The sequence below is a fragment of the Littorina saxatilis genome, linkage group LG13, assembly GCF_037325665.1.
Source record: "Littorina saxatilis isolate snail1 linkage group LG13, US_GU_Lsax_2.0, whole genome shotgun sequence".
In the NCBI taxonomy this organism is placed as follows: Eukaryota; Metazoa; Mollusca; class Gastropoda; order Littorinimorpha; family Littorinidae; genus Littorina; species Littorina saxatilis.
The window spans coordinates 39,714,114-39,786,202 of NC_090257.1; the positions used below are offsets into that span (position 1 = coordinate 39,714,114).

At 43.0% G+C, this 72,089-nt stretch overlaps 2 protein-coding genes across 3 annotated transcripts; both read right to left on the reverse strand.

Moving 5' to 3' along the window:
* Positions 1-22,498: 22,498 nt before the first annotated feature.
* Positions 22,499-55,522, reverse strand: LOC138945713 (uncharacterized). Of its 2 annotated transcripts, none has more exons than XM_070317198.1 (10): positions 55,313-55,522; positions 39,814-39,928; positions 37,467-37,603; positions 34,262-34,406; positions 33,590-33,714; positions 30,841-30,940; positions 29,796-29,893; positions 27,035-27,146; positions 26,530-26,672; positions 22,499-22,712 (listed from the first exon to the last, which is right to left on the reverse strand). In XM_070317198.1, the coding sequence occupies exons 1-10, from the start codon at positions 55,359-55,361 to the stop codon at positions 22,687-22,689; spliced, it is 1,050 nt and encodes a 349-aa protein (XP_070173299.1). In that variant the 5' UTR covers positions 55,362-55,522; the 3' UTR covers positions 22,499-22,686. The 2 variants fall into 2 exon arrangements, with proteins under 2 accessions (XP_070173299.1, XP_070173300.1); XM_070317199.1 differs by lacking the exon at positions 55,313-55,522 and adding an exon at positions 41,070-41,352.
* Positions 55,523-63,987: 8,465 nt separating this feature from the next.
* Positions 63,988-67,734, reverse strand: LOC138945715 (uncharacterized). Its single transcript, XM_070317200.1, has 3 exons — positions 67,582-67,734; positions 65,892-66,006; positions 63,988-64,502 (listed from the first exon to the last, which is right to left on the reverse strand). The coding sequence occupies exons 1-3, from the start codon at positions 67,628-67,630 to the stop codon at positions 64,364-64,366; spliced, it is 303 nt and encodes a 100-aa protein (XP_070173301.1). The 5' UTR covers positions 67,631-67,734; the 3' UTR covers positions 63,988-64,363.
* Between the last annotated feature and the right edge of the window lie 4,355 nt (positions 67,735-72,089).

The window sequence follows — 72,089 nt, forward strand, 5'->3', positions numbered from 1 at the left end:
GGAGCATCATAAACACCGCCCAATTGGATTGCATGACTTGACCGTCCTGCAGTGATGTCGTTCTCGTCGGCTATTGGTCAGTGGATTTTGAGAGCGCACGTGCCGGACAATTAAGGTGTTCATATGATTGGTTAATACACTGACACGGTTCTCACCCCTTTGAGAGGTCGTGGCCTACATAAAGTTAGTTCGTTTCGCAAATTAGCAAAAGTCCTCAAAAAAGTCGATAGTCACAGAGACTTTGTGTTCATAACAACCCAAAAACCAGAAGAAAAAGACCTGAGAGGCTACCTGGAGCTCTGCCTCACCTCTATGGTGACTGCTAGGCAGAAGCAGAGCCCCGAGGCTCTCATCAACTTATTAACGGCTACCTACTGTTTTGTGACAAAAAATAAAGTGTCCGTCCCTAAACCAGACACCTATCTCATGGCCCTCAGCGCTCTCGCGGGGAGCAGAGATCTGTCGTCTGAGGAAATTCTCACAATTAAAAAATCACTGTAAGTCCCTTGTAATTCTGGACTCCCTAAATGGGGGGCAAAATAAAATTAAGTAGATGTGCAACGCCAAGGCACTGCATACCCCAGCGAAAGACAAACCTCTCTCTTACTCTCTCTCTTTCTCTCTCTCAAACACACACACACACGAACACACACACACACACACACAGACGCACACGCACACACACACCCCAAGTCACACACGTACACACATACACACTCACTCACACGCACTCACTCTCTCACACACACTTCATACACACAAAACACACCCCCATACGCACATATAGACAGACGGACATAAACACCTTTACAAACAAACACACATACACACACACATACACTTACGCACACACACACATACACACACCCACCCACTCAGTCTCTCTCTCTCTTTCTCTCTCTCTTTCTCTCTTATACAAACAGACACACACACACACACACACACACACACACACACACACACACTGTACATACGCACAAACAAATACGCACATAGACAGTCGGACACACACACCTTTACAAACAAACACATATACACACTCATACACACACAAACATACACACAAACTCATGCACACACACACACTCTCTCTCAAACACACACACACCCACACACACACACACACACACACGCACACACACACACACACACACCCCAAGTCACACACACATACACACACTCACTCACTAACACGCACTCACTCACTCTCACAAAAAACTTCATACACACAAAACACACACCCATACGCACATATGGACAGACGGACATACACACCTTTACAAACAAACACACATACACGCACACACATACACTTATATCCACACACACATTTACACACACACGAGTACAGACTCATGCACGCGTGCGCACACACACACACACACACACACACACACACACACACACACACACACACACACACACACACACACACACACAAATACACACACACAGACCACACACTCCACATACGAGTACAGACTCATGCACGCGTGCGCACACACACACACACACACACACACACACACACACACACACAGTGACACACACACAAACAGTAACACTAACACATGTGCACAAAATGAACACAAACACACACACTGCGCGAGAGAGAAAGACTTCAGGGAGGCATGACGTCATGATGCATTAATTGACCGTGACGTATTCTTCTTACGCGAGCTTTATCCATAGACTTGGAAACTACGGAATTTCTACCCGTCCAAAACGGCCTTGGGTGGCGTTTGCTGAAAAAATGGGGGCGACTATTGCACCCACCGTATTTTTGTTAGTATGGTCCCAATTTTTGGTGAACTTCCATCTCCACCTGTAGCACGTAGCCGGGCACAAAGAATCCTTCTTTATCATGTATTATTCGGAATGCACATTTCTCAAGTCGATTACAGTATAGCGTTCACGGGATACCTCCAGCTTCGCTGGGATAAAGCCAGCATAAATATATGATCGTCATTTGTCAACGGTATTAACTTAAACAAAGGGGACACACAGCTCGCAGGGAGGGAAGGGCATTGCCCCACCTCGCGGGCGTGTGCGTGGTTTTTTTTTTTTTTTTTTTTTTCCTGATGGTTTTAAACTCCTGTTTTCGGATTACACAATAAACATAAAAACATGATTATATAAACGAGAGGATAGCTGTTTCCTCTCTCAGTTAATACTGCTAATGTGACGTCGCCTCCCCTGCGACTATTGTAGTGGCGGGGAGGTCGACGGACAACGCAGATAGATCTTTTTATCCTATTTAAAATTAACAAATGCCGCATAGCAACTCATGCGTGCGTCAATGAAATGATGTATCCAAATGTTACTACCCTATAGAAGATCAGTATTACGTTTTGCGCATGTTCTTTATATTTTTCTCACAATGTTGTCACTTTTAAACCTTCTAACAGGTGGTCCTGAGTTTTATCTTTTTCTTAACGAAACTAAAATTGAATTAAAACTCCATGTTTTTAATGGTCCTTCCCCTAGGAAGTCAACGCATATAAAGGAAAAATTATCCCCGAGTATATTTCTCATTGCCCCACCCCCCTCCCTTATTCATGGAGAGCGGGGCCGGGGTCCTATCACGGTCGGGATTGCTTGGTCTTGCCCTTTTCTTTCCCTCCTTTTCTTCTTTTAGCGTATCATCAACTCATGTCCCTAAAAGGAAAATTTCCTGTGAGGACGTAAAGGACCCCCTTTTTTTTTTTTTTTTACAAATTAGCAATTGTCCGGTCAGACATCATATGGTGCGGGTGTTAAATCTGTCAGTTTGCAAGAGAGATAATTCGAGTTTGTGAGACTTGTTGCATACAGTGGTAAATACCTGATTTTGATGACTTTGGTGATCTTTCTCAGACGGGAGGAATAGCAGAAAGGCAAGAAAATTAAAGTGAGTGATTTTGATTCTATTGATTGTGCCTATGATTAGGTTAGATTGAATAGATTAGATTGTGCAAGCAGGATTCCACCATGGAATACATTTAATTTATATGAGGGTTAACGTTGTCTGAACCATCTCAGAAAAACTATCATATTTTCGACCTAAATCTGTGGATCTAAAAACATCATCTCGGTTATAATGTAGTATATAACAGCCTAAAGCATGTCACATTTATAGAACAAACAAAAAAACATAATTTCGCTAGTGTCGTGTACACTACATTGGGGTGTGCACGTTAAAGATCCCACGATTGACAAAAGGGTCTTTCCTGGCAAAATTGTATAGGCATATATAAAAATGTCCACCAAAATACCCGTGTGACTTGGAATAATAGGCCGTGAAAAGTAGGATATGCGCCGAAATGGCTTCGATCTGCTGGCCAATGTGAATGCGTGATGTATTGTGTAAAAAAACAAATCCATCTCACACGGAATAAATAAATCCCTGCGCCTTGAATATATGTGCGCGATATAAATTGCATGCATAAAATAAAAAAATAAAAAGATCAAAAAAAAGATAAATAAATCCCTGCGCTTAGAACTGTACCCACGGAATACGCGCGATATAAGCCTCATATTGATTGATTGATTGATTGATAGTATTTTGCGTGTGATATTTTCCGAGTGTGATAAAACAAGTTAGAATGACAATAAATCGGAAAGACTTAGTTAGGGTTAGGGTGGGTGGCCGATTGGTAACGCACTTGCGCTCGGAAGCGAGAGGTTGCGAGTTCGACCCTGGGTCAGGGCGTTAGCAATTTTCTCCCCCCTTTCCTAACCTAGGTGGTGGGTTCAAGTGCTAGTCTTTCGGATGAGACGAAAAACCGAGGTCCCTTCGTGTACACTACATTGGGGTGTGCACGTTAAAGATCCTACGATTGACAAAAGGGTCTTTCCTGGCAAAATTGTATAGGCATATATAAAAATGTCCCCCAAAATACCCGTGTGACTTGGAATAATAGGCCGTGAAAAGTAGGATATGCGCCGAAATGGCTGCAATCTGCTGGCCGATGTGAATGCGTGATGTATTGTGTAAAAAAATTCCATCTCACACGGCATAAATAAATCCCTGCGCCTTGAATATGTGCGCGATATAAATTGCATAAAATAAAAATAAAATAAAAAATAAATAAATCCCTGCGCTTAGAACTGTACCCACGGAATACGCGCGATATAAGCCTCATATTGATTGATTGATTGAAAGACTTAGTTATCGTACAGTAACAACATGTCATTTAATTACTTGATTTTGGGATAGTTTCGGAGCAGTTTTGAAAAAATTATTGCATGGGTTCAGTCTCGTTTTCACGTCCAAATCGTCAGAAAACTTTCCAAAATGTAAGACAAATTCTGCAGAGCAGCTCAGCTGCTCTTCACACAACTTTTCTGTCGGTGTCTGTGTGTCTGTTTATCTTTCTCTCTATGTCTCTGTTTCTCTGTCTCTCTCTTTCTCTGGCTCTCTCTCTCTCTTTGTCTGTCTGTCTGTTTGTTTCTTTTTTGTCTCTCTTTCTGTCTGTCTGTCTGTCTGTCTGTCTGTCTGTCTGTCTGTAAAGCTGTCATAACTGTTCCTTTTATTTCTATCTCTTTCCTTGTTTTTGATTAGAATTTTGACTGTCTGCGGGATGAAAAAAAGAGCATTTTAGCATTTCTTATTTTGTTAGTGTTAAGATAAAGATCAATTCAATTCAATTTAATTCAATTCAATTCAATACAATTCTCTCTCCCTCATTCTCATTCTCATAAATCAGACTCAGTGTTTGTGTTATACTGCCTTGCTCTGCTGAGTGTGTGTGTCATACCGCTTTGCTCTGCTGAGTGTGTGTGTTTGTGTTAATTACGGTCTGTCTGTATATTCTTTTGTCTGTCCGTCTGTCACTCAAGGGTAAACCGGCACGGTTAGCCTAGTGGTAAGGCGTCCGCCCCGTGATCGGGAGGTCGTGGGTTCGAACCTCGGCCGGTGTCACGATTTCATCTTTCGCCTGTGTACATATTTCCCCCTCGATATTTACTCGAGACTGAAATGTTGTTTCCTGGTAAAATTAAGAAGGGAAATTATTTATGGACGAAAAGCATGTCAGTTTCTTGCATGTGAAGAAAATTGGTTGTGAAATTAAATAGATTTCACTCCCAAAATCGAATTCTTCGAAAACGTGTACCGAGTGGTTACGTCCCTTGAGTAAGAAGGGAAACATTTTAGGATGAATCAAATTTCTAAGTTAAATAAAATAATTGGTTGGACTAATTTGGCCCCATGAATGTAAGGTACACAAGGTCGCTCATCAGTACTATCGAAGGGTGTTTTTTTTGTTCAGTGTAGAGTTTATACTAGATCAACGAGGCCGAAAATCGAAATATCAACACGGCGAAAGATAAAAACGTCACACCGGGTTATACCTAAGACTTTAAAATTGGCAATCTAGTGGCTGATCCACATCCCATTTTGGTGCAATCCCATTTTTGCCGCCGTCCCATTTTTTGCCCCATCCCATTTTTGCGACATTTCACAAGCCAAGCGTCATTTTATAAAATTTATAATTTTGAATGATTAATGAGATGAGGATGATTATAATGATGATGCTATGGATTTCCAATTTGGATTGAGACTACGTGACAGGGCATTTTACTAACATGTCATAACAAAAGCGCGACATCCCATTTTGACACCATATCCCATTTGGCCGCCATGCCGTTTCACCGTATTCCATTTATCCCCCATCCCATTGTCGCGACATTTCACAAGCCAAGCATCATTTTACTACCGTGTCATAACAATAGCGCGTCATCCCATTTTGACACCATCCCATTTGGCCGCCATCACATTTTTTATTTATTCTTCTTGCCAAGCCTCACTATACTACTATACTGCGTTATTCAACTAGGAAGACATTCCGTTTACGCCAAATTCCATTTTTGCCACAATCCAAAATGGCGCGAAATAGAGATGGCGGCAAAATGGGATGACGGCAAAACGGCATGGCGACAAAATGGAATGTGGCGCTAGTGGTTTGACACGGTGGTAAAATGACACATGGCCTATGAAATGTCGCAAAAATGGGATGGGGGCAAAATGGGATAACGGCCAAACGGGATTGCGCCAAAATGGGACGTGGAGCTAATGGTACATGACATGGTGGTAAAATGACACTTGGCCTGTAAAATGTCGCAAAAATGGGATGGGGGCGAAATGGGCTAACGGCGAAACGGGATTGCGCCAAAATGGGATGTGGAGCTAATGGTACATGATATGGTGGTAAAATGACACTTGGCCTGAGAAATGTCGCCAAAATGGGATGGGGGCGAATTGGGATAACGGCGAAACAGGACTAATAGATCCCTTGACTTGGGGTAGTGCGACTCTGTCACTGCTAGCTTTCCACTCGGAGGAAGCGACCGGAATTTCCCAACGATGGGACATCCTAGTAATGAATTTTTTTTTTTTAATTCTTAAAATTAACAGAGTCGCGCTACCCCAAAAGTCTAGGAATTTCGTGTTTGTCCCTTGACTTTGGAGATGACAAGAAAATATCGGGCGCAAAAACGTGATTTGTAAAATTTTTCACAACATATGTCGCCTCGCGCCATGTATGTGATGAAACCATGCATATAGCTCTGCGGGAGCTCTGCACTTTTGGACGTCCCCATTTCACTGCTGTACAGCAAACATCGTCCCCAAATACCTGTTTGTTTCTAAAAAATCACGCTGGAGGTTGCATTTTATGTAATAACCTCCTGAAATGAGTTTTGACACTTTAGAATGGCATGTAAAATGACACATGGCCTATGAAATGTCGCAAAAATGGGATGGGGGCAAAATGGGATAACGGCCAAACGGGATTGCGCCAAAATGGGACGTGGAGCTAATGGTACATGACATGGTGGTAAAATGACACTGGGCCTGTAAAATGTCGCAAAAATGGGATGGGGGCGAAATGGGCTAACGGCGAAACGGGATTGCGCCAAAATGGGATGTGGAGCTAATGGTACATGATATGGTGGTAAAATGACACTTGGCCTGAGAAATGTCGCCAAAATGGGATGGGGGCGAATTGGGATAACGGCGAAACAGGACTAATAGATCCCTTGACTTGGGGTAGTGCGACTTTGTCACTGCTAGCTTTCCACTCGGAGGAAGCGACCGGAATTTCCCAACGATGGGACATCCTAGTAATGAATTTTTTTTTTTTTAATTCTTAAAATTAACAGAGTCGCGCTACCCCAAAAGTCAAGGAATTTCGTGTTTGTCCCTTGACTTTGGAGATGACAAGAAAATATCGGGCGCAAAAACGTGATTTGTAAAATTTTTCACAACATATGTCGCCTCGCGCCATGTATGTGATGAAACCATTCATATAGCTCTGCGGGAGCTCTGCACTTTTGGACGTCCCCATTTCACTGCTGTACAGCAAACATCGTCCCCAAATACCTGTTTGTTTCTAAAAAATCACGCTGGAGGTTGCATTTTATGTAATAACCTCCTGAAATGAGTTTTGACACTTTAGAATGGCATTTAACGCTCATTGAAGTTTTAACAAACTTTCTAACACCTAAAACATTCATAGCACCGGTAACGTAATTGTAGCTCTGCACTTTGTGTACACATACGTCCCCATTTCACTGCTGTACAGCAAACATCGTCCCCAAATGCCTGTTTTTCTAAAAATCACGCTGGAGGTTGCATTTTATGTAATAACCTCCTGAAATGAGTTTTCACACTTTAAAATGGCATTTAACGCTCATTGAAGTTTTAAGAAACTTTCTAACACGTAAAAAAAAAAGAGACCCCAAATGCCTGTGTTTTGAGCAAGATGGCATTTTGATACACAGCCGACCCCAAATGACTGTAAAACCACCTATGTGTGTGTGTGTGTGTGTGTGTGTGTGTGTGTGTGTGTGTGTGTGTGTGTGTGTGTGTGCTGCGACACTGAAACAGTACTTTAAAATCAAAGGGAGTATAATGTGGCATGTAACATGAAACAGACATTTCCATCAATATTTGCCTCATCAGTGTAATGTATTTATGGTTATAAATAGAAAATTAACAGGATCTGACAGTCTTTCTCATTCAAATTTTGTTTTAAATAGTAAATTAATTAATTAATTACAAGATAATAACATACACGTCTATATTAACATGAAACTTATAATACGTACTCTTTTTTGGGGGGCGTCGACATACTTTTTGGTGGGGTTGTCTATGCTTGGCGCTGGTGGACAATATTCACTTTTTTGGCCAAAAACGACAAAGATTTGGCCAAAAAACCCACACATTAGCTAAAACGGGAGATTTGGTCAAACTTCTGCCATAAAAAGATTTGGCCAAAAAAAGATTTGGCCAAAAAAAGATTTGGCCAAACAAAAAAGATTTGGCCAAATCTTCACTTTTTGGCCAAAAAAGTATAGTTTTGGCCAAAAACGCCAGTTTTGGCCAAATACGCCAGTTTTGGCCAAATACGCCAGTTTTGGCCCAAAAAGCAAAGTTTTGGCCCAAAAAGCAAAGTTTTGGCCCAAAAAGCAAAGTTTTGGCCAGAAAAGTGTAGTTTTGACCAAAAACGCCACTTTTGGCCAAAAAAGCAAAGTTTTGGCCAAAAAAGTATAGTTTTGGCCAAAAACGCTAGGTTTGGCCAAAAACGCCAGTTTGGGCCAAAAAAGCAAAGTTTTGGCCAAAAAAAGATTTGGCCAAAAAAGTGAATATTGTCCACCAGTGCCAGCAAATACAAAAGATTTGGCCAAAAAAAGATTTGGCCAAACAAAAAAGATTTGGCCAAAAAAGTGAAGATTTGGCCGAATCTTTTTTGTTTGGCCAAATCTTTTTTTGGCCAAATCTTTTTATGGCAGAAGTTTGACCAAATCTCCCGTTTTAGCTAACAAAAACAGTTTTGGCCAAAACGTTTTCATAGAAAGTTTTGCCCCCAAAAAAGTTATAGCCAAATCTATTTTATGTGTGGGCCAAAAAAGTGAATATTGTCCACCAGCGCCAAGCATAGACAACCCCACCAAAAAGTATGTCGACGCCCCCAAAAAAGAGTACGTATTATAAGTTTCATGTTAATATAGACGTGTATGTTATTATCTTGTAATTAATTAATTAATTTACTATTTAAAACAAAATTTGAATGAGAAAGACTGTCAGATCCTGTTAATTTTCTATTTATAACCATAAATACATTACACTGATGAGGCAAATATTGATGGAAATGTCTGTTTCATGTTACATGCAACATTATACTCCCTTTGATTTTAAAGTACCGTTTCAGTGTCGCAGCACACACACACACACACACACACACACACACAAACGTGTACTTTTAAATTTGTTTAATCTTTTCCTTTGTCTTTACCGTTCATAGGTGCTGATTCGACAAATCACATATGCGAACATTGTGGTAGCACTTACAAACACCAGAGGACGCTGACACACCACATCAAAACCAAGCACATCGAATAAGGGGATGGAAAGAAGTTTGCTTGCAGTCAGTGCACGAAAAGGTACTCCAGAGAAGTTGATCTGAATGCCCACAACAACAAAATCCACTTAGGGCAAAAAACCCACACTTGTAAAATATGTGGGAAAGGCTTTGCCTGCCATGGCGCTGCCTGCAAGTACTGTTTCCATGGTTCCTGCAAAATAGCTCCAAGCCAATTAGAGGACATAAACATGAGTGTGCAGGGTCGGTGGTCAAACACAAACGGTGGGCAAACACGGCAGCTGCGGGGGCGAAACACGGCAGCTTCGGGGGGCAAACACAGAAGTTGTAGGATAATTCTCATTCTCCGAATGCTTTTCGCTGTCTGCAAGGTCCTAGAAGCTTGAAACTCGGCCTCAGTACTGCAGAAAGGTTCATGTTTTTGTGGAACTGATGGCAGTTCTTCACATTAAAGTTTACACCAGTAATTTGTTGCGAATGCTACGAAATTTGCTTCTGTGCAGTTACAGGCGTGATATTTTACAGAATCACGGCTATAATATACAAAATATGCACCCAAAAAGTACATCGGCGTGTAGAAGAAACACTAACAGATCTAACAAGACATATCTTAATGTGCAAAGTTACGAAATGTTTACAGAAGAAGCTGTTTTATTGAGACACAAACCCCACTCAACTTACCGCTCCAGCGTGCGGGGTGCAAACACCCGTGCGGCACGCAACACACCGCTGCGAAGGAGTCTACGGAGTGATGGGGTCGCCTTCACGCGGCGGGAGTGTTATCACCAAGCTACCCCACCCCTTTATTTCTCTTATTTTGTCTTATTTCTGCCTTACCAGTCCTTTCACCTATATTTCCTTCCAAGAAAACTCTCCCTACTATTCCCTGCAGTTTTCCGATTCCTTTCTTGTTGTCTTATTTCTACCTGACTGGATCCGTCACCTTTATTTCACTTACCAAAAGTCTTCTTTTCCACATCCTTATTTCTCTGTGGTCTTCTTAAGACCCAGCGTGTTTGCCGTGCGCTGCGACCTGTACCGGTTTGGGCTGGTGACCTGATGATTGAGGGGTTTACTTAGTTGCGACTTTGTAGCGCCAACACATCATTTTGGCCCAGTTTTTATCTAAGACAGGAGGTTGAAGAAGGCTTACCCGCTTCAATCAATCGGCTGGTCAAGTCTGGGTATATGTCTTGAGCATATTGCATCGGACCTTTGGCTAAAGGAGCAAGCGGCGGTAGGAGGGGGCGGCGGTAGTCGGGACAAACACTATGCCAAGTTGTTAAGTTACCTAACCCGTTTCCGCTTGGAAAGAGTTGACGAACATTATGCCAAGTTGTTACCTAACCCGTTTCCGCTTGGAAAGAGTTAAATCTCCTATTACAGATTGATACCATATGTTTCCTCTTATCGCTGCGTATATCCATCTGTATCCTTGGCGCTCTGGAGTTGGATAACCGCTCCACCTAAGCGTCCCCTTGTTGGGCTCCGTGGTGGGTGGGGATCAGATGCGATGAAGATAAAGGCCTCAAACATGACCTCCCCAGCTTCCTCCCAAAAAACGGGCAAGAAAAGAAAAAATTACAGTGATTCTTCTGAATGCAGAGACTCTGATAGTGAAACGGAGGTCAGGAATGCTGCTGCTGCAGCGGGTGTACAGGGTGTCTGGCCCCGTTACTTAGTTGTCCACTTTGAAAGTGAAAATGGAAAGAAGGTGTCACCCTTTGTTTTAGAAAAGTGGTTTGAGGGTGTTTCCCGACTGATCAAGACCGTGAAAAGACAAAGAGATGGCAGCTACTTGGTAGATTGCTCTACCAAAAAGATGTCTGATTTACTTTTGGCCCGTCACAATACCCAACTGGACCTTGGTTCTGTTTGTTATGAGATCTCTGTGTCAAGACACGCTTCCTGAAACACCTCTCGAGGTGTTGTCCGCTCATCCCAATTCCATGGAATGGGATGCGCGGAATTGAAGGAAGGTTTGGCATCGCAGGGTGTCACGGATGTGAAACGTGTGATGCGAACCGACAAAGATGGCAAGAAAGTGGAGACTAACACTCTCTTCTTAACTTTCTGTACGGCAACTATTCCTACCAGAATTGTTGTTCTGTACGAAAGTATCCCAGTTGCACCATTTGTCCCGTCTCCGTTGCGCTGTTTCAAGTGTCAAAAATTCGGACACAGCAGCAAAAACTGCAAAGGAAAAGATATGTGCAGAGACTGCACAAAAGAAAAACATGAGGGTGGCTGTGATGGGCCCAAGCAATGCCATAATTGCAAGGGTCCACACTCGTCATCATCAAGAGAGTGCCCTCAATGGAAAACTGAGGAAAAGATACAAAAGGTCCGTTCAGAAACAGGCTGTTCCTTTGGTGAGGCAAGACAAAACGTCATGTCCCAAATGGAAAAACCTTCCTTTTTTCAGGTCACGAGCAATTCCTTTACGGCACAGCCTGTTCCTGCGGGCTTTGAGAAGTTTCTGTCTAAGGTCACCGATCTCATGGATCACCTTGTACAGAAGATTGATCGCCTCGAAAATGTTGTAGAGGCTTTGAGCAAATGTCTCGGGCAGACAGCTGTCAATGCCGATGGTGTTGACAAGCTGCCCCCGGTTGTTGAGAAAACAAGCGAGAAGGCGGCTTTGACCGAAGTTTCGAACAGACCGGCGGCTGTGATGAACACAGCCACCACAAGCACGCAGGTGGGCGTGGAAAAGACCACCATTGCCTCATCCAAACTAGACAAGTGGAGGATTACAACAAACTCCACTCGCCGAACACCAAACCGGCATCTGAACTTCGGCGACGGTCGAGTTCGATCGGAAGATTGAACCCTTCCGCCCAGACACCAAGACCAAACTCACAGGGTAGATCTTCAAGATCACCCACAAAGCCCAGGGTCAGACCTGGCACTTCTTCCCGACAAAAGAAGGGAGATAAATCTCTCTCTCTTTTGGCAAACCCATTCTCCCCCTTGTCCGACGGGGGGGGAGGAGTCGGAGGAAGTAAACCGATTCTACCCTGCGTCAGAGGGGAATAGAGAATCGGACATGGAATAATGTTTTAATTGTTTTTAAAAAAACTAGTACTTTTTAATGGCTACAATATTACAATGGAATGTCAGAGGTTTTAATGCCAATCAGGAGGAACTCCATCTCCTCTTGAAGCATAACCCCATTGCAGTCTGTTTACAGGAAACACTTATTGGCCCAAACAAAACTATGTCCTTACCTGGGTATATTTGCTTATTACGGTCTTCGGGCCGAGGTAATGCACTTTGTATCCGTTCTGATTTTCTTTATAATCAGGTCCAATTGGACACGAACCTTGAGGCAATAGCGGCTCGCATTTCTTGTAATAGAACTATAACTGTTTGTTCCTTGTATCTGTCGCCATCTACTACGGTCACAAAAAATGACCTAGAAAACTTAATACATCAATTACCAACCCCGTTCCTTTTGGTAGGGGATTTTAACGGCCATTCCCGACGTTGGGGGAGTGAATCTTCCAACATTCAAGGAAAGATTATCGAAGATGTCATCGATAACTTGGATTTGTGTCTTTTAAATTCCGGAGAGGGTACTTTTTTAACTCAATCTGGAGAAAAATCTCATTTGGACTTAGCTATCTGCCACCCATCTTTATTTCTTGATTTGAAATGGTCTGTCCATTCGGATCTGTGTGGAAGTGACCATTTTCCCTGTTTTGTCAGTTTTGAAGAGGATCAGGGCGAGGAAGCCCTTCCACACTGGAAGTTTTCTAAAGCTAACTGGGATTTATTTCGTCTTTCTACTTCAAGACAAATAACCCCAGAAGTTCTAAATTCTGAAGACCCGGCTTTAACTTTTTCCACCCTTTTGGTGCAATGTGCAAAAGACAGCATACCCAAATCTTCATCTAAACCCAAAGGTCCAAAAACACCTTGGTTTAACGAAGAGTGCCAAGCTGTCAATCAGGAGCGTAAACGAGCTCAATGGCATATGTTCCAATACCCTACGTCAGCCAATAAGATCGCTCACCAAAGACTTCGCGCTCAAAGCCGTTTTATTTACAAAAAGAGTAAAAAAGCCTCTTGGCGCAATTTTTGCTCTAAGCTTAATTTCAAAACTTCAAGCAAGAAGGTATGGCAGATTATACGTAAGATTAAAGGTAAAAATCGTAAAGAGGTTGTCCAATGCCTCAAACAACATGGTCGAGTAATAACCAACAAGAAAAACGTGGCGAATATCTTAGCTTCAACGATAAATCATAACTCTTCTTCGGAACATTATTCTGAAGAGTTTCAAAAAGTTAAAGATAAATCTGAAGCTACACCCGTTTCCTTTGATTCTGCCAATTTGGAAGATTACAATTCTCCTTTCTCGATGTACGAGTTAAAGGATGCCATTCTAAAATCCAATGACTCAGCTACAGGGCAGGATGATATCCATTATCAACTTTTGGGTCATCTCCCTGAAAACGTCCTGACAGTTCTTTTAACTATTTTTAATCATATCTGGTCTACTGGAACTTTCCCTCCTGACTGGCGAAAGGCCATAATTATTCCCATTCCGAAACCCGGAAAGGATCATTCGGATCCAAATAATTATCGGCCGATTGCCTTAACCAGCTGTCTTTGTAAGACGATGGAGAGACTGGTGCATGAGCGGTTACTATGGCACTTGGAAAGGATCGACGCTTTGGACATAGTCCAGTGCGGTTTCCGAAAACATAAAAGTACAACGGATCATTTGATTCGTTTTGAATCGTTTGTTCGTAACGCTCTGGTAAGCGGAGAGCACGTTGTGTCCGTCTTGTTCGATTTGGAAAAGGCGTATGACACAACGTGGAAGCATGGTATTTTATCAGATCTTAAAACCTTAGGGTTTGATGGGAATCTTCCCATTTTTATTTCAAATTTTCTTGCCGAAAGGGAGTTTAAGGTCCGAGTAGGTTCTACTTTCTCCGATTCTTTTGAACAGGAGATGGGAGTTCCTCAAGGGAGTACTTTATCACCGTTACTTTTTAACATTAAAATCAATAACATCGTCAAACACGTCCAGTCTGGCATCGACACATCTCTTTTTGTTGATGATTTTCAAATTTCTGCCAAGGGAAGAACACTAGCTGGGGTTGAACGGCAGCTTCAGCTGTGTATTTCCAAAATTTAAAAATGGGTTCAAGAGAACGGGTTCAAATTTTCCCTGGCTAAAACCGAATGTATTCATTTCCACAGAAAAAAACATCAAGTTCTTCAGCCTGCTCTTTTTATAAACAACCATAAGATTAAAGTTTCCAAACAAGTCACATTTCTTGGTCTGATTTTTGACAGCAACCTTACTTTTTTACCCCACATCAAATATTTAAGAACCAAATGTCAAAAGGGTCTCAACGTTCTCAAAGTTATAAGTCACACGGATTGGGGGGCTGACAGAGCAACATTGCTACGTCTGTATCGGTCTCTTGTCCGTCCACAGCTAGACTACGGTTGTATTGTGTATGGTTCTGCAAAGAGAAATGTCCTCAAGGCCTTAGATCCCATCCACCATCAGGGTCTGAGAGTTTGTTTGGGTGCTTTTCGCACAACACCAGTGGATAGTTTGTATGCCGAGTCGCGAGAACCTCCTCTGGAGATCCGCAGACTTCGGCTTTCCATGAACTACTACCTAAAGCTAAAGGCAAACCCCGAAAACCCTGCTCATGAATGTGTTATTAATCCCATTCCGAAGGACACATTTTTAGCCAAACCTACTGAAATGCCAACTTTCGGCATACGTATGCTTTCTGAATGTGAAAGGGCTGTTATAGATATTGATTCTGTCTGTGACGATCCTTTGACAACAAACACTCCACCCTGGCAGTTGGAAAACCCAACCGTCAATTTTTCCCTAACTTCTTTCAAGAAGAATGAAACCTCGGACTCTGTCTTTGGGCAGCTGTTTCTTGAGCAGTGCTCAAAGTACACAGAGTATGAATTTATTTTTACTGACGGCTCTCTCAAAGATGATTCAGCTGCTGCGGCAGCAGTTTCTAACAAGAAATTACATCAACCACTACAACTCCGGCTCCCTAATGGTTCGTCGGTGTATTCGGCGGAACTTAGGGCCATCATCTTGGCATTAAAATTAATTTATCAATCCAGACATCAGTCTTTTTTGATTGTATCTGATTCGCTTTCAGCTCTTGAAGCGATATCCACCAGAAAGTTTACTCATCCTTTTTTAGTCGACATTCACGACCTTCATTCTAAGCTTATTTCTGAAGGCAAGATTATCAATTTTATGTGGGCGCCCAGTCATATGGGCATAAACGGCAACGAGGTTGCTGACAAAGCAGCAAAGGATGCTCTAGATTTGACGGTTCCTCGTCTCCCTGAGCAGTCTGTTCCTTTTACTGACTTGCGTAGGAAGACACTTTGTTACAGCTTAAAACTCTGGCAAGACCGTTGGTCTGCCTGCACGGAAAACAAATTGTATAAAACTCTTCCTGACCTTTTAAAGCCACTTCCTTTAGTGGCTTCAAGTAGAAAAGAAGAAAGTGTTTTGGCCAGGTTACATACTGGTCACACTTATCTCACTCATGTTCATCTGCTTAAAAGAGAAGAGGCACCATGGTGCTACGCAAGTGATACTGGTTTTACTGTGAGTCATTTTATCACCGAGTGTGCTGATCTGTATGATCAACGAGAAAAGTATTTTGGCACCTCGAGCTTGAAAAGTATTTTTACAGAGGTCAGCTCTTCAGCTCTTTTTGGGTTTTTAAAGGAGTCTGGTCTTTATTTTAAGATTTGAATTTTAAAACAACCTAGTTTATTTGACATATAGGGTTTTGCTTTGACTTTTTTGTTGCCTCCGGGTGACGTTACGGATTTTATGTATTAGAAGTGTTTTAATCTAAAAATGTGCAATGATTAACTTGTGGGGTCATGATTTGGCCTATTATGGTCCGCTGGACCCGAAAAGCAACAGCTAACTAACTAACTTACTGATAACACGTGCGCTGAAATTGTTTGTCCAGATTGGAAAAGGACATGTGTTTATGTGTAGTTAGGGCGACACTGAAAGGTCGAGCAAACAATCGTATAGTTGCCGACATGGAACTATATGCATTGCGTACAGTACAAGCAGCACTTTCTGTTGGAGTGTGTGTGTGTGTGCAGAAGAAGTCTTTGAAGAAGAAGAAGAAGAAAGCCGCATAATTATGGCATCAAGAATTCATGTCAAGTTTCATGAAGATCTGTCCAGTAGTCATTTCTGGAATTCGCTACACACACGCACACGCACACACAAACACACGCATCCACACACACACACACACACACACACACGCACCCACACGCACACATGTCAGGACTAGAAAAAGGGTATGCAACACAAAAAACTCCAGAAGATGGCGTTCACACGAACAAAACAACTAACACCAATTTTCTAGTTCTGCATTATTTATATCTCATTAATTCGGTCATCCATCACATTGATACTCATACATACATATGGCCAAGAATATTATCTCAGGGTTTTTTCCTTGCGCTGCGGCCTTGATTCCAGTTTGCTCGCCAGCGATTCTTGTCAAATATGGGGTGATGGAAAGGAAGGGAAATATGGGGTACAGGGATACAGGTTACCGGTTTCGTAGAGGTATGGGTTCATCTGGTTGGGGGGTTCTCCATCCAGGTTCCTCTTTATCTTGGTTTCATCTCGCCACGGTGCATATCAACCAGTGTCGGTACCATATCGCCACGGTGCATATCAACCAGTGTCTGGGATCTCGCACGGGGAACCCTGATAATTAATATACCATCCATAAGTCACACTTGAATGAACATAGTAAAGAAGTCTATTCCCAATTCCTTCACTCACACAGAGACACGGACATATGACAACAACAACATTGCAAAGCATACATTACACAATACATTTATATAATCTATCCCCACTTTGCAACTGTCATCAATAATATCTCTGTACAGTCTTCTCACCATTCTGACGAAACTACTTCTATTCACACGTTTACAACTCACTGCTTCCACACACACATTATTCATTGGTTGCACGCGCTAACTTCAGTCGCACGAGATTTTCGTCTATAACTCGACTGAACTTGCTACAACTTATGGAAACAATTCTGACCACGTAAATTCCCTCTCTCTCACCGACATTACTCACGCACCACCTAACTTGTGGTTATTGTCTTTTATATCTGCTCTGTCACCGCTCTGCCCAACATTACTCACGCACCACCTAACTTGTGGTTATTGTCTTTTATATCTGCCCTGTCACCGCTCTGCCCGACATTACTCACGCACCACCTAACTTGTGGTTATTGCCTTTTATATCTGCCCTGTCACCGCTCTGCCCGACATTACTCACGCACCACCTAACTTGTGGTTATTGCCTTTTATATCTGCTCTGTCACCGCTCAATACTCAGTTTACATCATTTATGCAACCAACGTATACATACCTTTTCTGTGCTTCTATATATATATGTCACAGTGGAAAGTGGAATCCAGAGGAATCTGAGATTCCCCTAGGGGAAAGTAGAATTCCAGTTTCCCCTAGAGGAAACTGGAATTCTACTTTCCTCTGGATTATTGCCAGATGAAACTGGAATTCCAGTTTCCTCTAGGGGAAACTGGAATTCAATCTCTAGGGGAAAGTAGAATTCTACTTTGCCCTAGTGGAAACTGGAATCAGACTTGAAAATTGCTTCATTTTGTGCCAGATTTTACTGGACTTTAGAACGTAGTCCTGCTGACTGACTCAGTTTTTTTTCATCATTTTACCCAAAACATATGTTTTTGCCTTGTGTATGTAGTGGACTCGACAATGCTGAATTGAAGAGTGTTGTGGACAGATGTCGTTACTATTTTTTGTTGTGATGGAAGAGTTAACCATGCCAATTTAACGTTCATTCATAATTTATTGCACACACACTCACATCTTTAATTACACGATATGGTCTAACAACTTTTCCAGTTCTGTCAGTCTTGAGGGTTCGTTTCTTACTTGTCTGTATTTTGACAGTTTGTTTTGTCAGGGCGAGGATGGCACTTGGTGCCGCAGGGAATTCCTGCATCTTTGCAGCAGCACTTCTTTGTTTTGCAGCTGCCTTTGCAAGAACATACCGTTCTCGCGACGGCCTGATTTTGCCATCTGGTGGATGCGCGTGATGCGTGAATCAAGGTCACCTCTGACAGTCTGGCAGGATCTACTGCATTCAAAGAGGGAAACACCACACTGTTCATGTCAACCAGTTCCTCACCACGCAACCAATTTTTCACAATACCAGCAGGACAGTACACTTTGTACATCTCACAACCACCCACTGTTTTGGACTCGAGCACTTTACAAGTGAGCAGCCTAACATCTGTGTTGGTTCTATCGGCACTGTGGATTTTAACTCCCACTGTGTTGCCCTCTGAAAACGACTTCGTCACATCGTTTCTTTTGGTACCGAGATTCTTGGCGCCTGGCAGCCGTCAGGAAGTTTCTTCTTGCAGCCAACCGCTTGTCTCTGTGAACTGCACTGGCCTCATTTTCAACCACCGCACTGCGTCTCCAAAGAACAAACTGTCCAACCTCTAATGGCTCTTGCATGGGATTTCCCTCTGTGGGCACACATGCAGGGTCAAACACTTGATCAACAGACATCACGGCATGCTCACGTGGATTTACTTTCATACCATTAACAGAGGGAATGTTCGTGTGTTCTGTTCCTGCACCGACAATGTGGTTTTCACTCAAGAGGAGATACTGTCTTCCACGCTTTCTGTTCTCAGTTGAATCATTGTTGACTGAAACAGCATGAACTGCACCGCTGTCATGACTGCCAGACTGTGGAACCGCCCCATTCTGACCCTCCAGCTCCAAACTCACACCACTGTGGCTGCCGCTCTCGGACTGCAAAAACCCATCAGTCTGACTCCCAGACCGTGAAAACCCATCATTCTGACTCCCAGGCTGTGAAAACCCGTCACTCTGACTCCCAGGCTGCGAAAACCCGTCATTCTGACTCCCATGCTGGGAAAACCCGTCACTCTGACTCCCAGACATGGAAAGTTCACCCGCAAGACTCTCCAACTGTGATACCTCACTACTTTGACTCTGGTTACCACTTTCACCATGACTCTCCAAGCCTGTACCTCCCTGACTTTCACACTGTAAAACTGCATCGCTGTAACTTTCATGCCCCCGGACCCCCTAGCAAATTTGGGCGCTTCGCGCCCATCACATTCACTTTCGATTCAAAGTGCACCCCCCCTTACAAAGCAACTGATCCGCCCCTGCACACACACCGTCGGGTTAACCTAGACAAACCTCTTTTTTTTTAGGCCTTATCAAAATCCCTTTATCCAGAAAACATTGAAGGTAGGCTTAGGTGCACTGGATGACAATACATGAAACAGTAGGCCTACTTACCTCCCATTATCGCTCTGGAGAATTCTCGGAGGTCCAAAACTGCAGAACTGGTCGAAGAGATGACTTGCAACCTCAGCAGCCCTCTTAGACTTCAAGGCGTATGCCCAGCTGTACTTGGAGAAGCAATCTCGGGCGTGCAGAATCCACTTGTACTCATTGTCTGGTCGGCTTCTAAAGTCAATTAGGTCGATCTGAACTCGAAGAAGGAACGACAGGTTGATCATCGCCTTGCCTGATGGTAGACTCTTCACTGCTTGCCTTTGGCAGCAACTAGTGCAGGTCTTGAGGAAAATGTCAATTACATCCCATTTGATTCCGGCGTAGTTGCTTTTGACTTCTGCCCAGGTCTTGTCTCGGCCAGAATGGCCAACGTTAGTGTGGCATGTGGAGATTGTTTGGAAAATCTCCTCACGTGCGACAACCGGACAACCCGACTTCTTGCAAAATATTATATTCTGCGAGCCGACCATCCCAAGCTTGTACAGCTTTTTGGCCCAATGTTTGAATTTTGGACCCTCTGGACATGCCTCCTTCTCGTCCAAACTGAGCACCCGCAGAACTTTGTTATATTTGTTTAGGGGCAGGCAAAAAGTCTCTCTATTGTTCATACTCAGTTTTTGTATGTGCGCATCCAATTGCTGGTAGAAGTTTGCTTTTTGTTGCTGGTCACCACTGTCACCGTTAATCTCCATACTGTCCTCTGCTTCTCTCTTGGCTGTCAAACTGAGATCTGTGGCAGCAACTTCCCCTTTTGTGTGAACCAGTGCTCACAATTTGTTCTCACCAAGGAGCACTTTATTGCTCCAGTACAGCTTAATGGAGTTGTATTCACGAATTCGTGATCTCAAGTCGTGGCAATTAGAATACACCTGGAAAACTGGTAAATAATTTGACATTCACTCAATACCTTTTGTTGTAATAAAACAAGTTCTAAGTCCAGTAAAATCTGGCACAAAATTAAGCAATTTTCAAGTCTGACTCCAGTTTCCACTAGGGCAAAGTATTCTCCTCTGGATTCCACTTTCCACTGTGACTGTTCAAGTCTGATTCCAGTTTCCACTAGGGCAAAGTAGAATTCTACTTTCCCCTAGAGATTGAATTCCAGTTTCCCCTAGAGGAAACTGGAATTCCAGTTTCATCTGGCAATAATCCAGAGGAAAGTAGAATTCCAGTTTCCTCTAGGGGAAACTGGAATTCTACTTTCCCCTAGGGGAATCTCAGATTCCTCTGGATTCCACTTTCCACTGTGACATATATACGACTTGTGTCTGTCTGTGTGTCTGTGTGTGTGTCTGTGTATCTGTGTCTTCGCGATGCACGGCCAAAGTTCTCGATGGATCTGCTTCAAATTTGGTGGGCTTATTCAGAGAGACCCCGGACACAACCTCATCGATGAGATATTTCAACACGTGCTCTCAGCGCGCAGCGCTGAACCGATTTTGGTTTTACCTCAGCTATTTTGGTTCCACCTCAGCTACCCGGGCCCCCATACCGACACACCAAAGCCAAAGTTCTCGGTGGATCTTTTTCAAATTTGGACACCGTATTCAGCTACACCCCGGACACAATATCATCGATGAGATATTTCAACACGTGCTCTCAGCGCGCAGCGCTGAACCGAATTTGGTTTTTGAGTTCATTTCACCATTATAAGTAACTCTTCCTTATCTTCTCCATGTTTTCAGCGTTTACCTCCCTTCCTTCGTATGGTGCACTGTAGTGTGAAGGGGGCATCTTCGGATATTCCCGGCGTTCTGTTACTATTTTTAGAAGGTCACCGCAGTGTCCAAAACGTAAATTGGACCCGTAAATTATCCTCACTGTAAAAGTGCAAAGGTCGAATCAATTTATAGCCACGCGAAAAATACACTGTCATCTATCTCTCTATAGATACGGCTTCTCTGTGTTTGTGTGTGTATGTGTGTGTGTGTGTGTGTGTGTGTCTCTATGTGAGCAACACCTGTGCATTGTTCAGTTCTGTTTGTGATGTGGTCTGGCGGCTTTTGTGTAATTTTATGTACTGGCCTTCCTTTGAGAAGCCATAACAGTTCAAAAGGGCTTAGAGATAAGCTCTAACTTGCTCAGTTCTGTTTGAGTGGAGTTTGCCTCCAAAGGTGATTAACACGGTTACATTCGTCGACAAGGATGGGACTCGATATGGTCAGGAATGGCCTTATGGCCACTGAATCATTTTCGTGCTGTTCCCATTCCACGAATCTGGGAGGGACCTAAGCTTGGCGGGTCCATTGTTCGGACCCGGCGAAGCCGGCGTACGGCTCTAAGTACTTCTTCCCGGCGAAGCCGGCTACCCGGCGAAGCGGGTATTCATTCTAGTCACAGATAAAAGGGTGATTCTTCAGCACGGTAAATACACAGGCTAGCTTTCGACCTCGTGTATTGCTTGTCTATATCCAGAGCAAGCCTAGTCCTCTCCTTACGACTACTACCGGCTATTTCACTATAGCCACGTCTGGCTATCTTTTAGCGGCACGACCTTTCTTGTCGTCCGCTCCTCGAAGAATGCTCTCTCAGCTAGCTAGGCTCGCTCACGTCACATGACTTTTCCCGCCAAGCCGTGATTCGCCTGCTATCCATCCGCGCGTGACATGCGACAATATAGTCCGTAACCTATTTACAGATTCTTGACAACACACACACACATACACACACACCCACACACACGTATGCACACTAAGATATAACTATGCCATACACACAGGCAACAGGACACAATGCGCAATACGAACAAATATATTTAGAATCAAAACAAATCACAAATTAATATAAAGGTGAAACGATATTACTACCACAAATACGGTATATAAACTTCCAGTCATAACTTTGCCCACTAATTTGTCATTCGTAATACTTCAGGTAGGCGCCGAGTGTTGCAGGAAGTGGGAGGATGAACACATGAAGGAAATCATGGTCCTGCTGTTATAATATTCTCTGAAAAAAGAAAGGAGAACAAATGTATTGCTCAATCTACACTACCCGTCATAAAAAATGAATTATTTTTTGGCAATATACTTGGTTTTAATATAACTCGCCGCACCACAAAGAGCTACAGCAAAATGTATCTGTGTACATTTTTATGACGGGTAGTGTAGATAGCAGTTAGGAGCAAAGGGAGAAATGTGCAAATTGTACCCGACTTGCTTTGAACCCTACTCTTGTACTGTTTGGCAATGACAATAAGACAAAAGTGGATGAAGGTTTTTCATACATATTATTAATTGCCAAGTTTTTTGTTTATAAATGTAGACTTGCTAAAGTCCAACCAACTCTCAACATGTACCTCAGAGAACTTGCATATGTACACAACATAGACAAACAAGTACATCAGATTACAATGAGTTATGACAAATACATTCATAAGTGGGCTGCGTACACAGAGCTGATACAAGAATAACTGCACACACTTTCCTGCTTTTATATTAAAAAAAACAACATTATTTTCTGCCATTGTATACATAAGGTGTTTTTGTTAATGTCATAATATTCTGAATTGCCTTTCCCATACTGTGAACCTGAATGCATGCATGTAACCTTTTCTGAATAAAAAAAAATTGTGAAGAAAAAAAGATGTGCTCCACCTGGATTGGAAACACGCACACTCATCACACTCATCACACTCATCACACTCGTCACACTCATCACACTCATCACACTCGTCACACTCATCACACTCATCACACTCATCACACTCGTCACACTCATCACACCCATCACACTCATCACACTCGTCACACTCATCACACTCATCACACTCATCACACTCGTCACACTCATCACACTCATCACACCCATCACACTCATCACACTCATCACACTCATCACACTCATCACACCCATCACACTCATCACACTCATCACACTCGTCTCGATTCCAAATATACCGGAATAGATTAAGTACAAAAAACCTACAAAATGCAACAAAACAATTACAAACAGATAGACACACACACAGACAAACAAACAAACAAACAGACAGAATATAAGGGGGTGTAAAACACTCATCAAGGAGGACAAGGAGAACATCAATATTTTTTACCCCCCGCGGGTTAGGGGGAAGAATTTACCCGATGCTCCCCAGCATGTCGTAAGAGGCGACTAACGGATTCTGTTTCTCCTGTTACCCTTGTTAAGTGTTTCTTGTATAGAATATAGTCAATTTTTGTAAAGATTTTAGTCAAGCAGTATGTAAGAAATGTTAAGTCCTTTGTACTGGAAACTTGCATTCTCCCAGTAAGGTAATATATTGTACTACGTTGCAAGCCCCTGGAGCAAATTTTTGATTAGTGCTTTTGTGAACAAGAAACAATTGACAAGTGGCTCTATCCCATCTCCCTCCTTTCCCCGTCGCGATATAACCTTCGTGGTTGAAAACGACGTTAAACACCAAATAAAGAAAAGAAAACATCAATTTTCCTGAAGGCAAGAAAGGCCTTATAATGGAAGGGCGCTGGTTCTGAGCGACGCTTATTTCTCGAGATAGGTGTGACCACATGACGTCATACTTTCGTCATCGGAGATCTTTCGTATTTCAATCAGTGTCATTTCCCAGTTTATTGTTCTGCGGTCGTTTTAACTGACTTGACAAGTTGAGAAAACCAATGACACTTCATTTTTGCGAAGCAACTGAATATGAAAAGAAAAGAAAGCGTGCAGAAGTATGCTTGGATCCTGCAAGACTTTATGACCAACGACTTCTCCCTTGGAAGTAAAACAAGATGTCTGCTTTTCGCCTGCTTTGAAGGTAGGGAGATTTTACAGCGCACACGGTAAATTGCAAGTCCTATTGGACAAGAATTTTGTTCTTCTTCTTTCTTCGAAGTACCATAGATTTGTTCTTGGCCATATTTTTTTTACCTGTGCATCGTTATATTATGGACAAACCACGTTTGAACGCAAATTCGCAGAGTAATTTTGATCATTTGCTCCGGAACTGCAACGTCGATTTGCCAAAACAAAAAATATTCTGGCTCAATATGCGGGAACATGCTGGTAGTGTCATATTTTTTAAATGGGTGTGGAAGAACTGCTCATAATTAACATAGCACTCCGGCTCTGTTCTTTTTTTCGTCACACCCAAAACCGTTATTTGTTTTGGGCGACGCAGCATTATTAGTTAATTCAGTTCGAGGTTGACTTCACGAACACTTTGTTAAGTGTTTTTACAGTAAAGTCATTAATCCAAACAACAAAGTGCCTGTGGTGAGATGAACAAAGTTAAAAAAAGAAAGGATATCTGTACTCACCGATACAAGAACAGCACAAGACAGTACGAATTTTTGCTTATGTAAGCTTCATCTAAATTCATTGCCAAAACTTCGTACAGCGAGCTTTGTAAAGTAGACTTAGCAAAGTCGCTTTCTCCCAATAATATTAAGCTTTACGCTACGGTCTGTATGTTTTACAGTAGTGAAGGTACTGTTGGGTTCAGGAATGTCATATCTACGGTCTGTATGTTTTAAAGTACTGAAGGTACTGTTGGGTTCAGGAATGTCATATCTACGGTCTGCGTGTTTTAAAGTAGTGAAGGTACTGTTGGGTTCAGGAATGGCATATCTACGGTCTGTGTGTTTTAAAGTAGTGAAGGTACTGTTGGGTTCAGGAATGTCATATCTACGGTCTGTGTGTTTTAAAGTAGTGAAGGTACTGTTGGGTTCAGGAATGTCATATCTACGGTCTGTGTGTTTTAAAGTAGTGAAGGTACTGTTGGGTTCAGGAATGTCATATCTATGGTCTGTGTGTTTTAAAGTACTGAAGGTACTGTTGGGTTCAGGAATGTCATATCTATGGTCTGTGTGTTTTAAAGTAGTGAAGGTACTGTTGGGTTCAGGAATGTCATATCTATGGTCTGTGTGTTTTAAAGTACTGAAGGTACTGTTGGGTTCAGGAATGTCATATCTATGGTCTGTGTGTTTTAAAGTACTGAAGGTACTGTTGGGTTCAGGAATGTCATATCTACGGTCTGCGTGTTTTAAAGTACTGAAGGTACTGTTGGGTTCAGGAATGTCATATCTACGGTCTGCGTGTTTTAAAGTACTGAAGGTACTGTTGGGTGCAGGAATGTCATATCTACGGTCTGCGTGTTTTAAAGTACTGAAGGTACTGTTGGGTTCAGGAATGTCATATCTACGGTCTGTGTGTTTTAAAGTAGTGAAGGTACTGTTGGGTTCAGGAATGTCATATCTACGGTCTGTGTGTTTTAAAGTACTGAAGGTACTGTTGGGTTCAGGAATGTCATATCTACGGTCTGCGTGTTTTAAAGTACTGAAGGTACTGTTGGGTTCAGGAATGTCATATCTATGTTGGTGGGCACAAACACACGTGCACATTTACCGTAAACTACCTTGTAAGCGCCCACGTAAGACACGTGTCAAACACAGCGTATTAAGAAACAGTCTGTTCATCCGATTTCTTTCAATCCCAAGTCCACCTCTTAAACCTTAAACGAGTCCCTCAAATCTTCGTCCACTTCTACCATGTACCAATTGGCTATTCAGAAGACTGCAGTGGCAAAGTATGAACTCCATGGTATGAGTACATCGCAGCATCTTGTCATTATTCACTTGAATTTTATCTTTGTATTTTGTGAAGAGGTTTAGATTTAGCTAGAATCTGTTTTTTTGACACCCTTGGATCAAATGTGGGGGGGGGTGTGTGTTAACTAAGTACTTTATACACAGTTTGTGACCCAAAGTAGGCGGTTGGCGATTGCTCGATATAGGGCGTTTACAAGGTAGTTTACGGTAATTACCTGCAGGTGAAGGATTACACATGAGGTGTGCCTGCTGTCGGAGCTGATCAATATTGGGCGGCATGGGGAAGGCGGAGAATCTGGTGTCGTTTTCACACGCGTCCATCAGGTCTTCCAAACAGTTGAAATACTCCTCGGAAAGTCTTGGTTGGAGAAGACACAAAGATGGTTAAGTCATGATGAGGTATTGCCACTTTACATTCTTTGTGTTGTATGCATTGATGTGAGCATACCTTGTTATATTGTGAAAGAAAGTTAAACAGAACGCACGAATACACGCCGGCATGCAGGCAGACAGATGGGCATGCATTCTTGCACACACACGCGCACGCACGCATGCAAGCACGCCGCAAGTGAACACACACACACACACACACGCACACACACACACACACACACACACACTCACACACACACACACACACACACACATGAAAAGAAACATCAGAGACAAGCTAAACAAGGGTAGTGTTCAGAATTAACCAGCGCATTCCTGAAAGCGTACCTGCAGTAAGCGTCCGGGTCACCCGGCGGACCGCCCATGATGTTTGCACTGCATTCCATGATGGCCGCCTGAACATCATCCGGGCATTTCTGGCTGCCGATTGGCTTCTCACCTGCAGACGGTTTCATTAGGTATGCAAACAATTCAATGTCTGTGGTGTGAGCGCTTAAAGGCATAGAAAGCTGATGAATATACACGCTAATTGCTTTACCCAGAGCTGGAGACAGACTAAATTAAGTTCCCTGCAAAATATTGTGGTCTAGGAGCCCTTAAATGTTGAGATATTTGAATTTTTATTTTGATCTAGATGGTCCTATTTATAGATTTGGCAACACATGTAACGTTGATGCAAGGGAGCTAACACCGCGGCTTTGTTGACATCCTCACTTTTTCAGAGGCTAGAACAAGCTGTAATGCATGTATTATGGTCCGCGCATGGTGACATATCGTCATTATATGGTCTTATGGTGCGTTTGACATCGATTGTGAGCAAACTACACTTTGTAAACACGGGAGTGCGTTAGTATGCCTTTAAATACCTGGTTTTTTTTAGTTTCTTTTTTGGGAGGTGGGAGTCGACAACCCTGGTCGGTTTTGCTTTTGCACAATCACTCAGCCCTGGCCGCTTTGAAGGGTTACTAAATAAATTATTAAAAAAAAGGTTTTGGCCTTACAGACTTGAAACTTTTGGACATTGCTGATAAGATAACATACTAAGTCTATGTGCAAGGGAAAGGTGATCTGTTATTTACTTTTTGAATTGTTAAATTTCATTTTCTTCATTATTTTTTTTGTTAATTCACAAAGGGGTTCTAAAACTTGCTTAGAATAAACAAAATCACAAATTAGCTCTGTTTGTATCAAAAACACCTCTGAACAGTTGCTATATGGTATAGTATTATGTTTACAAGTTATCATGAACTTGCTATGGGGGCCCGGGTAGCTCAGGTGGTAGAGCACTGGACTTGTGATCGAGAGGTCGCTGGTTCGAATCCGGGCCGGGACGGACACGGGTCAACTTTATGTGCAGACCCAGAGACGGTATCCATCTCCCACCCCCGTGTCACCACAATGGCACGTTAAAGATCTTGGTCATTCTACCATAAGTGCAGATGGCTGATACCACCTAAACACGCACACATCAAAAGCCGTGAGGGCGTAAAACTCGAATCGTATAAACCAATTCATGTCCAATATAGGCAATTAAGACCTGACGGACAATAAGCCCCTTACAATTTACTTTTAGAACTTGCTATAAGTCCTTCTTTGTTTACAGACAAATAAAGTAGGCTATTTCTAGCTTTCTTGCACACTCGCACAGACAAAAATAGCCATCCTCACTGCATATATACATAAATTCATAAAAAATCACAAGAAAGATACACAGACTTGAAGTTTACTGGAAATACAAACATGGTTACAAACAAGATTGAGTGCAAGTTTGAAAGAGTTCACTTTGGCACAAGTATTTTTTTCAAATTTATGGTAAATTATGATGTTTTTAGCACTTGCGGCAAGGGGGTGGGTACACATAATTAGCAGACGAAAACTCATCACGTCGTGATCCGATTTCCGAAGCTGTGCATTCGAATTCGCTTCCAATTGACTCAGTATCATCTTCCTCGATGTCTGATCCCTCGGTTTGTAGCTGTTCCAGTCTTTCAAGCACTTCTTCCCTTGTAAATGTGCGCGTTTGTCTACTGCGATCTCTAGACGCGGAAGGCGCCGCCATGTTGTTTTCACGCAGCTGATAGAAACGGAGCTACTACTCTCGTGCTTTCGCATTTCCTACTGACAATAAGACCTTATGTTGGACGGGAATAGTGCAGATGTACTCACAAATGAATGACCTTCACCCGGGTAGTCTTTAGTTTCGTACACGACCTAATTGCTGTGAATGGAAAATTACGAAAGCACAGATGCCGATATCGGTAGGTTCGTATTCAAGCGTTGTTGCGCGAAGATACCGATATCGGTAGGTTCGGGCTAATGTCGAGGCACAAAAGGTCGAGGACATTTGGTCGAGAGTCAAAAGGGTGACAAAAGGTCGACGGTGACAAAAGGTCAACAGCAAAACGTCTGGTGAAAAAAGACCTTTTTTTAACTCTCGACCTTTTGGTCCCTCGACCTTTTGACCCTAGACCAAATGTCCTCGACCGTTTATGCCTCGATCGTTTGGTTCTCGCCCAGGTTATCTCCCCCGTCCCTCAAAAAAAGAAGAAACAACAACATGTCATAGTTTCTAGAGGTAACCCCCGCAAAAACAGAAGAAAAAAAAGAAAAAAGAATACTACCATAATAATCACAACGCAATCAAATATACATGTGGATTCTTTTATCTTTTCGTTCGAATGAAGAGGTACAGCTGAACTACATGTAAACCGTAGTTGACATACGAACCATCTGGAGCGATTGGCCGTATTTTGGCACTGGTGTTATAAATATTGAACATTCCTAACTCGTGTAGCTTTGCTGGGGTTTCTTCACGAGTTTGCCTTTAATTTCAGGTAACTGTATCTTGAAAACCCACCAGATGAAGAGATGACACACCGGAGTGATATAAAGGAGACCACAAACATAAACAAAAGTAAATAATTTTGCTACTCCTAATATCGATTTAGAACTGGTAAATGCATACTGAAACTCGGAAGCCCATGTGTGTGGTTTGACTATGGTACTGAGATCCCACGCACACACACTCACACACGCATACGCACACACCAGACACGCACACACAAACACACACACGTTCCATACTCACAATGATGGCGATACTGATTGCTGATACTCTCCTGAAGCTCCTGGTCAGGACACGAGGACAGCGTGTTGTGCAGGCAACCCACGTAGACCTCTAGCGACCTGACATCAAACACAGAAAGCCGACCAGAAAAAGCTGTCAAAAACGGCATTAAAGCCTGATATTACCTTGGACAAAGTCAGCTTCGCGAAGTCTGCATCACGCAGTTCGCTTCCCGAAGCTTTCGCAAGGAATGTTTGGTAACATATTTTCGCGAAGTCGACTCACTTATCAGAACAGTCTTCAGATTCCTGGTGACCTGATTTAAAGGACACAGAGCAGAAATAACATGGAAGTACGTCAAACACGTCATCTAGATTTCTTGTGACCTGGAACAAAGCATACAAAGCGAATATGGCACGAAGACTTTCTTTATTTGGTGTTTAACGTCGTTTTCAACCACGAAGGTTATATCGCGACGGGGAAAGGGAGAGATGTGGTAGAGACGCTTGTTCTTTCTTTATTTGGTGTTTAACGTAGTTTTCAACCACGAAGGTTATATCGCGACGGGGCACGAAGACAGTCACGAAAGTCTGGGAATAATTACTACGGTTAAAGTCCAGGAAAACAAGTCCAGATGTGGACTATAGTTGCTATTGCTCCCATTTTATAGAACGTAAGTCCGTAGTACTCCACGATCTTTTCTTGTCACTGCGGATTGCCCGTTTTTGAGTTGAGAGACAGGGGATGATGAAAACAATGTTTTCAAACAAACTCACTACTGACTGGCTGATAAAACGTTCTTGTTTACCTGTGTGTTTGTCTGTCTGTCCGTCTGTCTGTCTGTTGGTCCGACGGTTTGTTTCTTTGTTTGAATTTTTGTTATCAAAATCAGGAATTGTAGGTTACTGGAATGTTTAGTCATTGTCAAAACAAAACGTTACATTTGTAAGTGTAATGTTTTGTTTTGTCAATAACTTAACGTTCCAATAACCTACAATTCTTGTTTTTGTTTTTTTTAACGTCTATCTGCTTTCGGATTTTTGAATTTGGTTTAGAGACGACATACCTGCAGTAGTCTCCATTACCATCAGAAAGGTAGTCAGCACAGCTACGCTTAGCGTCCTCGATTTTACCCTGACATTCCTTCTCTGCCAAGGTCGCGGGACCTTTTGTGTTGAAGGAAAAACAGACAAAAATAATAAGTCATCATTAAAGCATTTTGTACACAAGTGACATTTGTCCTCTTCGCTTCCTATGGAAAAACTCCACAAACTGTACAAGACGAATACCCCAAAACACTGCTGTGCTTACAAATAGGAATCCAAAAAACGAAGCGAGGTAAGTTTACGCAACCATTAGAGGAGGATGCAGGACGCTTGTTCATTTCAATGCTTGTTATTCTTTCAGGTGATACGAGATTGGTTTCGCATAATTCTCACTTACTCTATTACACATGTAGTATGCATGAGGAGCGCTTACTTCCTCTTTTTACATTTAGTCAAGTTTTGACTAAATGTTTTAACATAGAGGGGGAATCGAGACGAGGGTCGTGGTGACCGATCTTTATGAAATTTTACATGAGAGTTCCTGGGTATGATATCCCCAGATGCTTTTTTCATTTTTTCGATAAATGTATTTTACGACGTCATATCCGGCTTTTTGTAAAAGTTGAGGCGGCATTGTCACACCTTCATTTTTCAATCAAATTGATTGAAATTTTGGCCAAGCAATCTTCGACAAAGGCCGGACTTCGATATTGGATTTCAGGATGGAGGCTTAAACATTAATTGATGACTTTGGTCATTAAAAATCTGAAAATTGTAATTAAAAATTTTTTTATAAAACGATCCAAATTTACTTTTATTTTATTTTTCATCATGTTCTGATTCCAAAAACATATAAATATGTTATATTTGGATTAAAAACAAGCTCTGAAAATTAAAAATATAAAAATTATGATTAAAATTAAATTTCCGAAATCGTTTTGAAAACAATTGCATCTTATTCCTTGTCGGTTCCTGATTCCAAAAACATATAGATATGATATGTTTGGATTAAAAACACGCTCAGAAAGTTAAAACGAAGGGAGGTACAGTAAAGCGTGCTATGCAGCACAGCGCAACCGCTACAGCGCTAAACAGGCTCGTCACTTTCACTGCCTTTTGCACTAGCAGCGGACTACGTTCAGTTTCATTCTGTGAGTTCCACAGCTTGACTAAATGTAGTAATTTCGCCTTACGCGACTTGTTTGTAATATCAGATCTTTAAATAGCGCTCTGCCCCATTTGTTAAAGATTCTTTTTTATGCAACGATTAATTTTAGACAAAACGAAACATTCACAAATACATCGACCTCACGGTCCTAGAGGTGGACAGACACACAGCTTGTTTGTTTGTTTGTTTGTTTGTTTGTTTGTTCGTTCATGGGCTGAAACTCCCACGGCTTTTACGTGTATGACCGTTTTTACCCGGCCATTTAGGCAGCCATACGCCGCTTTCGGAGGAAGCATGCTGGGTATTTTCGTGTTTCTATAGTCCACCGAACTCTGACATGGATTACAGGATCTTTTTCGTGCGCACTTGGTCTTGTGCTTGCGTGTACACACGGGGGTGTTCGGACACCGAGGAGAGTCTGCACACAAAGTTGACTGAGAAATAAATCTCTCGCCGAACGTGGGGACGAACTCACGCTGACAGCGGCCAACTGGATACAAATCCAGCGCGCTACCGACTGAGCTACATCCCCGCCCGGAGACACACAGCTAATAATGAGATAACTAAATTAAACACCCTTTCTGAGTAGGCGTTAAATCTGACCTCTAGTTTGCTATGAGCAAAAGGAATCATAGTTATGTGTGTGTCTGTGCACATGAAAAGACCAGTACTCGGGAATGTTTCGTCCAAAATTAAACGTTCTAAAGACTAACCTTTCTTTAATTATTGTTTTATTAAAAATAGAGACAAGAACTATGGAGTGCTTTTTTGCGACAAATATGGCTATTTCATTTCAATCAATCAATCAATATGAGGCTTATATCGCGCGTATTCCGTGGGTACAGTTCTAAGCGCAGGGATTTATTTTTTATTTTTATTTTTATTTTTATGCAATTTATATCGCGCACATATTCAAGGCGCAGGGATTTATTTATGCCGTGTGAGATGGAATTTTTTTACACAATACATCACGCATTCACATCGGCCAGCAGATCGCAGCCATTTCGGCGCATATCCTACTTTTCACGGCCTATTATTCCAAGTCACACGGGTATTTTGGTGGACATTTTTATCTATGCCTATACAATATTGCCAGGAAAGACCCTTTTGTCAATCGTGGGGTCTTTAGCGTGCACACCGATTTAATGGTCTCACGTTAAAGTTGTAACTTATTTTGTACCGAAAACGACCAACAACAAACTCCACACGGTTTGTGTCCAGTTCAATTCAAAGAAAGAAAACAAAATCCTAAACTAATATGTCCTGTCCATGCTCACACCAAAATATGTCCTGCATATTCTCACAACAAAATCTGTTCTATGCTCACACCAAAATATGTTCTGTCTATGCTCACATCAAAATATGTCCTGTTTATGCTCACATCAAAATATGTCCTGTCTATGCTCACACCAAAATATGTTATGTCTATGCTCACATCAAAATATGTTATGTCTATGCTCACACCAAAATATGTTATGTCTATGCTCACATCAAAATATGTTATGTCTATGCTCACATCAAAATATGTCCTGTTTATGCTCACACCAAAATATGTCCTGTCTATGCTCACACCAAAATATGTTCTTAGAAAGCATACGTACACTCGTGTTTAAGAATGCTGCGCGTGGAGCCGATCGCGTCTTGCAGGTCAAAAGGCAAAAGGTCAGAGTGTTCAGGACACGTGTGCACAATGTTGGTCAAGCACGTGAGATACGCTTCGCCCGGTCTGTAAATACACAGTATACATGACAAACAACACAAATATAAATACTATTACTACAGCTACTGCTACTAATACTAATACTACCAACAACACCACTACTACTCCGGCCCAGATACGAACCCGTGAAGTGCGCGACCAACTGAGCTACAACAAGAACACGTGTAAACATACCGTTACTTCTCTCAACGTTCGTGTCGCTGTCTGCAGACACCCCCCGCGGGTTAGGGGGGGAAGAATTTACCCAATGCTCCCCAGCATGTCGTAAGAGGCGACTAACAGATTCTGTTTCTCTTTTTACCCTTGTTAAGTGTTTCTTGTATAGAATATAGTCAATTTTTGAAAAGATTTTAGTCAAGCAGTATGTAAGAAATGTTAAGTCCTTTGTACTGGAAACTTGCATTCTCCCAGTAAGGTAATACATTGTACTACGTTGCAAGTCCCTGGAGCAAATTTTTGATTAGTGCTTTTGTGAACAAGAAACAATTGACAAGTGGCTCTGTCCCATCTCCCCCAAACATTGAACAGAATCTTGTCCCATAATGTGACCCACGTGCACATGGCCTTGACATCTCCAGGGGTCACGCCGGTCATAAAGTCATTGCATCGAATCATGGCGGCTACCGGGTCACATGGTCTAGGCTGGTCGTTGGACATCGAGGTTGATGTCGTTATTGTGGATGGAACTGGAGTGGTTTCTGTAAGAAACACACACACACACACACACACACACACACACACACACACACACACACACACACACACACACGCGCGCGCGCGTCCGTAGTACTTACTGAACCTGTTTTCTTTCATTCTGAGCACATTTTTTTTAGTCAATTAATCAATCAATCAATGAGGCTTATATCGCGCATATTCCGTGGGTACAGTTCTAGGCGCTCTGCAGTGATGCCGTGTGAGATGAAATTTTATACGGCCAGTAGATTGCAGCCATGTCGGCGCATATTTACCTTTCACGGCCTTATTCCAAGTCACACGGGTATGGTAGACAATTATTAACTGTGCCTAAGCAATTTTGCCAGGAAAGACCCTTTTGTCAATCGTGGGATCTTTAACGTGCACACCCAATGTAGTATACACGGGGGGTGGTTCGGACACCGAAGAGAGTCTGCACACAAAGTTGACTCTGTGAAATAAATTTCCGCCGAACCTGGGATCGAACTCGCGCTGACAGCGGCCAACTGAATATAAATCCAGCGCGCTACCAACTGAGCTATATCCCCGCCCCAATTTTTTTTAGTAAACATGACATTTGAAGATGTTGACAGATCAGCTTTTTTGTCGGTCCGAGGGGGAGCATATCGTCTTTTGTTTCATATTTATTGACCAAGGCCGAAGGCCGCGGTCAATAAATATGAAACAAAAGTCGATATGCCCCCCGAGGACCGACAAAAAAGCTGGTCTGTCAACAAACCACCAAACATCGTTTTTGTCCTCATTTTGGTACTGAGAAAATAAGTGCACAATCAACCCAGGGAGCCATGCTTTGAAACACGGGTTCCGTGCTGATAACCACACGAGTCCCGGTTTGATAACCACTGGCAATCAAAGCTGGCTTGTGAAAGCAACTTTCTGTGTTTTTGAGTTCATTAAATGTTGGGATGAATATGTCAGGTTTGAGGATGCACAGTTCTGTAGGTTCATCTCGGTATTCCACCCCCTCGGCTTTCTGTTGTAAATATTAAGCTGAGTGATCGAATGTGGAAGCTACGTTTGGTCAAAGGTCACAGAAGATTTGCGTCGTGCAGCGAAGGAAAGAATCGCGATCTTGTTTCCGACTCAGTACCTCTTTGTTATATTTAGTCAAGTTTTGACTAAATATTTTAACATCGAGGGGGAATCGAAACGAGGGTCGTGGTGTATGTGCGTGTGTCTGTCTGTCTGTCTGTCTGTCTGTGTGTGTGTGTAGAGCGATTCAGACTAAACTACTGGACCGATCTTTATGAAATTTGACATGAGAGTTCCTGGGTATGAAATCCCCGAACGTTTTTTTTCATTTTTTTGATAAATGTCTTTGATGACGTCATATCCGGCTTTTCGTGAAAGTTGAGGCGGCACTGTCACGCCCTCATTTTTCAACCAAATTGGTTGAAATTTTGGTCAAGTAATCTTCGACAAAGCCCGGACTTCGGTATTGCATTTCAGCTTGGTGGCTTAAAAATTCATTAATGACTTTGGTCATTAAAAATCTGAAAATTGTAAAAAAAAAATAAAAATTTATAAAACGATCCAAATTTACGTTTATCTTATTTTCCATCATTTGCTGATTCCAAAAACATATAAATATGTTATATTCGGATTAAAAACAAGCTCTGAAAATTAAATATATAAAAATTATTATCAAAATTAAATTGTCCAAATCAATTTAAAAACACTTTCATCTTATGCCTTGTCGGTTCCTGATTCCAAAAACATATAGATATGATATGTTTGGATTAAAAACACGCTCAGAAAGTTAAAACAAAGAGAGGTACAGAAAAGCGTGCTATCCTTCTTAGCGCAACTACTACCCCGCTCTTCTTGTCAATTTCACTGCCTTTGCCATGAGCGGTGGACTGACGATGCTACGAGTATACGGTCTTGCTGAAAAATGGCATTGCGTTCAGTTTCATTCTGTGAGTTCGACAGCTACTTGACTAAATATTGTATTTTCGCCTTACGCGACTTGTTTTTCATTAGACCTGTCATTCTGCTTGCTCGGCTTTGTTAGATGTTTGCATATCTTGTTGCTATTTTCTTTGCTTTTATTATTGTTTCTTATTTGTGCTTCGTTTATCGATACAACGTCTTGTGCACGGGTCAAAATGTGTGTGTCAGGGGTCGTTTTACTTGAACTTGACGTTCGTGTTTCTCCGAACGTCTGTGTATCGAAACACAGATAAACGCACTCCATGACTCTGTAAGAAGACAAAACATATCGCATAGGTAAAGTGGCTTGTATAGCCTGACTATTCTGTTTAAAAACACTGTTTATATTTGTGTAGGTTGTAGTCATCATAACTAATCGCATTTTGCCATTTGTTTCAGAAAGGAGGTTAACCTACAAGATCGACGCTATGTCAGATATGCCTCAGCCACATGAAGACTTCCGAATTTAGATCCACTCGGCATGGTGACAAGTCTTGATGAAAAGTATGGGACTGAGGACAGCAGTGGAAAAAGTGGCCACATGGCAGGTACCTATTGCTTAGTGTCTGCAGTGCAAAAGACAGATAAGCTGATGGTAGATTTGCAAATGAACACAGTGCCTGTGTGTGTGTGTGTGTGTGTGTGTGTGTGTGTGTGTGTGTGTGTGTGTGTGTGTGTGAGGATTGCACAAGATCTCATTGAAGGACAACTGCACCAACAACAAATACACAGTCATTTTATCTGTTTGCCTTCTTTTGAAAATTATACATGGAGTTGATATGATGCGTTAGTTTTAACTGTGTGTGTGTGTGTGTGTGTGCGTGTGTGTGAGTGTGTGTGTGTGTGTGTGTGTGTGTGTGTGTGTGTGTGTGTGTGTGTGTGTATGTGTGTGTGTGTGTGTGTGTGTGTGACGGATGAGTTTGTGTTACTGTTTGTTGATTTCTTACGGGAGCCTTGAAGGCTTCGCCTCTTGTTATTGTTATCCTGTTCGTTCCTCTCACCTGCAATGTCTTGTTCCATTTCTGATACACAGAAAACAGTCGAACAAAATGCAGATATAATTATTATATAGAATTTAAAGCTCAGCAAATCCGAATAAAATGCTCATTTACCTTCAGATTGACAGTGCCCTGCACGCTGCTGTTCCATGTCACGGATTGCACGTGCAAAACTCTCGTCGGCCAGAATGGGAAGGTTGGGACACGTGTCTCTCGCCTCTGACACACACTCCAACATCACGCTCACGTGCCTGTCAGGTGTCATAACATCACTTTGTATGTTTCGTGTTTCTATACGTTTATACAAGGCCTAAAAAAAAAAATAGGTGTGGTTACGGTAACCCGACCTACCCTATTTTTGGGGGCCGACCCTATAACTTTTTATTACATTTGTCAAAAAAATACAAAAAAAACCCAAGTAAACGAGTGCAGAAAACGCAATGAAAGCGAAAGCGCCCGAGTCGCACACTTATTTCCCTGTCAAGTAGGTTTAATTTGTACACATTAGAAAAAAAAAGTTAAAAAAAAAAAAGTGATTGCCTACCTTCCTACCCTATTTTTTTTGGCGATGTTACCTTAACCACAATTTTTTTTTTTTTTTTTAGCCCAATATATATTTACGACATTCTCATTCTTGAAAATTTAAACAAAAAGTGGACACAACAGTAACATGGTTTGGTACGTTCTTAATCAATATTTCGGCAGCGACAAACTTCCTTCTTTAGGATGGTGTGATGAACTAATAAATACTTATACTTATACAAGAATTGTATACTTATACTTATACAAGAACTTTATACTTATACACAAATTCTTATTCTTGGTTATGTTAAACTTCAGCGTTGTAAATAAACGATTTGAAAAAAAAAATGTGTTTGTTTGTTTGCTTAACACCCAGCCGACCACGAAGGGCCATATCAGGGCGGTGCTGCTTTGACATATAACGTGCGCCACACACAAGACAGAAGTCGCAGCACAGGCTTCATGTCTCACCCAGTCACATTATTCTGACACCGGACCAACCAGTCCTAGCACTAACCCCATAATGCCAGACGCCAGGCGGAGCAGCCACTAGATTGCCAATTTTAAAGTCTTAGGTATGACCCGGCCGGGGTTCGAACCCACGACCTCCCGATCACGGGGCGGACGCCTTACCACTAGGCCAACTGTGCCGGGTTTTTTTGAAAATAACTCCGTCGGGTTTGTATGGGTTGTGTTAGAGTGAATACCCTTGCTTTTCATCTGACAAATAACTTCACACGTGCTCCTGTCAACGTGTTTCCGACACACCCCTCGCTAGTGATTGGCCCCTCACATGTTTGTCAGAGTAAGAGCAAGGGCATTCACTCTTTCACAACCCATACCAACCAGACAGAGTCAGTTTCGGAATTCAGGAATGCTTCCGACTGCTAACTTAGCCTCTGGTTTTACACAACTTGCAAGCATAAAAGTCATTTTAGCTATTATTCAATTAAGTTCCTGAATGAGGATGCATTTCTGCAACATGGGATTTATAAGGAAAACTGCGACAAAGCCATTTTAACAATGGAAGGGAGACAGCAAATGTCCACAGGACGAATGTATTTTCTGCAAAGGGAGACAAACCATGGCAGACATTTTCCTTCAATCCGTCAACTGATTTCACAAGAATTATTATATGCTTTGATAAGAGTGACTTATGGGATCAAAATTCTCGTCGCGATATAACCTTCGTGGTTGAAAACGACGTTAAACACAAAATAAAGAAAGAAAGATCAAAATTCAGTCAGTAATGCCACTGGTTGTAAGCTCTGAATTAACAGCTCTATCAGTTTTATAGTCCTACTGAAACATTGTTTGCAGTTGTCTTTTGTTTTAGCGCGCACAGGATCGTGTCATGAAAGCCATGGGTTACAATGGCTGGGGGAATGATGAGCACTATGAGAAGTTAGTGAAAATATCTATTTTTGACATTTAGTTAATTTTAACTTTTTTTCAAGTGTACTGGGAATCGGGCCAAGGTGTGTGTGTGTGTGTGTGTGTGTGTGTGCGCGCGCGTGCGTGTGTGTGTGTGTGTGTGTGTGTGTGTTTATGTGTGTTTGTGTGTATGTGTGTGTGTGCGCGCGTGCGTGTGTGTGTGTGTGTGTGTGTTTTTTTTTGCTTGTGTGTGTTTATGTGTGTGTGTGTTTGTGTGTGTGTAGGTGTGCTTGCGTGTGTGTGTGTGTGTGTGTGTGTGTGTGTGTGTGTGTGTGTGTTTAGAGAGAGAGAGAGAAATAGGGTATATTATCATATGTGTTGTTGTTGTTTTGTTTTGTTTTGTTTTGTTTTGTTTTGTTGTTGTTGTTGTTGTTGTTGGTTGTGGAGGTGATGATGGTCGTTGTGTGTTTGCATTGATTATATCTCAAACCAGTAAATAATTCTAGAGTACAGCACGTGGTTGTAAGAAAGTCTTATATCTCATGTTAAATGACCATTCACTGACCAGCAAAGCTTGTCGACATCCTCCTGCCCAGACATGACCATGGGGTCCACGTCAGAACTGACCACGCAGGCGATCAGAGTGTTTTGCACGTCCACACAAGTCCGTAATGCTGCCGCTGTTGGAATAACAGAGAAAATCACTGGGGTAGTAAGCCGAACTGTTCTGATGGGAAGAACCGTCCCTTTTATTTCATTTCATTCCATTACTGTATTGTCCCATTGCCCGGAAATTCGGGTCGCTTCCTCCCTGTGGAAAGCTAGAATCAACAGAGTCGCGCTACCTAGGTGTGTAATAAGACACTGCAGAATGACCAAGGTCTTTCACTGATTTATCTTTTGTTTGCGTTAAAATACTACCCTGAAATGAACCCGAAGCCGACTTCGAGAAGACATGGCACCGACAATGCAGTTCCAAATAACCGCGCAGTCAGCGTCATTAAGTCAACTTCGCGAAGTGGACTTTGCCAAGTTAATGACAGGCTCCAGGCTTCTTTTAAAAGCCCACTCTGTCTCACAGGTTTACAGCACGATGACAACATTTCACTAAGCGAGCTTACCTTGCCTATGAGAACACATTCGCGAAATTGAAAGCATTCAACCACATCAAATGCCACTTAAAAATAACTTGAATGTCTATATAGCTCGCGTAAACCACACAGCAGTTCTCGGGGCCCCGTGTGACCAACTTTATTCATACATGACCGCCCCCCGCCCCCCACACACACACATACGCACACACACACACACACACACTCATACACATACACACACACGCACGCACGCACGCACACACACACACACACACACACACACACACACACACACACACAGACGTAGGGAGACAAACCTCTCTCTCTCGTTGAAACATTCGTCATTACTTGATCGATCTGAATGTAAAACAAAACAACACTACCAATTTGCACTAAAACAGAATCACTGTTAATACAATATACACAAGATGGAGAGGAGGATGATTACACAGAGACAGAGACAAAGAGAGACAGTCAGACAGACAGACAGACAGACAGACAGACAGAGAGACAGACAGACAGACAGTCAGAGAGACAGACAGACAGACAGACAGACAGAGAGACAGACAGACAGACAGTCAGAGAGACAGACAGGAAGACAGACAGACAGACAGTCAGAGAGACAGACAGACAGACAGACAGACAGACATACAGTCAGAGAGACAGACAGACAGACAGACAGACAGACAGAGAGACAGACACAGACAGCGGAACCAAATGTACTTACCTATGTGTCCAAGCAGGAAAAGCAAAGCTGGTTTATAAATGTACATCTCCAAGTATTCTGCAATATTCACAGCTCGGGGTACCAAATTTATCAACTTTCTAAGTTCAAAGACACAAAGAGACTGTGATATGGTCGCTAGCAAAGTGGGATATTACTGTGTCACTGGAAACAAGGCTGTACAGGGAAGCACTTATACACATCCCTATGACTGAATGGAATTATGAACCTCTTACAGCACTGGGCGTGGTCACAAGTTAAAGGTACTATCCTTCCCGTGGTGTAAATACACGAATTCAGAAAATAACTCTGTCGGGTCTGTATGAGTTTTGAAAGAGTGAATACACTTGGCCTTGCTATTATTTTTCTTGGACAAATAATCGACACGTGGGTCCTGTACACGTGTATGAGACATGTCACGTTGCAAATATTGTCACGTGGGGAACCTTTCCCACTTGACATTTACAAGCCAGTCACTAGCGAGAGGGTGTGTCTCAAAAACGTGTACAGGAACCGGGTCAGCCACCAGAGATCTGTTCAGAGTTTTGTGACAGTGGGAAAGAAAATGTTCCACTTGGACACATAACAAAACTCTACAGTATGATCGCTCCATCTGAAGAACAGAAATGAGTTTTTGTTTAATTTTTGGGGGGAGGGGGTGCGGCAGATTGTCACTTTTATGAAGTTATTAGATGAACTCCGGAAATAACTCTGTCGGGTTTGTATGGGTTGTGAGAGAGTGAATTCTCTTGCTTCACACACGTGCTCCTTGTCCTGGTGTTCAAGACACACCCCTCGCTAGTGATTGGCCTATAATGTCACGCGGGAAAGTTTGACTCAATAAAAGCATATTCACTCATTCACAACCCACACAAACCCAACAGAGTTATTTCCAAACATCGTCTTTTTTATTTATACTTTTTTTATGTGTCAAATCGGAGAGTATACTTTCAATTTGAATCGTACACCCGGTACCCAGGTATCGAGGGACGCTGGCTTGAAACCTGCGAAATTGTCAAACCGTATCTCCGGAGCATATCAATGCATCTTCATACAAGTGTTCACGCTGATGTCTATAACTAAGGTGAGTTTGTACACACAGTTCTACCAAGTTCTAGTTCTAGTTCTATAGGAACACATTTTAAACAAACGACGAAACACTTTTGTATGACTTTTGTACCCTTTCCTAAACACACATAGATTGTGCAATACCTATAAAATGTGGTACCCAAATGTCACAATCGCGGCTGGTCTAATAAAGGCATTAGAAACAACCAGACCACTCTATCTGTGATAGGGTGGTGACTAAACAAAGCTGCGAGAGAAATTTAAATTCCGTGTTCGCAAACTGATTTAAAAGTGTTCTAATATATTGCTAAAACATTACAATATGCAGGCGCATGTAAGGTATGGACATTTTTGTGTGCAAATGTTTTCCAAAATACATTGATAAAAACTGGAGATACGGCTTTGACAAATATGTCACGCCATGAGCAAACAGCCACATTGTAAATGAATGATACAAGGAAATAATAATAACCGCATACTTCTACATTTTCAGATGTTATTAAAAATTAAAAATACGCTAGTAAAGATCAATCCCAATATTTCAAAGCTAACTGCAGCAGCTTTAAATTCACATACATAGGGCCGAAATTTCACAATGCAACACCGCATTGTATAGCTGACGGTGATGAGGGGAAAGTGGCGCTGAAAATGGGTGATAATGTTATCCGGTAATCGTGAAATTACTGGTGGAAAATTAATAATCGCTGCCATTGTCTAACCTTTAAGTACGGTAGCTTGATTTGTTCTGTGTCGCAAGAGCATAATTATGATCATGTACCGTTTGATGAGCTTGTTTTCGGTGTGTGTGTGTGTGTGTTTGTGTCTGTGAGTGTGTTTGTGTGTGTGTGTGTGTGTGTGTGTTTGTGTCTGTGAGTGTGTTTGTGTGTGCATGAGTGTGTGTGTGTGTGTGTGTACATGTGTGTGTACATGTGTAACTCCCCTAAATTTTGGGAGAGGTATAGGAATACCTTTTAACGTACAAAACACTCAGACACAGTCAACCACTCTTACTCTAATCACTGACTCCACAACCAGGCAACATTCAAACCAAAGTTTATTATTTACACACACGACATCACCGCATTCACATTCACACCCAATCACAATCGCTCAAAATAAAAGATAGATGAAGAAGGACGAATTATCTTAAAGTTTTAACGGAACAAAATGGCTATGAAAGTTTATAACTTGATACTACGAGAACTGTAAATACCCCTAAATATTACCATTTACCACCTTAATTCCCTGATCCCGAACAATCAAAATGTCTCTTTATAAATTTATCTCAACTAAAAAATCCGCTTATCTTCCCCTACAGTAATCAATTAACCCCGTTATTTATTAACTAACTATTATTTCTCACTTACATTTACACTAATACCTCGTGATAGGGACTACCTACGTTTATTGCTACACTGCCTTCAACCTTGATGCATACGATCAACGCCAAACGCAGCTACACATGAAACCAGTAGGCCCAGCCACCAATAATACTAATTAACTTAACTTTAAATAACAAGACTCTCAATTATCTTCCACTTATTTCAACACAATAAATGGTACGAACATTAAGTCATCACTAACACACTCAAATTAATCCACAATGTAACAACCTTACTTCATAGCAACAAATTACAATATCACTACATAATTTTCTCTTCGCGCGTAATGATCATGACGTTTCACAACCAAGTCCAGTTCACATCTCGCCGATCCACAAAAATCAACGTCGCTCAAAACAAAACATAAAAAATAAAGACACTCCAGATTAGTCCCGTTGAATCTTCCACTTATTTCAACACAATAAATGGTACGAACATTAATTCATCAATAACACATTCACATTAATTCACCACGTAACAACCTTACTTCATAACAACAAATTACCATATCACTACATACTTTTCTCTTCGTGCGTAATGATCATGACGTTTCACAACCAAGTCCAGTTCACATCTCGCCGATCCACAAAATCAACGTTGCTCAAAGAAAAAAACAAAGACACTCCAGATTAGTCCCGTTGAAATGTAATAACCAGGCCTGGTACCCAATTTTCTAACCTAATATTTAATTAATAATCAATTTCTACCTGGTTTCTTCTAACACTTGCACAATCTTTATGTCTTTAATATGTTTAAATTCACTTATAGGTCACAATGCTTAGTGAAGCCACAGCTGCATAACTCGAGGCACACAGATGCCATAATATATTCTTGTGCACAGATTGCTCGTGGCAATAGCATGCCAGCACTTTCCACCACTTTACTCACTGACGGTGGGCCACCTCACCTCCACAGCTCACACTTGCGACACACCGGTGGTCAAACACTCCACCAACAACACGCCTTCCTCCCGGGTAACGAGTCGGAAGCATCTTTCTCCCGGAAACTCATGCTGTCTCCTGTGTCGTTCGTCTCTCCTGGCTTGGACTCGCCCACAGCCACGCTTCTATGCTTGAACGCTGTTGTAGGAACAAAGCCAAGTATAACTACTTGTTCCCCAACAATACTTCAATTATCTCCCCTTACCCACAAAGTCCACAAATTAACTCTCCTAACAACAATATCTCCTTCATTAGACTTCCCATAATTATCAATACTCATCAACTTTCAAAGTCCCCTCTTTACTTAATTACTCATTAATTACCATAATTAACTACTTAATTAACCACCCTGGCCATCTCGTCAAAGTTACCATTTAACTTTAACCACAACATCATTATCAAAATACCAGAGTCCCAACATGACCAATTATGTAATAATTCTTACAATTTTCACTCCCTTAAATACCTAATTATAGTCTTTACTTTTATACAATTGTAAAGACACCATCATCAATATAAATGTACAAAGTATTTACAACTCCCATTTCACAAAGTCAATACAACATGGCTGCCCCCATAATCAACAATTCCTATTTCATTATTTGACCCAACCATTTACAAGCAGCCCCTTCACAAACAACGCCACTTCTCTTACCCCTTATGAATTTAAGTCATATTACATAGTGGCACCTCGTTCTTTCCTCTTTCTCTAACCGTGATGACGTCACATATTTACAACCAACCCCCCGTCTTCTGTCTTGACAGTGAACTCCCGTTTAAAACCTCCCGTACCTCGTCTCCAAATTTCCGCACTAACAACTACTACACGACTATTCTCTGGAATTAACGCTCTCTACCTTAAATACACCCTCCATAAAAATAAATCCTTCCCACACATGAGTTCACTCGCAGTAACTGCTGACACCTCTTTTCTTCTTTCCACCAGCCAACTCGCTCTCCCCACTTCTTGTGCTTGAGCCATTTCAGCACAGGTCCTTTGTGCCAAGGGGACTCCATTTATCTTCAAATTTAGATTCCCTCTCTCGTCCTTCCTACTTCTTGCACAATGAAAAACTGTCCACCCCCTTTCCCTTGTTTCCCATTTTCCCTCTCCCCTTTCTACCCCCGACACCCTACACATAAAATGACACCAACCCAGGAAACTAAAAAACTAAAACTCTCTCATACACAAACACTACCGAACCAACAAATTTTGACCCTGAGCACGGAAGGAGAGAAAAACTACAGAATTTCAACACACCTTGCCGTTCGAGGACTGACCACCCGTAGAACCCTTGAAGCCACACCAAGACAGCTGGAACACAACTTGTCTCCGGGGTCGAATAAAACATCAACACGCCGGTCGGCCGGATAGAGCATTCACATCAACCATCCGTTCTCTTCACAGTTTTACACAGCAGTGACCTTCGAGCCTGTGACTCGTTCACGCATCACGCAACCCCACGTGCGTGAATACACTCCCGCGATTGGCTGTCCATAGCCACGGACACACACCGAGTCACTGTATAGGCACTCATCTAAGCCAAAACCGCACGAAACCCAACTCATGCACGAATTACAAATAATTCATGGCTGGACTTGGGCAGAGTTTGTGACAAACCCCCCACCCAAGTACAAAACACCCTGTATTGAACCAAAAATCACACACCTCTGACCAATGCCAGGAATCCTAAAACGTGTAATCCAACCACAACTCCCCCTGAACTAAAACACTACACAACTCTACTGACATCCATGGACTTGCAACATGATCCAGCCCACCAAAATCAGTCCATTTTGATGGTTCAATGCTCCCCACATCTGGCTACTCTTCTGAGCGACTGAGCAAGTCGGCCCCCACGTTGTCTCTTCCAGGAATCGCCTGGATGGTATACATGTAGGGTTGCAGAGCCAACGCCCACCGCATCAACCTCTTGTTAGTCGCCTTCAAACCCTCCAGGTACTCTAAGGGTTTGTGGTCGGACTGAATGCAGAAAGGTTTTCCGTAGAGGTACGGGCCAAACTTCCGCACCCCCCACACCACCGCCAAGCACTCGCGCTCGATGGTACTGTAGTTACGCTCCGCTGGCAGCAACTTTTTGCTCGCACAGGCCACCATCTGCATCCCGTTCCCCTGGTCTTGGAGTAGCATCGCCCCCAACCCAACACCGGATGCATCTGTGCGAAGAGTGAAAGGCACGGAGAAATCCGGCAGCTTGCACACCGGCTCTGTGGATAACTTCACTTTCAGCGTATCAAGGGCCACCTGCATAGGCTTCGTCCATCTGACCTTGTTGGGCTGTGACTTCTTGGTTGCGTCTGTCAGCGGGAGTGCAATGTCAGCAAAACCCGGCACAAATCGACGGTAGAATCCGGCTAGTCCTAGGAAGGATCGGATCTGCCGCTTTGTTGTTGGCCTGGGCATCTTCGCTATCTTGTCCATCTTCCCTTCCTCGGGTTGAATCACTCCATTTCCCACCATGTGTCCCAGGTACTCCAGGCGTTTAAACCCCAAGTAACACTTGGATGGTCGAGCTGACAACGATGCTTCCTGCAGCCGCTGGAATAAAGCTCTGAGACACTCCAAATGACGCTCCACGGTTTCAGTTGCCACTAATATGTCGTCAATGAAATTGTCGATCTCGATCATGTCGAGAGGGCTCAACAGACTCCTCATCATCCTTGAAAAGATGGCTCCTGACGTCTTCAACCCAAACGGCATCACCGTCCACTGGTAACACCCCTGCGGTGTTGTGAATGCGGTCTTGGGCTTGTCTTCTGCCGCCATAGGGATCTGCCAGTATCCTTTTGCCAGATCTATCTTGGATAGATATTTCGCCTTGCTGAGCTTGGCGAACATGGCCTCCATGTTTGGCATAGGTTCGGCGTCAAACTCCACTATCTTGTTCAAACGGCGGTAGTCGGAGCAGAACCTCTTTTTTCCGTCTTTCTTCTCCACGATCACGATTGGAGAGCTGTATGGGGACACCGACGGTTCGATGACCCCCATCTTCAACATCGCGTCGACTTCTTTGGCGATAATGTCCCGCGTCGTGAATGGCAAGGGGAACTGACGGACTCTAACTGGTTCGTCATGCGCCAACCGCATGCTACACTCTGCCAGCGACGTCCTCCGTGGCAAATCAGTGATGACATCCTTGTTGTCCTTGAGGATTTCCTTGATCCCTATATGCAGTTCTGGCGTCTCTGGATCCAAGTGCACATCTTCGATCGTTTCTTCTGACGTCAGTGGTATCAACGGAATGTCTTCGTGAGATGACTGCACTGTTTCCCACTCCTCCCCTTCATCCACCACACACACCGTTGCTATCGCTGCAGGCCGCTCCACATACTTCTTCAGCATGTTGGCGTGGAACAATTTCTGCTTGGGCCCTATCCTGATGCGGTAGTCACACTCGCCCACTCTTTCCTCCACGACGTAGGGTCCTCGCCAAGCCATCTCCAACTTGTTTTTCTTGAGAGGCAGGAGTAGAAGAGCGCGATCTCCAGCCTCGAAGGTTCGGCGTTTGGCCCCACGGTCGTAGTGCTTCTTCTGGCGCACTGCTTCCTCACACAGATGTTCCCTAGCAATTTTGCATGTTTCCTCTATTCGGTCCCGGAGGTTCAACACGTACTCGGACGCAGTCTGCGCTTCCTTCCCGTCTTCTCCTTCTTTTGTCCAGAGATCCCTCAAGATGGCCATGGGTCCCCTCACCGTACGGCCGTACAGCAACTCAAATGGGGAGAACCCAGTACTTTCCTGCGGAACCTCCCTGTATGCGAACAAGACACCTGGGATAAACCGATCCCATGTCTTAGGGTCCTCCACACACAATTTCTTGATCATGGCTTTCAATGTGCCATTAAACCTTTCAACCAAGCCGTTGCATTGCGCATGGTACGGCGTAGTGGTTCGTCCCTTGACGGCGAGCAACCGGTGAACTTCTCGCATGACGGCCCCGGTGAACTGTCCACCCTGGTCCGACAGGACCTCCTTGGGTATCCCCAACCTCGTCCACATTGTCCACAGCGCTTCAGCCACCTTCTCTGCCTCGATGGACTTAAGTGCCACAGCCTCGGGGTAGCGCGTCGCATAGTCCACCATCACCAGGATGAATCTCGCCCCACTGTCAGCTGCCGGCTTGATCGGCCCCACCAAATCCACCGCCACTTTCTCAAATGGAGCATTGGGCAGAGGCATTTGCCCAAGCGGCACTTTGGCAACTCGTCCCTTCGGCGTGACTTTTTGGCATCGGTCGCAGGACTGACAGTATCGTCGCACGTCTTCGCACAGGCCTGGCCAATAAAAATCTGCCCATAGACGTTCGCGGGTCTTCTTGGTTCCCAGATGTCCTGCCATGGGTGTGTCGTGGGCGAACTTGAGTAGTCCTTTCCTCAAGGATCTGGGAACGCATATTTGTGAACACTCCAATTTCTTCTCCCGATAAACCCTCTTTAGTATCCCACGAGACATCTTGAACTCCACCATGCCCTTTCCTGCTTGTATCTGTTTCCCTTCCTTCGCCAGTCGTTTTGCGCGCACTAGTGTTTCATCTTCCTGTTGCAAGACTTTCAGCTGATCCGGAGTCACTTGCAGCCCTTCAATCTGCACCACCACCACCGGTTTCACCGGCCGTGCCACTGCTTCAGCCTGTGCTCTGGTTGTCACTGCTGCACACAACGCCCGTCTGGGATACATCGATATTTCCACCCAGTCTCCGCTCGTAAGCTGGGCCAGGTTTCCCAGGAAAATGTCAGGCCTGATGTTGTCGTTCACAATGGCAAGAATCCTCTCACAGATGTACGGCGATTCTACGTCAACCCATGCTAAGGGGTACGTCTTTGTGCAGTCTAAGTCGGCAAACTCTACGTGCACTGTCCCGTTGGTGTAATCTTCAGGCCTAACAAATGCAGCCTTTACCATGGTCTTGTCTGCCCCTGAATCACGTAGACTGATTGCGTCTCTCCCGTTGACTTTGCACCTTCCCATCGGCCGAAATGGAATTTTCTCGCAGTCTTTGCACAACGGCTCTGACGGCTCGGAAGATTTCGTCTGGTCATCTTGCTCGGTCGTCATGCAGGCGTTCGCAGTACACTCCCTGGCAATGTGTCCCGTCTTATTGCACCGGTGACATATCACTCGACTGTTGTATTCTCGATTCCAGTTCGTCTTTTTGTTCCTGCTGCCCTCTACTGGCCTCACTTGGCCCTCTGACTGCTCTGCCTGTTTCCCCGATTCCACTCCGGTCTTGGTACTCCCGTTGCTTGTAGTCTTCTCCTTTTTCTTTTCCTCATCGTCCATTTGGCCCCCGATGTTACGTTTTGCGTTGAACAATCTGGCGTCCCGTTTTGATTCCAAGTGAGTGAACGCTAACATCGCCGCTTCCTTGGCTGTATCTGGCTTTTTATCGCTGACGTACTGGAACAGCTCACCCCGGAAATTTGACATCAACTGTTCTCTCAGGATCAGGTCATACAGCCGGTCATAGTCTCCCGCACATTGTGACATCGCGATCCATTGATCCAACATGGTCTGCAGCCGACGACTAAACTGTACAAAGTTCTCGTCCCCTTGCTTTGTGATGTTTCTGAATTCCCGACGGTAGTGTTCTGGAGTATGATGGAACTCTTCTAACAGCGCAACCTTGAGCATATTGTAATCGCTGGCATCCTCGGGAGTCATCCGTAGATATGCTCTCTCTGCGCGACCCTTCAATTGGTCTGCTAATCGACCTGCCCATGTCGCCCTGCTCCACCTGTGTGTTGTCGCTGTTCGCTCGAAGTGGAGGAGGTAGTCGTCAATGTTGACAGAGTCATCACAGAAGGACATCTTCACCCGGTATTTGTCGAAACTCGGGTCTCTCTCAGTTCCCCCTGTGCGCAGAGCTAACTCCTCTTTCCACCTCGCCTCACTTGCTTGCAGTTCCTCTTCCCGTATGCGCCGCTCCTCCTGGCGTCGCTCTTCCTCATTTCTGCGCCGGGCTTCTTCCTCTTGGCGTCGTGCTTCTTCTTTCCTTTCTTGGAACTCCCGTTCCTCTCTCCTTTGGGCCGCTTCTTCCTTGCGTCGGGCTTCTTCTTCCTTGCGTCGGGCTTCTTCTTTCTTCTCCTGAAGTTCTCGTTCTTCTTTACGTCGGGCTTCTTCTTCCTTGCGTCGGGCTTCTTCTTTCTTCTCCTGAAGTTCTCGTTCCTCTTTACGTCGGGCTTCTTCTTTCTTCTCCTGAAATTCTCGTTCCTCTTTACGTCGGGCTTCTTCTTCCTGGCGTCTGGCCTCTATCTCTTCCCTACGCTGGGCTGCTTCTGCTTGGCGTCGAGCTTCTTCTTTCTTCTCCTGAAGTTCTCGTTCCTCTTTGCGTTGTCGCCGCTCTTCCTTCCGCAACTTCGCCTGCACCACTCTCTCCTCGACTATGGCTGCCTCCCTGCGCACTTGGGCCATCACAAACTGGGCCAACGTCGCCCCTTGCAAACCCAAGCTTTCACCCTGACTACGGAACCGTGCTAACTCCCTGTCTACCGACTCATCGTCAACTCCATTAGAACCTTGGGCCATGATCGGCGACACTCCCCTTACAGCTTGGCCCTCACCGTACCCCATCGCCAAACGCTGCGCCCCAACAGACCTCTGCCCCAACAATCCTGGCGTCACCAAAGACCTCTCCGTCCTCGGCGTAGAAATCGCACCCGGCGTACCACCCGTAGCCAACAACGTCGCACCGCCACTTGGTACAGTAAACCGAGGAGGGGTCACCACCAGGGATGCATACGCAGACGTCGCTGGAACCTTCTCCTCCATCCTAGCCGCCCGCCTCAACTGACGCTCATCCCGATCTAAATTCGACATCTCGTCGACGAACCACCCTCACCTTGACCCAAACTCCAAAGATGATCGCCCACACCAACCGCGGACAGAATAATACAAAGCAACAACCACAATAGAACTTACCCAAACAGCCAGCTGACAACCTTGGTAGAGTGAGATCCGAGTGATCAGTTCGGACCCCAGGTGTGCTCAAACTCACTCGTTCTCTCTCCTTCCTCTACCGGGTCAAAATAGCCACCCAGGCTTAAAGCCTTTAAGTCGCCCGCCAACCGCCCACGCTAGTCCTCATTCATACCCTTTCACAACTGATTCACACGAGTCACGGCCCTTACTTCCCGATGCTATCTAAACCCTTCCTAATCCCCGAAATGAAACTCCTATCCCACCGCTGCCACCATTGTAACTCCCCTAAGTTTTGGGAGAGGTATAGGAATACCTTTTAACGTACAAAACACTCAGACACAGTCAACCACTCTTACTCTAATCACTGACTCCACAACCAGGCAACATTCAAACCAAAGTTTATTATTTACACACACGACATCACCGCATTCACATTCACACCCAATCACAATCGCTCAAAATAAAAGATAGATGAAGAAGGACGAATTATCTTAAAGTTTTAACGGAACAAAATGGCTATGAAAGTTTATAACTTGATACTACGAGAACTGTAAATACCCCTAAATATTACCATTTACCACCTTAATTCCCTGATCCCGAACAATCAAAATGTCTCTTTATAAATTTATCTCAACTAAAAAATCCGCTTATCTTCCCCTACAGTAATCAATTAACCCCGTTATTTATTAACTACTATTATTTCTCACTTACATTTACACTAATACCTCGTGATAGGGACTACCTACGTTTATTGCTACACTGCCTTCAACCTTGATGCATACGATCAACGCCAAACGCAGCTACACATGAAACCAGTAGGCCCAGCCACCAATAATACTAATTAACTTAACTTTAAATAACAAGACTCTCAATTATCTTCCACTTATTTCAACACAATAAATGGTACGAACATTAAGTCATCACTAACACACTCAAATTAATCCACAATGTAACAACCTTACTTCATAGCAACAAATTACAATATCACTACATAATTTTCTCTTCGCGCGTAATGATCATGACGTTTCACAACCAAGTCCAGTTCACATCTCGCCGATCCACAAAAATCAACGTCGCTCAAAACAAAACATAAAAAATAAAGACACTCCAGATTAGTCCCGTTGAATCTTCCACTTATTTCAACACAATAAATGGTACGAACATTAATTCATCAATAACACATTCACATTAATTCACCACGTAACAACCTTACTTCATAACAACAAATTACCATATCACTACATACTTTTCTCTTCGTGCGTAATGATCATGACGTTTCACAACCAAGTCCAGTTCACATCTCGCCGATCCACAAAATCAACGTTGCTCAAAGAAAAAAAACAAAGACACTCCAGATTAGTCCCGTTGAAATGTAATAACCAGGCCTGGTACCCAATTTTCTAACCTAATATTTAATTAATAATCAATTTCTACCTGGTTTCTTCTAACACTTGCACAATCTTTATGTCTTTAATATGTTTAAATTCACTTATAGGTCACAATGCTTAGTGAAGCCACAGCTGCATAACTCGAGGCACACAGATGCCATAATATATTCTTGTGCACAGATTGCTCGTGGCAATAGCATGCCAGCACTTTCCACCACTTTACTCACTGACGGTGGGCCACCTCACCTCCACAGCTCACACTTGCGACACACCGGTGGTCAAACACTCCACCAACAACACGCCTTCCTCCCGGGTAACGAGTCGGAAGCATCTTTCTCCCGGAAACTCATGCTGTCTCCTGTGTCGTTCGTCTCTCCTGGCTTGGACTCGCCCACAGCCACGCTTCTATGCTTGAACGCTGTTGTAGGAACAAAGCCAAGTATAACTACTTGTTCCCCAACAATACTTCAATTATCTCCCCTTACCCACAAAGTCCACAAATTAACTCTCCTAACAACAATATCTCCTTCATTAGACTTCCCATAATTATCAATACTCATCAACTTTCAAAGTCCCCTCTTTACTTAATTACTCATTAATTACCATAATTAACTACTTAATTAACCACCCTGGCCATCTCGTCAAAGTTACCATTTAACTTTAACCACAACATCATTATCAAAATACCAGAGTCCCAACATGACCAATTATGTAATAATTCTTACAATTTTCACTCCCTTAAATACCTAATTATAGTCTTTACTTTTATACAATTGTAAAGACACCATCATCAATATAAATGTACAAAGTATTTACAACTCCCATTTCACAAAGTCAATACAACATGGCTGCCCCCATAATCAACAATTCCTATTTCATTATTTGACCCAACCATTTACAAGCAGCCCCTTCACAAACAACGCCACTTCTCTTACCCCTTATGAATTTAAGTCATATTACATAGTGGCACCTCGTTCTTTCCTCTTTCTCTAACCGTGATGACGTCACATATTTACAACCAACCCCCCGTCTTCTGTCTTGACAGTGAACTCCCGTTTAAAACCTCCCGTACCTCGTCTCCAAATTTCCGCACTAACAACTACTACACGACTATTCTCTGGAATTAACGCTCTCTACCTTAAATACACCCTCCATAAAAATAAATCCTTCCCACACATGAGTTCACTCGCAGTAACTGCTGACACCTCTTTTCTTCTTTCCACCAGCCAACTCGCTCTCCCCACTTCTTGTGCTTGAGCCATTTCAGCACAGGTCCTTTGTGCCAAGGGGACTCCATTTATCTTCAAATTTAGATTCCCTCTCTCGTCCTTCCTACTTCTTGCACAATGAAAAACTGTCCACCCCCTTTCCCTTGTTTCCCATTTTCCCTCTCCCCTTTCTACCCCCGACACCCTACACATAAAATGACACCAACCCAGGAAACTAAAAAACTAAAACTCTCTCATACACAAACACTACCGAACCAACAAATTTTGACCCTGAGCACGGAAGGAGAGAAAAACTACAGAATTTCAACACACCTTGCCGTTCGAGGACTGACCACCCGTAGAACCCTTGAAGCCACACCAAGACAGCTGGAACACAACTTGTCTCCGGGGTCGAATAAAACATCAACACGCCGGTCGGCCGGATAGAGCATTCACATCAACCATCCGTTCTCTTCACAGTTTTACACAGCAGTGACCTTCGAGCCTGTGACTCGTTCACGCATCACGCAACCCCACGTGCGTGAATACACTCCCGCGATTGGCTGTCCATAGCCACGGACACACACCGAGTCACTGTATAGGCACTCATCTGAGCCAAAACCGCACGAAACCCAGCTCATGCACGAATTACCAAATAAGTCATGGCTGGACTTGGGCAGAGTTTGTGACAACATGTGTGTGTGTGTGTGTGTTTGTGTGTACATGTGTGTGTGTGTGTGTGTGTGTGTGTGTTTGTGTGTGTGTGTGTTTGAGATAGCACATACATCATACTTGTCTGTGACGTCAAAGGCAACTTCTTCGTGGCTTTTCTTCAAGTCTAAAAATTTACAGAGATGCCATCTTGTGTGAGTGTTTGTGTGTGTGTGTGTGTGTGTGTGTGTGTGTGTGTGTGTGTGTGTGTGTGTGTGTGTGTGTGTGTGTGTGTGTGTGTTTGTGTGTGTGCGTGTGTATGTGTGTGTGTTAGTGTGTGTGTAAGAAATTAGGTTAAAACAAGGAAAATTTGAAAAAGCCTGAAGGGAGGTAACTGTACCAGCCTGCAGATCCAGAAATGGATACGCGAACAAGGTAGATCTATATAATACACACACACACACACACACACACACACACACACACACACACAAATACACCACGACCCTCGTCTCGATTCCCCCTCTATGTTAAAACATTTAGTCAAAACTTGCTGTAACAGTATCCCTTTTTGAAAAGTTAGCAGATTTTAACAAAAACAAACATTCACCCCCAACCCCCTCCAGCCAACTTCTGTTCAAATCCGTTCTTAAGTACCATACCCTTACCGTGTAGTGCAAAGATGGCGAAGAAAAACGATGTCAGCAAACGATTCATCTTGGACAGAACAGGATCAACGATACCCTCAGCACAGCTTGGAACCTCGGAGAAATCTTGCTCAGTATATCTAATGGTACAACTCGGTGCGGTGGTTTTGACAGTCTCTGGCTCTGAACTTTATAGCGCTTTGAACAACACCCCTTGAAGGACGCTCAGCTGTAGAGAGAAAGAAAGAAAGAGGAAAAAAAAACCAAAAAAAACCGTAGGGTTTCATTCTTTTCAATTATTTTTCAGCTTGAAGCGGACTGCATGCAACTGAGGCACAAAAAAAAACAAAAAAACAAAAAAAAAAAAAAAAAAACCATCTAGAAATCTGATAGACACATACATGTATTTGTATATTAACTAAAAAAAGAAAAAGAAAAAAGAAAGAAAAAAAAAAGAAAAAAAAAACACACCCCTTGATTGACTCAATTATCTCCTTTTTCGGTAAATGTCACGTTTAGGGTTCAGGGTCACCTAGACTAACATAGATGACCATATTATTGTTCTATGGTGTAAAGCGTCATCTGTTAACCGAATATGATCACTATTATTTGACTACTAGATTATAAGCCAAAGTGTGATGAAAATCAAGTCACTGGTTCAATATTCTATTGCTGTAACAGAAACTGAAGAAACACTACTTAAATTCATCTTAAGAGAGAATACACCACTAACGGGACCAAAGCAATTAAGGAGGACAATTACGTGTTGACCAATATACCACATATGATATAATAAGATTCAAATGATACCGCCTAGAATTAGTATAAATAGCCAAAGGATTTCGGGATTTACTTTAAAAACAAGTGGTAACGTGCTCATTCATGGCGGTTTCGGCGCGGCCACCATTTTGAAAACTGTCATGGCGGCCAAACTAGTAAGATTCAGAGGTGACATCCATGCCAGGGATATAGCTATATATTTAAACTGCAAATCCAAAGCAGATGTTTGCTTCTAACAAGCAACGTTTAGGGTGTTTCACCTTTTGGAAGCCAGCTTCTAGACTATAACGTAGATGGCCATATTATTGCTCTATGCAGTACAGCGTACTCTGTTAACTGAATATCACTATTATTTGACTGCTAGATTATAGGCCAAAGTGCTCAGTTGGTGCCATACAGGTGCAGTTAACGCGGGTAGGGAATGTGAACCCTTTCGACAGACGTCTCCTCGCAGGGAGGTGCATTTCACCAAGGCATGAGGAGGCAATGTTCGGTAGAGAACAAAACGATGACAGTCGCTTGTTCATTTCAATGCTTGTTATTATCTCAGGTGCCAGGAGGATGGTTCCGTATAACTGTCGCTTACTCCATTACTTATGTCGTTTGCAATTAGAGTGCTTACTTCCCTTTGTTTATCAGATAGGTACATGGAACATCCCAGGCTTTACATTGTATCAGATAGGTACATGGAACATCCCAGGCTTTACATTGTATCAGATAGGTACATGGAACATCCCTGGCTTTACATTGTATCAGATAGGTACATGGAACATCCCAGGCTTTACATTGTATCAGATAGGTACATGGAACATCCCAGGCTTTACATTGTATCAGATAGGTACATGGAACATCCCAGGCTTTACATTGTATCAGATAGGTACATGGAACATCCCAGGCTTTACATTGTATCAGATAGGTACATGGAACATCCCAGGCTTTACATTGTATCAGATAGGTACATAGAACATCCCAGGCTTTACATTGTATCAGACAGGTACATGGAACATCCCAGGCTTTACATTGTATCAGATAGGTACATGGAACATCCCAGGCTTTACATTGTATCAGATAGGTACATGGAACATCCCAGGCTTTAATCAATCAATCAATCAATGAGTCTTATATCGCGCATATTCCGTGGGTACAGTTCTAGGCGCTCTGCAGTGATGCCGTGTGAGATGAAATTTTATACGGCCAGTAGATTGCAGCCATTTCGGCGCATATTTACCTTTCACGGCCTATTATTCCAAGTCACACGGGTATAGGTAGACAATTATTAACTGTGCCTAAGCAATTTTGCCAGGAAAGACCCTTTTGTCAATCGTGGGATCTTTAACGTGCACACCCAATGTAGTGTACACGGGGGGAGGTTCGGACACCGAAGAGAGTCTGCACACAAAGTTGACTCTGTGAAATAAATTTCCGCCGAACCTGGGATCGAACTCACGCTGACAGCGGCCAACTGAATACAAATCCAGCGCGCTACCAACTGAGCTATATCCCCGCTTTACATTGTATCAGATAGGTACATGGAACATCCCAGGCTTTACATTGTATCAGATAGGTACATGGAACATCCCAGGCTTTACATTGTATCAGATAGGTACATGGAACATCCCAGGCTTTACATTGTATCAGATAGGTACATGGAACATCCCAGGCTTTACATTGTATCAGATAGGTACATGGAACATCCCAGGCTTTACATTGTATCAGATAGGTACATGGAACATCCCAGGCTTTACATTGTATCAGATAGGTACATGGAACATCCCAGGCTTTACATTGTATCAGACAGGTACATGGAACATCCCAGGCTTTACATTGTATCAGATAGGTACATGGAACATCCCAGGCTTTACATTGTATCAGATAGGTACATGGAACATCCCAGGCTTTAATCAATCAATCAATCAATGAGTCTTATATCGCGCATATTCCGTGGGTACAGTTCTAGGCGCTCTGCAGTGATGCCGTGTGAGATGAAATTTTATACGGCCAGTAGATTGCAGCCATTTCGGCGCATATTTACCTTTCACGGCCTATTATTCCAAGTCACACGGGTATAGGTAGACAATTATTAACTGTGCCTAAGCAATTTTGCCAGGAAAGACCCTTTTGTCAATCGTGGGATCTTTAACGTGCACACCCAATGTAGTGTACACGGGGGGAGGTTCGGACACCGAAGAGAGTCTGCACACAAAGTTGACTCTGTGAAATAAATTTCCGCCGAACCTGGGATCGAACTCACGCTGACAGCGGCCAACTGAATACAAATCCAGCGCGCTACCAACTGAGCTATATCCCTGCTTTACATTGTATCAGATAGGTACATCCCAGCTAGCAAGCTTTCGTCGGCCGACTGACGATTTCAGTCGGGTGACGTCGTCATATGTCGTGTGTCGTCGTCCGTTGTCGCGCCGATACCGTTTTGACTGTGTGTAAAACTCGGCAAATGTACGTAATAAACCCCGACATCGGCCCGACGCAATGTTGCTGTCGATACAAATATGCAGAGTTACGGGAGATAACAAATTGATGATCATTATTTTAACATTAGTTACGTCCCTGTTCAAGCGTCGGGCCATCAACGGCGTGACATCAATGACTGACCCTGCAAATGCGAAACTAAATTATTCATATTTGTTGACTTTTTCACATAGGAGTAGGATAATTAATTGTAAGTTTTATTATATTTGCAATCAAATACAGCATGAGCTCAAACCATGAGTTTTACATTTTAAAAATACGTCATCATATATACTTGAAATACTCAAATAGCTTTCCTTACGGTAAACAAGATTGAGTGTGAACATGGCTGCTACTTTCCCGCGTGAGCGAATTGTATTTGTTTTCTTAGTTCAAGTTAATATCGAAAGAAGAGACATTCTTGCGAATGTTGAACAGCACATTGATGATATGTTATCCGAGACGAATGTCGCCTCGGGATCTCAATCTGTGTGCTGGTCCCAGTGCCACGTGGTGGCGGTGAGAATAGTTGTGTAGCCAGTCACTGAGTCAGACTCTTGGCAGTGACAATCAGAGCTCTGATTGTGACCGTGGAGGAAGCACAAATGAAACATTGGATAATGCCCACGCTCATGAAGATTTGTACAACTTATCAGAAACAAGTGATGTAAATGTTAATGAGGAAAGCATAGGTTCTGAGGTTGTTGATATTTCTGATGTTGAAATATCACTGGTGTTTGCGCGGAGAACTGTCCCAGGACGGATGGTAACCTACAGGTGTGTCCAAGCTGCTGACGTCAACTCGAGGACAACCGACGGATGGAGCGAGTAAGTGATTTCGTTTTTTTTTGCTCTCAATGTTAGTTTTGCTGTTACAGTGGGGGGGGGGGGTGGGTGGGTGGGAGTACATACTGCTGTATCTGTATATATGTAGATGTAGGTGTGTTTTGTCCTGTTACAGTGGGGGAGGGGGGTGTTGTACATACTGCTGTAGATGTAGGTGTGTTTTGTCTTGTTACAGGGGGTGGGGGGGAGTAACATACTGCTGTAGCTGTAGGGGGAGGGGGGTACATACTGCTGTAGCTGTTAGTGATTTTTGCACTGTTACACTGGGGGGGGGGGGGTGGAGTACATACTGCTGAATCTGTAGCTGTAAGTGTGGTTTGCACTGTTACACTTGGGGGGGGGGTGTACATACTGATGTATCTGTAGCTGTAGGTGTGTGTATTGCATTGTAACACTATGGGGGGGGGGTGTACATACTGATCTATCTGTAGCTGGTGGTGTGTTTTGCACTGTTACACACTTAGGGGGGGGGGTGTACATACTAACTGCTGAATCTGTAGCTGTATGTGTGTTTTGCACAGTGGCACTGGGGGGGGGGGGTTGTATACATACTGCTGAATCTGTAGCTGTAGGTGTGTTTTGTACTGTTACACTTGGGGGGGGGGGGGGTCGTACATACTGATGTATCTGTAGCTGTAGGTGTGTTATGTACTGTTACAGTAGGGGGGGGGAGGGGGTTGAACATACTGCTGTTTTTGTAGCTGTAGGTGTGTTTTGCACACAGGGGGGGGGGGGGTTGGGGTTGTACATACTGCTGTATCTGTAGCTCTAGGTGTGTTTTGCACTCTACACGGGGGAAGGGGGTGGAGTCTTGTACATACTGCTGTATCTGAAGCTGTAGGTATGTTTTGTACAGTTACAGTGGTGGCAGCGGGGGGAGGGGGGGGGGTGTACATAATTCTGAATCTGTAGCTGTAAATGAGTTTTGTACTGTTACAGTGGGGGGGGGGGGTGGGGGTTGTACATATTACTGCTGTAGCTGTAGGTGTTCTTTGCACTGTTACACTGGGGGGGGGGGAGGGGGGGTTGTACACACTGCTGTATCTGTAGCAGTAGGTGCGATTTGTGCTGTTACAGTTGGGGGGGGGGGTGTACATACTGCTGTAGCTGTAGGTGTTTTTTGCACTGTTACACTTGGGTTGGGGGGGGGGGGGGGGTTGTACATACTGCTGAATCTGTAGCTGTAAGTGTGTTTTGCACTGTTACATTGGGGGGGGGGGGGTATACATACTGTTGTATCTGTAGCTGTAGGTGTGTTTTGTACTGTTACTAAGGGGGAGGGGGTGTACATACTGCTGTAGCTGTAAGTAATTTTTGCACTGTTACACTTGGGGGGTTGTACATACTGCTGAATCTGTTGCTGTAGGTGTGTTTTATACTGTAATACTGAGGGGGGGGGGGTTGTACATACGGCTGTAGCTGTAGCTGTAGGTGTGTTTTGTACTGTTACAATGAGGGCGGGGGGGGGGGGGTCTACATACTGCTGTATCTGTAGCTGGTGATGTGTTTTGCACTGTTACACTGGGGGGGGGGGGGTGTACATACTGATGTATCTGTATCTAGGTTTGTTTTCCACTGTAACACTGGGGGGAGGGGGGTTGTACTGCTGTAGCTGTAGCTGTAAGTGAATTTTGCACTGTTACACTTGGGGGGGGGGGTGTACATACTGCTGTAGCTGCACCCAGCCAGCAAGACATTAGCGGCCGATAATCGGCCGAACACCCTTCAAAAAGTCGGGCGCGTGACGTCAAAAGATACGACGCGGGTGTTGGCCCGACTAACTTTTGCAAAGAGGCAACGAGGCGGCCGACAGGCGGCCGAACACCTGTACTATGGCGGCACGCATCCGGTCCGATGTTAATCGGCCCGATAGCTTGTTGGACCTGCGGGCCGACATCGTCCCGATGTCTTCCCGCTGAAATCGACATCTTCCCGATGTCGGCATGAGGTGTCGGGCCCCATGTCCAACAAGTCATCGGGCCGATTAACATCGGACCGGATGCATGCCGCCATAGTACAGGTGTTCGGCCGCCTGTCGGCCGCCTCGTTGCCTCTTTGCAAAAGTTAGTCGGGCCAACACCCGCGTCGTATGTTTTGACGTCACCGGCCCGACTTTTTGAAGGGTGTTCGGCCGATTATCGGCCGCTAATGTCTTGCTGGCTGGGATGGAACATCCCAGGCTTTACATTGTATCAGATAGGTACAAGGAACATCCCAGGCTTTACATTGTATCAGATAGGTACAAGGAACATCCCAGGCTTTACATTGTATCAGATAGGTACAAGGAACATCCCAGGCTTTACATTGTATCAGATAGGTACAAGGAACATCCCAGGCTTTACATTGTATCAGATAGGTACAAGGAACATCCCAGGCTTTACATTGTATCAGATAGGTACATGGAACATCCCAGGCTTTACATTGTATCAGATAGGTACATGGAACATCCCAGGCTTTACATTGTATCAGATAGGTACATGGAACATCCCAGGCTTTACATTGTATCAGATAGGTACATGGAACATCCCAGGCTTTACATTGTATCAGATAGGTACATGGAACATCCCAGGCTTTACTTTGTATCAGATAAGTACAAGGAACATCCCAGGCTTTACATTGTATCAGATAGGTACATGGAACATCCCAGGCTTTACATTGTATCAGATAGGTACATGGAACATCCCAGGCTTTACATTGTATCAGATAGGTACATGGAACATCCCAGGCTTTACATTGTATCAGATAGGTACATGGAACATCCCAGGCTTTACATTGTATCAGACCATTTCTACACTTGAACGCATATCAAAATCAAAACCAGGATTGCTTCATGTTTAGAGTGGGAATTGGGGAGGGGGGGGGTACATTTAAAAGATTGACGGTATTGTGTTTGTGCATGCGAGACAGAGAGAGAGAGAGAGAGGGAGAGAGAGAGAGAGAGAGAGAGAGAGAGAGAGAGAGACAGAGAGAGACAGAGAGAGACAGAGAGAAACAGAGGAAGAGAGACAGAGACAGAGAGAGACAGAGAGAGAGAGTGAGAGAGAGACACACACACAGATAGAGAGAGAGAGACAGAGACACAGAGAGAGACAGACACAGAGAGAGAGAGAGAGAGAGAGAGAGAGAGAGAGAGAGAGAGAGAGAGAGAGAGAGAGAGAATCAGGATCGAAGCAACAAACACACAAACACAAAAAGTATAAGATTGGTTTCTTTAAAAGAATGTTTATTTATTTCCCTCAAGATGAATGAAAGCACAGAGAGATGTTGTTGTTGTTTTTGGTCACAAAAAGTGTTATTTGCTTGAATAATGGGTCAGAATTGGCGTGTTTGTTTGTTTTTACATTTAGTCAAGTTTTGACTAAATGTTTTAACATAGAGGGGGAATCGAGACGAGGGTCATGGTGTCTATGTGTATGTGTGTGTGTGTGTGTGTGTGTGTGTGTGTGTGTGTGTGTGTGTGTGTGTGTGTGTGTGTGTGTGTACCCATGTTTCCACAGGTTTGGTTGCCTAAATCACCATAAGGCAACCATCCACACGTGGATGACAACCTAAACTCTGGATGGCAACCTAATTGTGTGGATGGTCGCTTCATTTAACACCGTTAAATTGACTTTTTTGACGGAAAGAATGTCATAACAATGTTCAAAATGACATTCTTTCCGTCCTCTATAGGCGACGAAATAGGTCAAATTTTGTGCATTTTTTAGTGCAAAATTCTTCGATGCCGGAGCGAGTACTGCACCCAGTGCTGTTGTAGTGCAAGTGCACTAGAAAGGCACTACACCCAGTGCCGCCTCTTAGGTAACCATCCACACTTTAGGTATGTGTGTGTGTGTGCGTGTGTGTGTGTAGAGCGATTCAGAGTAAACTACTGGACCGATCTTTATGAAATTTTACATGAGAGTTCCTGGGTATGATATCCCCCGATTTTTTCGATAAATGTCTTTGATGACGTCATATCCGACTTTTTGTAAAAGTTGAGGCGGCACTGTCACACCCTCATTTTTCAATCAAATTGATTGAAATTTTGGCCAAGCAATTTTCGACAAAGGCCGGACTTCGGTATTGCATTTCAGCTTGGTGGTTTAAAAATTAAATAATGACTTTGGTCATTAAAAATCTGAAAATTGTAAAAAAAATTAAACGATCCAAATTTACGTTCATCTTATTCTTCATCATTTTCTGATTCCAAAAACATATAAATATGTTATATTTGGATTAAAAACAATCTCTGAAAATTAAAAAAATTAAAAATTATGATCAAAATTAAATTTTTGAAATCAATTTAAAAACACTTTCATCTTATTCCGTGTCGGTTCCTGATTCCAAAAACATATAGATATGATATGCTTGGATTAAAAACACACTCAGAAAGTTAAAACGAAGAGAGGTAGTACAGTAAATTAGCGTGCTATGAAGCACAGCGCAACCGCTACCGCGCCAAACAGGCTTGTCACTTTCACTGCCTTTTGCACTAGCGGCGGACTACGTTCAATTTCATTCTGTGAGTTCCACAGCTTGACTAAATGTAGTAATTTCGCCTTGCGCGACTTGTTTAATGTTGGGGGTAAAACGTTCAGTCCTCAAGAACGATAAAGATAGAGTTTTGAAAAATGTTCATTTATTGAGTAAGCGTTTGAAATTGGCGTTTACTACGACTTTCAAATACATTAGTTTTTTTCTGGTGACAATTGGCGTTTAGGCCCTATTCGCCTTTCAAAATTTGAAATTCTTTATAGATAAAATAGGCGTATACTAGGCCCGTTAAAAACAATAGGTGTTTACTAGGCCCGTTAAAAACAATAGGCGTTTACTGCTCCTTTCAAAGACGACAGTGCATCTGATTACAATAGGCGTTTACTAGGCCCGTTAAAAACAATAGGTGTTTACTAGGCCCGTTAAAAACAATAGGCGTGTACTGCTCCTTTCAAAGACGACAGTGCATCTGATTACAATTATAGGCGTTTACTCAGCCCGTTAAAGACAATAGTCGTAGTACACCCCTTTCAGAGACATCAATGCCACGTTTATCTCGTCCCTATGCTCCCGCACGTGTGGCGAACTTTCACATCTGTCCAGCAAGGTTTCAGCGCACTGGATTATTTCACCGTAGACACTGCAAATAAAAGAAAGGTTGCTTAATTTGTCCTGACCTATTCATCCTGTCAGTGCACGCGTACTGCGAATTGATCAATCTACTTTTGTACACCCACGCACACACCCCTCACACACACACACACACACACACACACACACACACACACACGCTCACACCCGCACACACTGACACACACACACACTGACTCTCACACGCGCGCACTTACACACACACACACACACACACACACACACACACACACACACACACACACACACACACACACACACTGACACAGGCACACACATATTTATAAACCCATACGCACACATACACACACACACGGACCGAGTGTGTGTGTGTGTGTGTGTGTGTGTGTGTGTGTGTGTGTGTGTGTGTGTGTGTGTGTGTGTGTGTGTGTGTGTGTGTGTGTGTGTGTGTGTGTGTGTGTGTGTGTGTGTGTGTGTGCGTGTTTGTCTGTCTGTCTGTCTGTCTGTCTGTCTGTCTGTCTGTCTCTGCCTGTAGGTGTTTGGCAAAGACTATAGGGAAAAAGACTTGGATAGTGCGACTCTGTTTGTGCACGCTATACCCAGGGATAGCAGCTCACATTTCCACAAAGAACTTCCACTAGGACAATAAATATACCAAATACCAAATGAGTGTGTATACAGTGCTTGTGCGACCAGGTGCACGTCGGTCATGAGTTGCGTGTTTCCTTGTATCAAAAACTGAATGACTACTAACACTCATATTTAGGCGGCAAGCCGAGACCACAAAAGAGCCCATTTTTTTCTTCGTTCAATCGTAAAAAGTAAAAGGAATGACACTAAAATTGATCGATTCATAAATAAGGGCCCCAAAGGGTTTAAAATCGTGATCGTGATTGGCGTTTTTTGACCTTTCTGTGACCGTGATTGCCGAAATTTCCATTTCTGTGATCGTGATGGGACTTTGCCCGTGATCCGTGATGACAAAAAAAATCAAGTCTCGTGATCGTGATCGTCATTTGTTTTCGTGATCGTGATGGGCATTATTGCAAAGCATGTTATTTTCAACGTACATTTTTCACAGCTGTATCACTCTATGATCCTCTATTCGTCAAGGTGTTTGTGATTGTGAAAACAAAAATCAAGGTAACTGTGATCGTGAAAGCTAAAATTTCCCTTCCCGTGATCGTGATGATACCCCCCCCCCCCCCCCTTTGGGGCCCTCATAAATATTATTTGTATTTCTGACCAAACTATGACATTTTCCACAGTTCTCGACACTCTTTGTTCACCTCGAGCACTAGCACGGTCTCGGAGAATGATGATTGTCTCGATCTCTGTCAAATGTAATGTTTTGGTCAAGAATACATACAACGTATAATGAGTTTTCATGTGTTTCTGTTTGCAGTAGATACCTTACCCGCAGATATCGTCGCTTGTTTCGTCATCCATCGCTGCACATTCGTCAAGTTCTGCATCTATTCCCTCCTCCGTTGCTGGGCACGGGACCACGTCTCTTTTGGAGGACAGGGCACCTGGGATTGAACGCATGGCATATTGAACTTCAGTAGATTTGTTCTTCATGTCTGTCTAGAAACGACATACCTCTGACAGGATTTCGAAAAACATATTTATACATTGTGCGTTCACATTGACAAGCATTGTAGATTGTAACCAGTCCTACATTCATTTTCTTTAACAATAATAATAATGACAGCTTATATAGCGCGAATCACAGTAACCTATGCTCTCCGCGCTTAACATATTAACTATGAATAAAATCATACTATTTAAACATCAAATACATAATTGTATATTCTTAAAAAAATAATGTAACAATGAACTTACGGCAACACATTATTGATTTAAGAACAATACCATGCTATCGATGCACAACTCACAATAAATCATGTACAACGAACATTGGAAAATGTCAACTTAAAACACACGCACACACACACACACACACACACACACACACACACACACACACACACACACACACGCACACACACACACACACACACACACGCACACACACACAAACACACACACACGCGCGCACGCTCGGTTGCACGGCAAGGCAATTTCAAAGGTACACACATTCCTGTTATAAAAATAATAATAACGGGTATTTATATAGCGCCTTATCCGAAGTTCAAAGCGCGTATGCCGTGTGAGATGGAATCTTTTGCACAATATATCACGCATTCACATCGGCCAGTAGTATAGGCGCTGCATCCACCTTTCACGGCCTATTATTCCAAGTCACACGGGTATTTTGGTGGACATTTTTATCTACGCCTATACAATTTTGCCAGAAAAGACCCTTTTTGTCAATCGTGGGATCTTTAACGTGCATACCCCAATGTAGTGTACACGAAGCACTAGCTTGTACATTATAATTACAAAGTCTGCAATGGAGTATGCACTGTGCGTTAAGATCATAACTATGCTTATTTTTCTGTCACATGCACAATGTAGAACATTATAAGAAAGAGTGCATACATAATTTACAATCTGCAAAAATTACTCAAGAACAGCTTTTGAAATGTGAAAGAAATGGAGCGTTCACACATTGACTTGATATATTAATTGTGTGTGGTGACATCACTTCAACCCGAACTGCGTTTTTGTTTGTGCGATTTGAGACAGTACTTGTCGGGAAGTATCCTTTTTCAGAAAATGTAGTAGATTGAAACAAACATACACATAGTTCTATTGTATATTAGTAATGTTTTGTCCGACATCATACTTGTGTTATTCTGCAACTTCGTTGGGCACGTAATTTAAGCGTTCGCTTGAGTTCGTATCTCTAATGTTTGTCGTTTTATTATTGTATCATGTGTAATTGAATTAAACCAAACAAACATGCACATCCACCTCCTCCTATTGTGTAAATGCAGCGTTCTTTATAATAATAACGGGCATTTATAAAGCGCCTTATCAGAAGTTCAAAGCGCGTGACAACAATACATGTATACAAAAATCATACAATCACTGTCAGATTCAAACAACACATCATGCACATCTCACATCCCCAGACTCTATACTAAGGAACTATCCGTAGTGTTGTTGGAACAAGTCTTTAATGGTCATGATACCCTTACCGTCCAGTGCAAAGAAGGCAAGGGAAAGCGTGGTCAGCAAATGGTTCATGTTGGACAGGACAGGATCAGTGATACAACCTGGAGAAATCTTCTTTGCTGTATCTCTTGATGCAACTCCGAGTTCTTCCGTGTGCTGTTTTGAACACTCTCTGACTGAACTTTAGCGCTTTGAACAAACACCCCTTGATTGACTCAATTATCTCCTTGTCCGTAAATGTCAGACCACGTTGATGATTCAGGGTTACCCGGCCCAACCTAAAATAGCTCAATTATTGTATTAGCTCTATGATTTACTAAGTTCTCTGTTAACCTATTTAATTACATGTATTATCATTAATTGACAACTAGGGAAAGGGTGGCCGAGTGGTAAAGTGTACTTGCCTCGGAAGCGAGAGTTTGCGAGTTTGACCCTGGGTCGGGTCGTAAGCAATTTTCTTCCCCCTTTCCTAGCCCAGATGGTGGGTTCAAGTGCTAGTCTTTCGGATGAGACAAAAGATCGAGGTCCCTTCGTGTACACTACATTGGGGTGTGCACGTTAAAGATCCCACGATTGACAAAAGGGTCTTTCCTGGCAAAAATGTATAGGCATAGATAACAAAATGTGACCCTCTACCATGGAATGAGTCGCATGTCACCTTGCGCGGTTCTGCGCTATGCTTAATATAAGTCCGGGGGGTGTCAAGTAACAGTGTGAGGGTCACCTTAGTCACAGGCTTATAACTCGAAAAGTTGTCGCTCTTTTCTAAAACGGTTTTCACAACTGGATAGAGCATCAAAAACTCTTTAGAAAAATGTAAAAATATGAAAATCACGCAAAGGTGACATGCGACTCATTCCGTGGTGGAGGGTCACAAATGTCACACCAATGTGTGACTTGGAATAATAGGCCGTGAAAAGTAAATATTCGCCGTAATTGCTTGAGATTTACTGGCCGATGTGAATGCGTGATATATTGTGTAAAAAATTCCATCTCACACGGCAGAAATTAATATGTAAAGCGCTTAGAGAACGTCAAGCGCTATATAAATCTCCCATATAAATAAATAAATAGATTTAAAGCTGTAATATGTTTGGCTACGTTTGTTTGCCTTGATGGATGCGATTTAAGTCATTCGAACAACAAGAGCCTGACATCGTGTGTAGACAGGAAAGGTAGTCATTTATTCCTTCATGCGCATGTCCCCATACATAATCAGCACAATGAGAACTACTGCTTAGGAATACCTGATATACATAATAATGTATCAGCAGTTATCTCCTCAACAAAAGCCAAACAGATTAGGTGGTGCAATACAAGGGCAGGGGGCTCAAACTAACGCGGTGCATTTGACCCAGGAAAGAGTATGTGATGTTCGGTATGGAGTGTCGGCCCATGAACGAAGAAGACGAAGAAGAAGAAGAAGAAGAAGAAGAAGAAGAAGAAGAAGAAGAAGAAGAAGAAGAAGAAGAAGAAGAAGAAGAAGAAGAAGAAGAAGAAGAAGAAGAAGAAGAAGAAGAAGAAGAAGAAGAAGAAGACGAAGAAGAAGAAGACGACGAAGAAGAAGAAGAAGAAGAAGAAGAAGAAGAAGAAGAAGAAGAAGAAGAAGAAGAAGAAGAAGAAGAAGAAGAAGAAGAAGACGAAGACGAAGAAGAAGACGAAGAAGACGAAGAAGAAGAAGAAGAAGAAGACGAAGAAGAAGACGAAGAAAGACGAAGAAAGAAGAAGAAGAAGAAGAAGAAGAAGAAGAAGAAGAAGACGACGAAGAAGACGAAGAAGACGAAGAAGAAGATGAAGAAGAAGAAGAAGAAGAAGAAGAAGAAGAAGAAGAAGAAGAAGAAGAAGAAGAAGAAGAAGAAGAAGAAGAAGAATTACCCTCAGCGTTGATGATGATGCAAGTGTACATAATATTTATTGATGTAGGAGATACAGGGGTTAGCAGAACACTGAATGCAAGGCAGTTCAGGCTTTCTTTTCATATAAGGTGAACGTGAATTTACCAACGGTGCCTTTGGCGCATGTAATTGACTGAATAGTTGGATGGGACGTTTCTAGTGTTCTTGTTTGAGTTTGTATATTCGTGTTCTGTGAGCAAGTTGCACAGCCAAATGACATGTAAGGTTGTGTATGTCACATCTACCACACAGCACTATATGACTTGGCACTTATATTGAACTGCCCGCTGCTGTCAGACCAACGTACATTGAATGCTGACGACCACTCTATTGATCGATCGACTCATCAATTCAATGATTAACCAACCAATCAGAAAACAGTCTAACCAAGCTAAGAAAGTAAGCAACCACCAAAGCAGCCAGCAACGCAATGATATCAGTCCGTCCATCGATCCATCCATCAGTCGATCCAATCATTCATCCATCCATCCAACCAACAATCCATCTATCCATCCAGCCAGCCAGCCAGCCATCAAACAAAACGATGTTGTGAGTATACCAACGTTTACTTTCATTAAAAAGGCAAATGAGTATAACATAATATTATTCTCCTAAGTGTGCGACGTATATGATAAAGACTATCTTATGTTCTTCTATTGTTGTCTGTTGCTGTCAAATGGTTGCTGCTACTGCTGTTGCGACTGCTATTGTTCCTAGGGTTGCATACACTCTATATAATACTCCATGTCGGCGGCGTTGACTAGTTTTGCAATCTCTGCTGCTAGGGCCTCATCCACACCACTGCACGCCACGTAGATATGAAGCAGGCAATAAAATCGTGCCATCAGCCACCTGTAACACAATGATGTGCAAGATGACAGTACGGCTCACCATCTCAGAGCTGGCCAGGCTTTTGTAAGACCAGCCCACCACTTGGACGCATACGAAAAATCAATACCCTGACTTCCTCTCTCTTTCTTTCTCTAACTCTCTATCTCTAAAAAAAAAAAACACAAAAAACACAACAAAGAACAACAAAAGAACAACAAAGAACAACAAAGAACAACAAAGAACAACAAAAGAACAACAAAGAACAACAAAGAACAACAAAGAACAACAAAAGAACAACAAAGAACAACAAAAGAACAACAAAAGAACAACAAAAAACGATACAAAACAAAAGATATCCCAACAACATGAACAACAACCACATCGATATCAACAACAACAATAACAACAAACAAACAACAATCACAACAACAACAACAACAACAACAACAACAACAACAACAACAACCAAGCAGAAAAAAGGCAGAAAACCTAAACAAGTCTTGCTCTTGAACATTTTCAAAAACGCACCAGTCACATGACCGTTTTGGCAAAGTCTCGCTTTTTGGACTCAACACTCACGGACAACGGTCTTCTCCGAGAAGTGGGGGCTCTTTGTCGCACGCCGAGAGTGCGTCTTCTGCGTCGAGGCACACAGCTCTTTTAACGTCCATGACCACCACAGCGCCTGCACAAAAACGTGATACTTTATTTGTCTTTTTGACAAAAATATGACATTTTACACATATCGAGACAGTCAGTGTTCATCCGAGACCATCTCAATTCAGTGATTAACCAACCAACCAGAAAACAATCTAACCAAGCTAAGAAAGCAACCACAAAACAGCAAGCAACGCATTGATATCAATACGTCCATCCATCCATCCATCTATCCATCCATCTATCCATCCATCCATCCATCCATCGATGCATCCATCCATCCATGCAACCAATCCTCCATCCATCCATCCATCCATCCATCCATCCATCCATGCATCCATACATCCATGCAACCATCCATCCATCCATCCATCCATCAAGCAAAACGATGTTGTCAGTTTACCAACGTTTACTTTCGTCAAAAAAGCAAATGAGTATACCTACTCCTAAGTGTACGACGTATTTGATAAGGAATATCCTATTTTCTTCTATTGTTGTCTTTTGCTGTCAAATGGTTGCTGCTACTGCTGGTATTGTTACTGCGGTTTCTTACACTCTTGACAGAATTTTGACTGCAAATAATAAAAGTTTCCAAAAGTTTGAAAAACCATAAAAATGTTAAATGGAACTTTCTGCTTTTTTCTCACTTTGATATGTATAAAAATGCGAATAATGTTCAAAAAAATTGACCAACTTACCAACAACAAAAATCAGAATCAACGAACGACACAACATTTAAAACAAATTTATAACGTCTGCAATGGAATGCAAATAAACTCAAGCGATGTTGTCAATGGACGATTCAGTAACCAACAAAGTTTAGCCGGGAGCCTGGGCCTAGCCGTATGTATACTGACACACAATGACAGGCAGATAATGACGTGACAGGTAGATAAGATAATTAAATTCCGGCAGAATTGAAATCGCAATTCGTAAAATATGACAAATCCTGTCTGTTGATGAAGTTGAACCCGTATGCATGTGGCAGTTTATTCAGTCTAGAATGATTCAGTCTGTTCGGGGTTGCGTCCAGGACGTAAAGAGTTGGATGGCAAGCATCCACGCATCCATTACAAGGTATGTTGCCTCTGCTTTAGTGCCGTGTCGTCTACTGGTTTATCATACAGTGAAGAGAGTCAAGTCGATTC

Excerpts from the sequence above, each read along its gene's own strand:
- LOC138945713 (XM_070317198.1), bottom strand. The coding sequence starts at position 55,361 with ATGAATCGTTTGCTGACATCGTTTTTCTTCGCCATCTTTGCACTACAC. Across the intron at positions 37,604-39,813 it reads GATGTCGACAAGCTTTGCTG|GCACGTGAGCGTGATGTTGG; the intron begins GTCAGTGAATGG and ends GACACCTGACAG. Across the intron at positions 22,713-26,529 it reads GTGTAATCCTTCACCTGCAG|AGAATATTATAACAGCAGGA; the intron begins GTAATTACCGTA and ends TTCTTTTTTCAG.
- LOC138945715 (XM_070317200.1), bottom strand. The coding sequence starts at position 67,630 with ATGAACCATTTGCTGACCACGCTTTCCCTTGCCTTCTTTGCACTGGAC. Across the intron at positions 66,007-67,581 it reads TGCCTTCTTTGCACTGGACG|GTGCCCTGTCCTCCAAAAGA; the intron begins GTAAGGGTATCA and ends GTTCAATCCCAG. Across the intron at positions 64,503-65,891 it reads ACAAGCGACGATATCTGCGG|TGTCTACGGTGAAATAATCC; the intron begins GTAAGGTATCTA and ends TTTTATTTGCAG.